The sequence below is a fragment of the Cavia porcellus genome, unplaced genomic scaffold (genome assembly GCF_034190915.1).
Source record: "Cavia porcellus strain 051 isolate PalLab524CR breed Dunkin Hartley unplaced genomic scaffold, mCavPor4.1 scaffold_27, whole genome shotgun sequence".
NCBI lineage: Eukaryota > Metazoa > Chordata > Mammalia > Rodentia > Caviidae > Cavia > Cavia porcellus.
The window spans coordinates 33,201,805-33,273,172 of NW_026947510.1; the positions used below are offsets into that span (position 1 = coordinate 33,201,805).

Here is a 71,368-nt window from a genome sequence, read left to right on the forward strand (position 1 = left end):
TTACTTATACTGACTTACTAAGTAATTGCAGTTGGCAAGTAGGTCTTGCATTAGCTACTAAGAGGTACTGAGAGTATAAAGGTGATGAGAGCAAGTCCAGAGCATTAGGGATGCAGCTGAGCTGTGGGTTGATGGCATAGTGAAGAGACCACTCTGGAAAGAGAAGTGGAGAGGGACAGACCTGGACACAAGGCCACAGGAGGTAAATGCATCAGAATGGATTTGCTTAGGTAAGGGGAAAATACAAGAATTGAGAAACTTTATATTTACCTCAGAGATCAGTCAAAAGTTGAGCTAGATTATTCTTCTAGAAATATGATCACCGGCATAGAACTATGTAATATGTTATGTGTTTAAATTTCATAGGTCCTTCCTGTATTGTTTCATGACTACTTCTTGCATGTTTTTATCACTCACATTTTTATGACTTATGTATATTGTCTAATGCAATTGTGCAAATCAGCAGAACAGAATTTAAAGCATGAGTAAAATGCAAGATTAGCAGTTAAGATGTGGAATATGGAGAATATGTGCAACATTTAAGATAGAGATGACTGATAGATGGATGAAACAGTTCTGGTAGTGAAGGAGTAGCTCAGTGGTAAGTTACACGTTTAACATGTAGGAGGTCCTGGGTTCAACCCCCAGAACTGGAAATAAAAAGTTTACATAGTTCATCTCACGTAAATAGAAATATCTTAGTTTATGTGAGAAACTGATTCTTGTCTTCGAGAGGATTTAACTTATTATAAATCCTTTTCCAGGTGGGGGTAGTGTTCCACACTTATCACCCCAACATACTGGAAAGCAGAGGCAGGAGGATTTAAATTCGAGGCCACTTTGGGCGTGTTAGTTAGCAAGATCCTGTCTTAAGATAAACAAACACTACCATATAGCTAGTAATAAGGCTGGATTTAATCACCAGTACAAAATCAAATAAAAATTAGTTGTAAAAACAACTAATAATTGGTAGCTTTCACAGCAGTTTTTAAAAAGTTGTGTAGATGGCTGGAGGTGTGGCTTACGGCTAATGCGCTCGCCTGGCATCCTCTAGGCGCTGGATTCAATCCCCAGTATCAAAAGAGCAAAACCAGAAAACACACACTGCCCTCGCATGAACAGCCAGTGCATTCCCGGTCCCTTTTTATGCCCCAGAAGGAGACCGCACAGAGGCTGCCTTATTCCCGTGACGGTCCCGGGAGAGCGAGCCAGCAGGGGACGGAGCCAGAGAGATCCGGCAGGAAAGCCGCCTCCTTCCTGGCACAGCATGAGGGCGCGGGGCACAGAGGGTTTGCACCCCATTTCTGCGCTGTTTCTTCACCCGCACAGGCAAAGCTGGGCAGCATCTTTGCCTGCTAGCGCCCCCCGGTGGCAGCGCCTTGTTCCTCCAAGTCTCATTTTGATTTCTTCCTAAGGGCCAGCTGGGCTTTGGTGTGGCACGTGACTGGCTTTAGGTTAGAGGATCGGGCAAGACAGATGTGCAGCAGCCCTTGCCCCAAACACACTTTCTCTCTACTCGCGTGGGCTCACCTCCACCCCACGCTGGCTGAACGGATGGAGCTCAGGAGAGGATTCCAGGGCCCGGCTTTCCCACCCACCTTGAGCATGTGTTGGGTCTGTGTCAGTGTCTGTGCCTGTGTCTCTGTGTGTTAAACTATTCAAATTTCGGAGTTGTTACCGCAGCAGTAAACCATCCTGTTGGGCTAGTGTCCACACCCATGATCCTAGCACCTGGGAGACAGGAGGATTTTTTGGGGGGATTCCGTGCCAGCCTTGCCTCCATAGTGAACTCAAGATTAACATGACCACACAGTGAGATTTGACTCAAACAAAACAGAAGAAAAACAAAAACAGAAAATCCCCTATGAAACATAACAAAAAATCACAACATATAATTCAATAAATTCTGACAAATAAATCACCCACGAAATCGTGTGGTGAGCTAGGAGAGCAGCTGAGTGACAGACACTGGCCCAGCACACGTGCGGCACTGGGTTCCATTTCCAGCAGCACAGAACAAACAGGGCCTGCTAGGTTCAGATGCACATAGAAACAGAAATCTGCTGCTTTGTCCTTTGACTCCCTCTAGCTCTGTCTTAGTTTGGTTTCGTGTAATTATTTGCGCAGAAGATGGAGAAAGTCCCCAGGCCTAGAGAGAAGCCCTGGATGGCTGCCAGCAGATCTGCCTGCTGGGCCTCACGCGGCCCAACACAAGTATCCACAGCCGGTGTGAGCAGGACAGGCCTGGAGAGGAGACGGGCGGGAGTCAGGACTAAGTCACTGAAGACCGGCATGCATCAGCCTCGATGTCTCTCAGATGGTTCTGGGGGAAGGCAGCTGTCCTGCTGCAGAGCGACCCCAGGGAGACACCCACACTGAGGGTGTCACCTTCCACCCCCACTGCCCACCTCCCTGGTCTCATGATCGAGGGCCTGGGAGCACAATCCCTGGCCTCAGTGTGGCCTCCAGATGACCTGACACTGGCTGACGTCACCTCAGGGGAGACTCCGTGTCAGACACACACACACACACACACATGCACATGCTTGGAACTCCCGACCCACAGACACTGTGATGATAAACATTTATTGTTGTTTGAAGATGTAAAGTTTTAGGGTAATTTGTGACAGGACAGGGAAAAATACGGTGTTTGTGAACGTTTCTAGATTCTTCTTTTTATTTCAGACCTGGGGATTGAACCTAGAGCGTCCCACATGCTGGACAACACAGTCTCTGCCTGTAATTCACCCCCACCCCATTTTTGGGATTCGAAGCAGCACCTGCTCCCAGCGAGGTGCCTAACGCTGCGGGTCTTGGAACAGCGCACACACAAGAATCACTCCGCTCAACACCAGGCCACAAGAGGGTGCATCAACTCTGCAGCTGAAAGGACCTGGGGTGGAATTGCTCGATAATGGCAAGTTTGAAGAATAAGTTGGAAAACTATAAGCCGATATTGACGTCTTCTTGAAATCTTTAAACAGGGTGGTAGACTCTGGAATAAAAGGGAATTCTATATTATCCTGAGGATAAATATTGCAATGACACCATTATTAGTATGAACACTTTAAAATGTCAAGTGGAAGAATGCCTAAACACTTCGGAGAATCCATGGCACTTCTCCTGTACCATGATCCACCCCGTGTGGTGAAGGAGATTATTTGAAGGGCTGTGGAACCGCTGTGTTGTAACAACCTACAAGGATAATAATGAGAGCCAGGTGTGATGGCCCAGGCTTGCAAGCCCAGCACTCAGCAGAGGCCAGAGGATCCCTGTGAACAGAGTTCAGGGATTCTAATCTACCCAGATTACAGGTGAGACCCTGCCTAAAAATAAAACAAAATTCAACTTGGAAATGGTGGCTCATGCCTGTAATCCCAGCACTTTGAATGTGGAGGCAGAAGAATTGCCATGAATTTGAGGTCAGCTATGAATAAATACTGAGTTCACAGCCAGCCTAAACTACAAAGAGAACCCTGTCTCAAAACAGAAACATGACAACAATAACAAGCCAGGTGTGGCAGCATTTGCCTGGAATTCCATCACTCTGGGAGGCTGAGGCAAGAGAATAAGAAGATCAAGCCTAAACTGGATAATTTAGCAATTTAGAAAAATCTTGGATCCAATAAATAAATAAGTAGATAGACAGATAGATAGATAGAGCTGCCATAGCCATTGGTAGAGCAAGATGCTCTGAGATAGATTGATAGATTCACATTTGGTGCTATTTCCTCTGGAGTTAGTTCATTTAAAATATCTGCTAAAGCTGAACATAGTAGCGCCCAGCACTCGGGAGGCTGAGGCAGGAGGATTGTTGTGAGTTCGAGACCAGCCTGGGCTACAAAGTGAGCTTAAGGCCAGCCTGAACTGCATAGTGAGACCCTGTCTCAAAAAGACAAAAATAATTAAAATAGCTGCTGAGCCTGGTGATATTTACCAGCAGCCTCAGCACCATGAGAGGCTGAAGAAAAAGGATCACAAATTCAAATCCAGCCCAGGCAACTTAGCACTTTAAAGAAAGCTTTCTCAAAATTTTAAAAAGCCTGGGGACATAGTTTGGGGAAATATCCAAGGTTCAATCTCCAGTACCACAGACAACCACAAAGAGGCAGACACCCAAAAAATAGTGACGAAAGGGATATGCAACTGGTGTACATATGTCTTAGGCTAATTTGCCTATTCTTTACTTTCACATATTGCCCACCAAAAAAAGTTCTTGTTTTCAAAAAAAAAAAAATTTTTTTTTTTTTTTTTGAGACAGCATCTCTTGTAGTCTAGGCTGGTCTTAAATTCACCATGTGGCCCAGGCTGGCTTCATATTCATGATCCCTGCTGCCTCAGCATCAGTGCTGGGATCACAGCGTGTGCCACCGTGGCCTCTTACGTATTCTTAACGTGAGTCGAGTGGTTGAACAGATAAACCTCTATATGAAAATACAGTCGGAGCAAATGCACCGAATCCTCAGGAAAGAAGTTTGGAGCCGGAAGCTTCTTTTGGTGCAGCATCTGTGTCCCCAAGGCCACTTACTAGAAGGATGCAGCTGAGCTCCAGCGCATACAGCGTGGTCCACATGGGAGGGAACCGCGGCCAGCCTGCCTCCTGCCCTGGCGGGAAGTTGACGAAATTCCTCCAGCAGTGTCTGTATTCTGAGCAAGCACAGATCCCTGTCACTCAAATACCGTGGTAAAGTACAAAGAAGAGCTCCAGTTTAACTGTCTGCTGTTAAAAATCAAGGATCCTGGGGTGTAGCTTGTTGAAAGAATAGGTGTGAGGCCCCGAGTGCAAGGTCTAGGACCAAGATACACTAATAGAAAGTACAAATGTATTTACATGCACTGTCTAGGAAGGTTCCGGCCTGCTTGCTGCTGGAGATGGGCTACACCCCCGGAAAGAACACAGCGGGTCACTTAGGACGGCCGCCTGTGTGGGTGTGGAGCTCCCGGACAGCACTTGTGTAGCACTGGCCAAATCCAGGCTTCCAACCTGGCACCCAGGGAATGGAGCTGGCCGAGAGGCCACCGAGGTGGCCTGGGGAAGGAGGTGTAGGGCTGGTGCCCTTCTTGCCCTTCGAGTCCACCCTGCTCCTTCCTCCAGTCAGCTTGGACTTTCCACTGCTGAGACACCAGCTCCCATCTACACAGGGGCCACCGCCCTCTGCTTGCAGCTTTACCTGAGTCACTCATGATCTGTACACGCACGCCACTGGTCACGAGGTCCCTGAGTCCTTGCCGGTTTTGCTCATCCACGTGCCAGTAAAGTCGTGCGACGTAAATAACCAGACTCACATTCGGGTGCTGATGGAGAAACTCCCTGATCGCCCTGGCACACTCCCAGCACGGGCTCCAGGACAGGAACCAGGTCATGGAGCACCGGACGGCAGGGCGCAGACTTCTCCCCGAGGTGAACTTTTCTATGAAGTTTATCTCCACGTGGCTGGTGGTGTTCAGGCTCGACTCGCGCCATGTCCTGGGGCTTGCACCCCACCGCACCTCAGAGAGCATACAGGCCTCTTTCCGCAGCTGGCGGGGGTCAAAGTAGGCTTCGAATTGCCAGGGCTCAATTCTCCTCCTGAGAAGCAAATGGCACCAGTGTTGTCACACGATGTCAGTGGGGTCCCGGGACATGGAGTCACATACCCCTCTTCTGTCAGTCAGTGTGCAGCACAGCGGCTCAGGGTCTGCTCCTAGGCTGTGTCTGAGTCAGCTACAGAGGACTCCAGCACCCTCAGAGCTGCTGTCTCCAAGCCAGGGGAAGGGCTTCTCCCCACCTCGGTTCTGAGGACAGTGCTCAAAGCGGGGTGCATAGTTGCCCCCTTGTTTCCTCTTAAAGGTTCTTGTCATGCGCCAACCTTTCTGCTTCACACTTAGAGGGTCTGTTTCTCAGTGTGCTCTAACCAGATTTTGTAAGTGTTGAAGAATCTTCTTGCCATTAAGACTAGGCAGTAAGGTCTGAGAAGAGTAATTTAAGTCATAGGTGGTGGTGTATGATGGTTTTCCTCGCTACTTGGGATGCTGAGACAGGAGGATCTGGAGATCAAGGCTAATAGAGCAAGAGCCCATCTCAGAACAAAGGAAAAAGAGAAAAAGAGAGAGAGAGAGAGAGAGAGAGAGAGAGAGAGAGAGCGAGCTTCTGTGACGGGGACTCTGCTTTGCAAGCACAATCATATTAATCACAGATTATTACACCTACTTGTTCCCACCATCCCTGAGGGACCACAGCCAGCTGTCCCCAGGTCAGCCCTTCCCTCTCCTCCTCCATGAGACGATACAGTCCCGCCAAGATCTGCATGTTTTCCTGGCAAGAATGAGTCTCAGGAACAGCCAGATAATATAAAACAGGAGGGTAAGGTTGGCGTGAGGTTCCCTGGAATTTCACTAAGGGCTCTGAGCAATGTGACTGAACAGCGAGAGAAGCAGGACAGAAAGGTATCTGAGAAGCAAGCTGAAAGATAATTAAAGGGAAGCCAAAGGATACAGCAGGAAAGACAGAAAAGTAATAAACAGATAAGTTGTAAAAGGCAGAAAGAAAGAGAGGAAGGAGACAGTCATTGTCCTACAGAGTCCTACAGTCCCCTGCACTTAGGTGAGTCTGTATTTTTGTTGAAGGAAATGGCCATGAGCTGCTATGCCTTACCTCAGCGTGGCGTCTCCAGTTGAAGGACCTGTTGACCAACAGATGACTATGTCAAATGACCTTGAAATACGAATCCAGCTGCTAAGAAGCAGCGTGCTAGCCTCTAAACCTGCACGTCACCTCTGAAAATGGACTTAGAAGAGTCTCTCGTGGGCTTGTTGCATGGGGCCCACTTAACCCAAGGAAAAGCAGAATGTTTCAGAGTCTCCTGAAGTCTCTTTCCCAGATACTTTGCTCTGGGCCTGGTAAGGCAGGCAGGGGCTGCAGCTCAGGGTGCAGCGCATGCCTGTCTGAACCTTGGGCTCTGTTTGGAGCACTTCCTCCTGAAAGCCAAACAGGCCTGCCATTAAAAATGATTCAAAACTGAGTGTGGTGATGAAGCTGAGGCAGGAGAATCGCCACAAGTTTGAGGCCAGCCTGGACCACATACTGAGTTCAAGGCCTGCCTGAGCTACATAGTGAGATTCTGTCTCAAATAATAATAATAATAATAATAATAATAATAATTCAATGGGAGACAGCAAAGCTACTTCCCAGAGGTCCCTGGGTACATTATCTATTTCTATGTGACCTCATAGTACCTTGTACTTGCACAAGCATAGTAAAGTACATACTACACACCTGTAATGACACTGACTTGGGAGATACTCACTATGCATATCTTCTTCTGGGTCCTATTTTAATATTTATCAAGTTAATGATCGAATATTATTCAATCATTACTATTTGCCTCACACAGACATGCTCCTCTTTATTTTCCTGCCTTAATCAACCTCTTCGGAACCCGAAATCAGTAGCATCTTCATTATTTTACAACCCATTTAACCGTTAAAATATTTTCATTATCTAATTCAGAAATAACAGCGCTCAGGAGGACGTAACCCAAGACAAGCAGTCCCAGCAGAAGAGTGAAGCAGACAGTTGTTGGTGAGCTTATGAGTCAGCTAAACGGGCAGCCAGAGGCACAGCTGGCTGGAGAAAAAGAAACCAACACAGGTTAAGAGCTAATGCAGGTCATGTGGCTCCTTAGGCTTAGTAATGCAGCAAAACAAACCACAGGAGGAAGGAGGAAGGTTACAAATAAACAGAGCAGATAAGGACTCTTCCTCCTCGGAAGACTTTTCCCCAGAATATGCTAATTTGGCTGACAGCTCCTCCCCACTTCCAAGCGGAGTGCAAGGCACAGAACTGCAGAGCAACTGGCTTCCTTGGAGCGCAGTTTCCTTTCACTTTGCCCAGCTGAGCAATTACGCATGCCTGTCTGAACCTTGGGCTCTGAAAATCCCCCAGCTGAGGGATTTTCTTTAAACCCTAAACACACAGAGCCACTGTTTCAATCAAGTTTCCATCCTCCGCTTATCTATATATAAGGCCAAAACAGAGAAAATACAGTGAAAAAATTCCTCCTCCAGAGTACCTTCCTGCTGAGTATCTGCCAAGAGCTGTTTTTCTTGTTATTTCCAATAAATACTCCCTAACTTCCTTCATTTGTCTGTGATTTCATTCTTCAACTTAGTGAAACAATGAACTCAAATTCATTCAAAATTAGCAGCTTCAATGAGACCTAAGAAATGATAACTTGTAGCTGGGTGTGGTGGTGCACACCTGCAATTCCAGCACCGAGAAGGCTGAGGCAGGAGGATTGCCATGAGTTTGAGGCCAGCCTGGGGTACATAGCAAGTTCAAGGCTGTCTGGAACTACATAGTGAGACCCGGTCTCAAAAAAGAGCAAAAGAATGAAAGAAAAGAGCAACTGTACTATGAACACATGTCTGATATCATAGAGCCCTCTTCACTATACCAGATGGTCTCTTCATAAAAGAATAAACATTAGAGAAGTCCAGAGAAAAACTGGCTGACATTGAAGAATGATGGGTTGAAGGTTTGATCAGGGGTAGGGCGCTTGCCTCGCACTGCAAACAAACAAACAAAGACAAGTTCTCCTAGCCATTCGCTCCTTGGTCACCAGAAGTTTAAGTTTGTCCAAGGAGATAGAAGAAAAGGGCCAAAAGTCACGAGGCCCAGTCACCATCACCAATCTCTCCCTTTGAGCACAGATGCGTGAATTTTGAGACAACACAAGATGAGCCCACCAGACCCCTTATGCTCAGTGGGTCGGAAAAGTGCAGAAAAGCCCTCCCTGCTCTGAGAGTGAAGCAGCCACCAGCAGACACCAGTAAGAGGCTCTGTCCCCCCACCCCAGCCTCACCTTAGCCCTCAAGGCTGTGCGGAGCCCACAAGATCGGGAAGTCCTTGGAGACACCTCCTCTACGGCAGGATGTGCTCTACCCAAGACTGTGTGTGTGTGTGTGTGTGTGTGTGTGTGTGTAACAACTCATGGTGTGTGTGCACTGGATCCCCAGGGTGCGCAGAGGGATGGGGGCTGTTTGTGGCGCCATCTTCTGTCAGCGAAGAGGCTCTGCCTGGGAGGAAGACAGAAAGCAAAAGAGGGAGGAAGGAAAGAAGGACAGGAGAAAGGAAGGGAGGGAGGGAGAGAGGGAGGAAGGCAGATGGAAGGAAGGGATTGGCCTAATTCTAGGAAATAAAACAGAACCGGGAAACTCTGATCTGCCAGGCAGAGCCTCCTGCACTGACAGGAGATGGTGCCACACAGCCACGGTTAGAAGAAGGGCCAGGGATTTAGCTCAGCAGCACAGCACCTGCCTGGCAAGTGCAAGGTCATGAGTTTGATTCCTAGTACCAAATAAATAAGTAAATAAATCAAACAAGGGCCAGAGCTGGGAGTGGTGGTGCACACCTGTAAAGTCACACAGGACACTGAGGAAGGCGATCTTGGGTTTAAGGTCAGCCAGGAACTACATGGTGAGGCCCTGTCTTCAAAGAGAGGAAGGTGCTGGGAATGGTGGTGCGTACCTGTAATCTTCACACTCAGGAGGCTGAGGCAGGAGAATCAGTATCAGTATAAGGCAGCCTGAACTAATAGCAAGACCAGAGAGAGGCAGTGAGAGAGAGACAGAGAGAAACAGAGAGAGGACACAGGCTGGACACATGGCTCAGGGGAGGGTGGAGTGCTTTCCTAGTATGAATAAAGCTCTGGTTTCATTTCTATCACCACAAGTAAGAGCAAGAGAGATAGAGACAGAGAGAGAAGGGAGATTATAAGACAGGAGAAGAAAGAAAACACCCCACATACCTCCCTCACAGGAAAGTCCAAAAAAGATACCCGGACATAGCAATGCATTTGGTCTCTCCCCAACACCCACTTACAGGCAAGTTTATTAATAGAGGGGAACACAGTGGAGAAAACACTGTTGCTCTGCCCAGCTTGCCGTCCTTGTGACTCCCATCTGGCTGCAACCGAGGTGACTGCTCTGGTGGCTCCCAACCCAAACCCATGCTCCCTAGGTGACTGAGTCCAAAGCACTGTTTCTGGGGGCCGGGGATTTAGGCGTACATGTCTGGCTGGCAGGTGTGAGGTTGTCAGTTTGATCCCTGGTACCAAAGATAAATAAACAAGTAAATAAATAATAAATAAAGCACTCTTTCTGATCTATCTGGGCAACTCAGAAAGTCTCAGAGATCTGCCTCTAATAAAAAGATAAGTCTCCATTTCTTTGTTTTTGGCATTATTAGGGACTGAACTCAAGGCTTGGGCCATTAGCCACATCCTCAGTCCCTGTTGCTGCTGCTGTTGTTGGTATTTGTGTTTGGGACAAAGTCCCGCTGAGTTGCCCAGGCTGGTCTCAAACTTATGGTCCTCCTGTCTCAGCCTCCCAGACAGAGTACTGGGACTGAGGCTTGACAACGATGCCAGACAAATCTCCATTTCTTTACATCAGCACTCAAAACTCCCACAGTATCACTCCAGATTTGCTTTGTAGCCTTACTGCAGAAATTATTTCCATAAAGTTGTCTCTAGCCTGACTAGTTTACCTACTATATTCTAAACACATGTCTCTGCAAACTCTCAGATTAATTATTTCAACAGGATTTAGTCAACAAGGAATCTGGTTTTTTTTTTTTCTTTCAGTGGTACTGGGGATCGAACCCAGAGATGTACGAACACTGAGTGACACCCCAGTGTATTTTATTTCGTGTTATTTTATTTTTTGAGACATGGTCCCCATAAATAGCCCAATGGGTTCTCAAAGTTGAGGTTCTCCCGCCTCAGCCTCTTGGAGATTTGGGACTGCCGGCCCTGCCACCACACCTGACTCCTGTTTTGCCAGTCCAAATTCTATCCTTCCTTTAGGATCCAGCTCCAATCCCACCTCATCTGAAATCACCCCAACACAGTAATACAGCTTGTTTAAGAATAACATTAATATATTAATCTTAACATATTAAGGAAAGCTGGAGAACAGCCAAGGACACAGGGCAAACAGTGCGCGCGGGCACACACACACACACACACACACACACACACACACACAATTTTTGCAGTGTACAGGGGGCAGCAGTGGCAACCTGCAGTCCCAGCCCCGGGAGGCAGAGCAAAAGCAAGGCTCTGGCCCCGTGTCAGGCCTGGGGACCCCTCTACCTGTCCCGGAAGCCATGCCCCTCTCGCTGCCTCCTTCCTGTGCAGTGCGGCTCTCGGGAGTGTGCAGTGTGGCTCCTGCCAGCCATGCACCTGCGCTTTGCCTTTCGAGTGAGCCCTCTGCCACTTTTGAGGACGGGGTGTGACTCATTCCTGGGCTTGCCAGGTCACCCCGGTTTCTGGAGTCTGGGCTACACGCACAAGGTGTGGCCTGGAAGGGAAACTGGGATAAGATAAGAAAGATGATGATGTGAATGACATCAAGCTTCCTTGTCAGCTTCCAAGTGCTGCTCTGGTCACACCTGAGCTTATTTAAGTTTCCTTTTCCTGCAAATTAACATGAAACTGATCTGTCATTGTTTACCAGAGAGCAGAGAGACTGTGCAGAGGTGGGCGAGGCTGAACCTGTTTCTGTAACCTGCCAGTTTTTGGGTTACCTGGGAGGACATGGGCAGCACCCATACCCACACCCTGTGCCTGATACTGGACATGGGAGGGGCCTGTGACCCCAGTGCCCCGGCCTCCAGTCAAGCAACCACAGTGCAGGTCTCTAGTGCTCTCACTGCCTCCTGGAAGCTAAGGTAAAGTATGGGACCACGGCCACGCCTGCCCTCTGCTCCTCTTGCACGTGTGAATGCTCATTTCCCCATAGCTACAGCCTTCTGCCTCCTGAACCCTGAGTCAAGTTCAAGTCATGAATTCCTCTGGGCTCAGCATCCGCTCTGAGACGCCTCCAGGGTCTCAGGGGTAGAGCCCTGGACTTTGATCACCAGGTATCGGGTCCTGACCTAGATCTTCCATCTCCCAAACGAGTGTACGGTGGAGGTTTAAATAAATTGAAACAAGTGGTATGAATTTAGGGGTCCAGGAGGGACCCCTAAACCCTTTAGTTGAGCTCAAGATTCTGGGGGCTAAGACAAAGACTTCTCTGGATCAGCCCACTTTTATTAGGACCAAGGACAAAAGTCAGGGAAACTGAGGAAAGCGTAGACAATGAGCGGGATCTTGGGAGTCACTTCAAAGATATATCCAAGTAAAGAATCAAATAATTTCAGTAGCACTGTCTTATCATGAAGACATGGTAAAAATGAGACTGTAATAATTCCTGCAGCTGCAGTCTCTACCTTGTTAATTGGCATTGGAGCCAAGTGTCCACAGCTGTGGCTTTATCTTGCCCTTTGAGGTATCTCTGACCTCGGAGGCCACTACAGGCCTCAGTCAGGACCAGTGATTCATAGAGGTTCCCTTACTATGAATCAGCCCCACTTACCAGGCAAGGGCAGAGGCCTAGGACAGACTCACAGATCAACATGGAAAACCAATTAGTTAATTTTAAATCCTGCTCAGAACTGATTTGTAGTGGTATCCAACAATGAGGCCCCATGAACCTAAGCCTGAGCCCTAAACACAGGCTTTATTTAGCCCTGGAGGCCAAGCTGGAGCCCCCGAAAGATAGAGAAGTAGTAGACGACTGTTTTTAAGACAAGGCAGAAGCCACGTTGCACACATCTGTAATCCCAGCTGCTGCCGAGGCTGAGACAGGAGGTTACAAGTTTGAAGTTAAACTGCTTCCAAATAAAATAAAAAGCACTGGAGATGTAGCTCAGCTCTAGGATTCTTGCCTAGTCATATGAGGCCCTGATTTCAATCCCCACTACCAGAAAATAAACAAGACATCCACATCCTAATGGAATCTGTGAGGATGCCACCTCCCGTGACAGAAGGCCCTCTGCAGAGGCAGCTGTGGTAAGGGTCTTAGAGACTGCGGAGACAGTAGCAGAGATCTGTGTGAAATGACGGACTCACATCGAGGCCGGGAGTCAGGGAGCTCGGCAGTGCTAGAAGTGAAGGAGGTGAGGACGTGGGTTCCTCGAGACCTCCAGAAGGCAGGCCGCTGACACTTGATTTGATGAAAAGGTTCCTAGCCTGACCTCAGAACTGTGAGAACACTGGCTCTGCTCTATATCATGAAGTCTGCAGGGACTTCTTACAGCAGCAATAGGAAAGTCGCACAGTGAGACACGCTCACAGGAAGCACCTAGGCAGTAGCTTCGTCATCTGGCTTTGTTTTCCATTAATGCTATTGGCCACTTCATCCGTCTTCTATCTTAAGTAAATTTTGAGATGCACACAAGCGAGTAGCCCAGGTCTGATGATCGATGCCCCCTCCATGGGAGGAAGCAGGTCCAGGCAGGATGAGCAGTATCCTTCCTCATGGGAATAAGCAGGTCTCTACCAGATGCACGGCATACCCTGATGCAAATCAAAAACTGGAAAACAATTAACATAAAACAGGAACCTCTCAAAAAAAAAAAAGTTGCTGCAGCTATCTTAGTTCAGATAAAGTGGACTTCAAGTCAAAACAGATCAAAAGAGGAAAGGAAGGTCACTACACATTGGTTAAAGCAACATTTCAATAGGAAGAGAAAATAATTATTAACACACAGGCACCAAACAACAGTGCACTCAACTTTAGGAAACAAGTGCTGCTGGGGGGCTGGAGATTTAGCTCAGTGGCATAAGCGCCTGCCTAGCAAGCAGGCAGTCGTGAGTTCGATCCCCAGTACCGATAAAAAGGAAAAAGACCAAAACAAAAACAAAAACAAAAAAAAAAACAAGTGCTGCTGAACATAAAGATCAGATAAACATAAACACAATTATAGTGGGGATGTCAACACCCATGATTATAAACAAAAACTAGACAGAAAATCAACAAAGGAATATCTAAGATGAACAAATCCTCCAAAGAAATGAACTTAATAACTATCTACAGAGCTTTCCACCCAATAACAGAATACAAATTCTTCTCAGCAGCACAAAGACTATATATTCACCAGTAAAGCTAGCTTAAGCAAATGTAAAAGAATTGAAATTATACCATGCATATTATCAGATCATAGTGTAATAGTGTTAGAAGCCAATGATAAAAGTAAGAACATAGAAATTATGCAGATGCATGGAATCTAAACAAAATATTCTTAAATAAACAAGAGGTTACAGAAAAAAAAATCAAGAAAAAGTAACGCAGTTTTTAGAACTAAACCATAACACCAGCATAACCTACCGAAACTTATGGGACACAATGAAAACCCTCCCAAGACAAGTTTATAGACGTGAATGCCCACATTGCAAAAGCAGAGCAAGACCAAATAAACAACCTAATGATGAACATCAGGGTCCTAGAAAAATAATAAGAATTCAAACCCACAGCTAATACAAAGAAGGAAATTATAAAGATGAGAACAGAAATTGATAAAACTGAAACTAAAATACACACACAAAGAGTGAATGAATTAAAGAGTTCATCCTTAGAATAAACAGAACAGAAAATCCATTGCCAACCCAAACAAAAAAATACCAACCAGGTACAGTGGTGCACACCTGTAAACCCATCACCCAGGGCGCCTGATGCAGGAGGAACACTTCAAGGCCAAGGCTACAAATTGAGTTCAGGTCACCCTGAAATACTGACACTGTTTTGAGTGTTTTGAGACAGTGTTTCAAAATAAATGAATTACAAATGAAACAGGAGAAAACAAAAAAGAAACTGTCAAAAATCAAAAAAATTATTACCAACTATTTCATAATTCTGTACACCAATGAATTGGAGAATTCAGAAGAAATGGGTGATTCATGTATATATATACATGAATCATCCAACTTGATGAAGATTTTTAAATGAATAATACAATAATAAGCAATGAAATTGAAGTAGTCATTAAAAAAAAACACCCTACCATCTGGGCATGGCAGCACACACTTGTAATCCCCTCACTTAAGGGGCTGGGGCACAAGGATTGCTGTGAGTCTGAGGCCAGCCCAGGGTTCAAAACAGTGAGTTCAAGACCAGCCTGCACTGCATAGTGAGATCCTAGCTCCAAAAACAGAAAACAAAAACAAAAGTCCTATGGAGGGCTGGGGATTTAGCTTAGTGGCTTAAGTACATGCAAGTGCAAGGTTGTGAGTTCCACCCGCTGTACAAAAAAAAAAAAAAATCAGTCAGTGAAGAAAAATCCTATGAACTAGAAAATCTCAAGTTCAGATGGGTTCAGTGCTTGAGTTCAACAAAAACTTCAGGGAGATTCTAACACCAATACTTCTCAACCTTTTTAATGAAATTGAAAGGCAAGTAGAATTCCTGAATTCATACCTGAAGCTTCTACTATCCAGATTCCAAAACCAGACAAAGATTCAGCAAAAAATAGAACTGCAGACCAGTCTCTTTAATGAATAGAGATGTAGAAATCCTCAAGATAGTGACAACAGAAGACAGTGAATGATTCACCAAAAAGATTATACATCACGACCAAGTAGATTTTTTCCCCAGAGATGCAGGATGGCTTAACATTTTCAAATCAATAAATGTAATACATCTCATAAAAAGAAGCAAGGACAAAAATCTCATGATCATCTCAATAGACATTCGAAATCCCTTTGACACAATGCAACATCTTTTCTGGATAAAAAGCCTAAAAAGCATAAGTATATAAGGGCCGTACCCCAAACTGATAAACATCATTTATGACAAACCAACAGCCAACATTATATTAAATGGGGAAAAGAGAAACTTCTGTGAAGATGCTGGAGTGATGAGCATCAGAGAAAGCGCCTCTCTGAAATTTGGTGTCCAAACACTGGAATACAGTAATGCGATGAAGAGAAAAATGACGGAAATGGGTCCCTGGGACCCAACCAGGATCTGAGGTGAGAATTGAAGCCCATGAGGAGAATGGAGAGAGAGACTTCAGTGAAGAAGAAGGAGGTGGCGAGCAGCACTTTCTCCCTGAGCCCTGACTCACCGTGGGGGAGGGCTGGCTCAAACCTGCAGATGCCCGAGAGGGGTCCGTGGAGACCTGTACCAGTGGAACAAAGCAGTGGATGCATCTGACTGCATTGGGTGGGGAGTTATTCAGGCGCAGCTGTCCCTCAGGAAAGGGTGATTGGCCAGTGACCATGATGGAGAGGAGCCAACTGAGCTTAAACTCAGAGTAGCTTCAGGCTGGCTCCATCTAGTGGCTCCCAGTGTCGGGGTGAGAAAGAACTGAGTTCCACTCAGGAGAAGGTTAAGACGCCCAGTTCAAGCAGGCAGGGAGCAAAGTTTAAGACAGCAGGCACACAGCGTTGCACCCTGAACAAATCAGGCTCCAGCCTCACAACCAGAAACTGGCCTGAACGTCTGTGGACCTAAAGGTTCGGGTTGCTAGGATTATGCCCTCTCCTGCTGTACAGTTACGGGGGCTGCTTTGATGGGATTAATCAGATCGGATCTGGACTCTTTCTGCCCATGTTGTCTGCCAGTGACAGCAGAGATACATCTTGAAGGGGACTGTTTTTTCTTATTTGCTTCTTTTTTTCTCTCATTTTTGTTTTGTTTCATTTTGTTCTTGTCTTTATATGGGTGTGAATATTCTTTCTAGGTTTTCTGTTGTTCTGTTCTTGCTTTTGTTCCTTCCTTCTCTAATCCCCTCCTGTCTTTGTCACCAGTATCCCAAACTTCGTGTAATCTTCTGTCACCCTCCAGACTGACTTCTAATCTTTTCTCCTTCTATTTCTCCATTTACCCCTTTTAAATTTTTACCCCTGAGGGCAAAATTGCCACTGAGGTCGTACTTACTGTGTACAAGTTTCTGCTTTGTTTTACATTTTCTTCTATAACCACAAATCTGGCTCATATGGTTCAAGGTGACAAGTTAATAGTTACCTCAGTTTGCCATTTTCTAGACTATTTGATGCTTCTGTCATTGTTGACTGCACCATTTTAGCTAGAACATAATTGTTCTAACCAGTTGATCTTCCTAGTATACCAAGACTGAGATTGCCTAAGAGTCACAGAAAATAATGCAGGTCAGTGAAAAGCAGCCAGAGCCTGGGCCAAGTAAGCAGCAGCTCATCTCCAATAAATTGAAAAGACAGGATCTTGCTGTACAGACTCAAAACCCAAAAGACAGTTACATCTGGAAGACATTTCTGAGAAGTTGGTATGTCCTAAAGGTTCTAATTATCAGCAATAAGACTACTTGCCAGAGGCAATTTATAAGCATCAGCCTAGGAATTAAACAAAACACTTAAGACACAACCCAGATTCCCACCTCCTGAAAGGCAAATGGAGCAATGAGGTAGAACGGTTCAAAAGTCATCAATCCAGACTTACTGAAGTGATGATAGTGGAAGTCATGAAACAGATGAACAAGGTTCTAGAAAAACAATCAAATCAGAGGTAATTCCTCAGATAACTGCAGAGATGGTGACCATGATGGAAGACTCCAGAGCAGATACAGATAAAAAATAGATGAGCTTAGGAAAATAATGTAAACAATTAATGCCCAACATAGGAAAGAAATAGAATCCCTGAAACAGATTTAAACAGATATCTAGGAAATTTAAAATTCCATCAAAAGTATACGCAGCAGAATAAGCCAACATGAGGACTCAGATATAGAGAACAGGTGAGTAGTTAGCCATCATGAAAAGGAAGACTTGAAAATAGGAAGGGACCATGAGAAATCAATCCAATAGCTGCTAGATGATGCAAAGAAGAACAACATAAAATAGACTGGAGTCAATGAAAAAGCAGGAGACAGCGCAAGTGACACAAAAAAAGAACCTGTTGAGAGAAATAATGGCAGAAAACTTCTGTGGCAAAGAAAAAGAATTTGACAGAGAGATTAGTGAGGCATATGAACTCCAGTTAGCCACAATCCAAAAACATCTACACTAAGACATAAGTAGATTCCAGAAACTCAACACATGAACAAAATAGTAAAAGCTGTTAGAGAAAAGAAACCAATCACCTACAAAGGAAAGCCCATCAGAATCACAGCTCTCATTACAAACCCTCAAGTCAAGGAGAGCATGGAGTGAAGTATTTTAAACCCTAATAGAAAACAATCTCCAACCCAGATTGATGTATCCCACCAAATGTTCAAGAGTGATGTAGAAACTGATGAAGAAGTAAGATACTGCCATGACAAACAACAGCTAAAGAAATTTATGACCACCAAACCACCATGCTGAATGTTCAGAAAGACATTCTAGAAAGAGCTAACAAGGACTACAATTCCATGAACCCCAACAGAATGAATCCATGAGACAAAGCAAGCAATTAAATAGAGGGAGAAGAAAAGAGAACCAACAACAGAAAAATAACATGACAAGGATAAATCAATACATATCAATTATACCCATCAATGCTGAGTCTCAATTCATCATCAAAGGAAACAGACTGGCAGAACAGATCAAGAAGCAAGATTCAACAGTATGCTACATAAAAGAAACACTTATTTTATTTTATTTTTTGAGACAAGATATTGTTCTGTAGTTCTGGCTGATTTTGAACTCTCTGTACAGTTCAGGCTGGCCTCAAATTCATGGCCAACCTCTAGTCTCAGCCTCCCAAGTTCTAGTATTATAGCTTTGCACAACTATACCTGAACAAGAAACATATTTAACTTGAAAAGAAATTCATAGACTGAAAGTCAAAGGATGGAAAACAACACTCCACACAAGAACCCAGAAAAAGGCAAGGGTAGCTAGTCTATTTGCAGACAAAGTGTATTTCAAGTGATCATTGATTAAGAGAGATAAAGAAGGTTACTACATCCTTGTAAAGGGAACAAGCCAAGAGGAAGAGATAGCACTCATAAATATATATGTATCAAATACCAGTGTGCCCAACTATATAAAAGAAATACTAACACACATTAAAAAATCAAATAAGCTGACTTAGCGGGAGAACATGGTGGGTAGATAACAGCAGCTACGGAGGCTCTCTGAGATAGCCAGCTTAGATTCCAGTAATGGTGCAGTGTGGGGAGTCCTAAGCACAGGGAGATATACCCTGCTGACCCAGGAATGAACTGAGCTGAGAGAAACCAACTGGAAATACAATCCTGGTGCTACAACTGGAACAGCTAAAGTCTCAGTGTTGCCACAGGAACCCATGCCTCTGGAAACCATGGCTTGAATTTCCTGCCACCACTGTGGCATCTGAATTGGCACAGCAGGGATAGAGACATGAAAGCTCTGATAGTGGGAATCAGCAAACCAAATTGAGAGCAGAGCTGGCAGGGAGCCCTGCATTGACCTGAGGTGAGTGAGAGGAATGGGGACCCTTCCATAGACAAGGAGCTCCAACAGAGGACATTGTGGGACCTAGCAGACTAGCCAGAAGAGGAGGCTGCAGTGACTTCACTCACATAATCCCCTCTCAAGTGGGATGAGTGGGGAGTGCTTGACCTGGGAGATGCCGCAACTAAGATCCAGTAGGCTAGCCCAAACCAGGTCCCTGCACCTGGCAGTGCACCCTAATGCAGTGAAGCCTTCAGCAGGTTGACTGACCTGGAGGGGCAGACCCAGCATAAGTTGCCCAGGTCTGTATCTCCCCTAGTATACTGCAGTGGGCGGGGACACCTAGCCGGCATGATTCAAACAAACTGTAACCCACAAAGAAAGAAAGAAACTGGGCCTCCTATATATGCTTGTATGGAAGGAACAAACAGTGTGGGAAGAAGGAGCAAACAGTGTGGGAAGAAGGGTCGTCAGACCCCAGTCCTGAGAACATTGATCCAGGAAAGGTAAATGCAAAGGAGAATGAGGACAGAAAACATGCAATATTAAGCAAGGCAATCAATAGACATAAAGCAATATCTCCAGGACCTCATAGATGAGTTCAAAAGTGAAGTATTTACCCAAGTAAAGCAAGATATAAGTAGAATATTTAAAGAAATGCTAGGCAACTCCCAAGAAAAAACAGATGGTGGAATGGAAGAACAGAAAATAAGGGGAGAATTGTTGGAGAAAATAGAGAAAACATAGAATACATGAAGCAGGTCCAAAGAGATTACCAGGAAACTAAAAACTCTATTGAAAACTGGCATAACAGCTTGAAAGAAACTAAGAATAGATTATCTGAACTGGAGGACAAATTTGTAATGTGGGCGCATGAAAGGAAAAAAACTTCTTAAAAATAACAAGGAAACAAGCAGTAACAATACAAAGACTAGAAGATGATAAGAGGATCTATAACTTAAGAATTAAGAATGTAAAGGAAGAAGCAGGGATACAAACAAATGAACTGCAAAGGCTATTCACAGAAATAATTAAGGAGAACTTCCCTAATATGGGAAAAGGTAAAGATACTCAGATGTATGAGGCATACAGGACCCCAGCCACATACAACCCAAACAGAACTACACCCAGGCATATAATAATCAAATTTCCAGAAATCCAATATAAGAACAAAATATTAAAAGCTGTCAGAGACAAGAAAAAGATCACTTACAAGGGAACACCCATCAGAATTACAGCAGACTTCTCGGCACAAACCATCAAATCACGAAGAGCGTGGGGCAAAATAATTCAAGCTTTGCAAGACAGTAACCTCCAGCCAAGATTGATATATCCTGCACAACTGTCCCTAGAAATTAATGGAGAAACAAGGTGCTTCCAGGATAAAGAGGAACTAGGGGAATTTGCAACCACCAATTCAACTCTACAGAGAATACTGCAGGACATTCTAAAAGAGAAAAATACCAAGATTCCAGAAACAGTGTCAGAGAGGCCACAACGAATGAAGCAGAAAGAGAAATGAAGAAGACAAACTGACAACTAATGACAGAAAAAGAGCTCAACAGAAATGAGGCAGAGAAGGTTGGCTGGTATGAGCAGCTATTTTGGAGAAAACAAGACATCATAATAGCTAGCGCTGATTTAGTATCATCTTGTTTTGAAGTCCCATCAAGCTTTTGTTCTTCTGTCTCCATCGGGCTTAACAGGTTGTATCTTATTGGATATTATTATATGTGATAATATAAACAAAAACTTTTATAGACAAGGAGATAATACAGAAACCATTGTTCATTTTTTGTTAGTTGGTTCTAAATACCCTGTAATACTGTCATTCTCTTGAATAGTTTTACATTGTCTTGATATGTTTGATGCTTCATTGTAGAAAATTATACTCAAAGATTTCAAGGAAAGAGACACTATGGTAACTACTTTTATGTCGGGATATCTTGCGGTGAAACACTATTTTGCCTAAATGGTTATGTTCTGACCTGTGCTGTTTTGTTGTTACGTCCTCTTTTATCGCAATCTCCTTGTTTTATTATTTATTATTTATTTGTATCTTTTTAATTAAGGGAAAAATAAATAAAAAATAGCAGGATATATTATAATAACCCACTTTGATCTCCTATTAACTAGATTTGAACCCGTATATTGCTCTCACCATCTTGTTTTGACTGATTTTCCTGTATTCTGTTTTGCTTGATAGAACCAAGTTTGAGAGTATAGGCAACAACTGTGAAGAGAATAAGATTCACTATGATGCCCATTCTGGTTTGACTATTATCTTCTTTTGAAGTCCTGTAATGTCTCCAATGTTTTGGTTTTATTGGTTTTGTTCTTTACTGTTTTGTTCAATTTTATTATAACTGTTGATATAGGAAATTCTTTTTAAGATAGCAAGAGGAAGTATGGTAACCATTGTTGATCACCTTGTATTCTGTTTTTACATTATGTACTATGTCTGTCCTTTTGATTTGACTGACTCTGTTTTGTTATGTCACATTTGGTTTTATTCTCTTAAAAAAAAAGTAATAAGAACTGTGGGAGTAATAAAACCCAAAATGTGTAATTGTCATTGTACAAAAGAAAGGAAAAGAAAGTGTTCTAAAGGATATAACTGCATGTATATTTAAGTGTATAAGATAGATAACCATATTAATGAGTTTTTGTTGGATCATTGAACAGAACTGTTTGCATCTCACTACTTGAATGTCCACTTTATATGCTTTAATTTTGTAACTTGAACAACTATTTCTAAGAAGACAATATGTAATCTATTAACTAGTGATTTTCTACTCTTTATTTTTTTTGAAATTCTGTGTAATTTTACCCTTTTTCTGTTTTTTTCTCCTTAAATAAAATTTTAAAAAATCAAATAAGCACTAATACAATTGTAATAGGGGACTTCAATACTCCACTGTCACAAATAGATCAACTAAACAAAAATCAACAAAGAAATACCAGAACTGAACCAAATTTTTAAACAAATGGACTTAATAGATGTCTACAGTGTTCTACCCCAGAACATCAGAATACACATTCTTCTCAGCTGCGCTGGGACATTCTCCAGAATAGACCACATACTAGCTGATAGAAGCTACTTAAGTAAATGAAAAGGAATTAAAATTATCCTATGCATACTATCATACCCAAAAAGTTCATATTACAGAAATATGAGCTATTCCAGGGCCCGAAAATTAAAAGATGGGAGGGAAGGGGGCTGGAGGTGAGGAATGTAGCTCAGTCTAAAGGCCCTGTATTCAATCCTCAGTGCTGTACAAAAAAAGAAAAGATGTATGTTTTAGTTACATACAATATTCTTTAGTTGCAATAGCTTTTAATTACCTTTTTCAAATAATTAATCAAGTTAAGTATATTTCCATTTGCTTATTACTTTTATATCTTGTTTTCTAAATTCTATTAAGTATCCCCCTCCCTCACTGTACTGGGAATTTAACACAGGGCCTTTGCACAGAGCTACTCTCACACACACACTCACTTTGTTTTTTTTTTTTTTTTTTACGTTGAGACAGGGTCTCATTTGTAGTTCAGTCTGGCCTTAATTCAACATAGCCCAAGTTGGCCTCAAATTCACAGGGATCCTCCTGCCTCAGCCTCTCAAGCACTGGGATAAGCGGCCTGCCCCAAGGCATGGGGCAGGAATGAAACACTGACACACGCTACACCAGAGGCGAATCCGGAAAGCATCAACACTTGTGAGAGAACCCAGTCCCAAAAGGCCACAGACTGCATAGCTCCACTCTGGAACTGGAGAGTAAACATGGCTGCATGGCTGGCAAAAACAACTTTCTAAACCACTGGATCAAGACTTTCAAACAGTAAATCATATGCATGTGAGTTACAGCTTTAAATTTTCTTTTAGAGACAAAAAAAAGTTAACTGGAATAAGCAAACAAAATTGAAGAGTGGTCCAAGAACAGTCAGATTGTTTTTCTTTTATCTTTTTCCTTTTTATCCGTACCAGGGAACGAACTCATGACTGCCTGCTTACAAGGCAGGTGCTTATGCCACTGAGCTAAATCCCCAGCCCCCTAGTCAGATTGTTTTTCTGAGGCAGAACACAATTCAGGACTCAGAGAAAGGAACAGAACCAGAACTGGGCTGCAGGAGAACAGCGGCTTCATGGTGGGGCAGCTGAGCGGTCGCCCTGCCTCATCTAGGGGCTGGGAAAGATAGAGGACCGGTGGAGGATGTTCTCCAAAGGACCTGAGTCCTGCAAAAGAGTTCTAATGTTCCCAGATTCACGTGTCCTAAACAGACACACAGGGGCTGGGGTGCGGCTCAGGGACCCAGCACTTCTCAGCCTAGGGGAGGCTCTGGGTTCAGTTCTTGCCTGAAAAAGAAAGATGTTCCACATTTTTCTGCTGACTTTTTTTGAATCTTTACCAACATGATGGCTTAAAATGATCTCTGAATTTCTACTTTTTAATCTATTTTTGAGTTACTATTTGCATGCAAAACAGCTATTTTAAGTATGAGGTTTAAAGAGCTTTCTTGGTGTTTGGTTGTGTTTTTGTTATTTTGGGGGGAGGATTTTTTTTTTTTTGAGACAGGGTCTCTCTATGTAGTTCAGGCTGGCCTTGAGCTTACTTTGTAGCCCAAGCTGGTCTCAAATTCACAACAATCCTCCTGCCTCAGCCTCCCAAGTGATAGGATTACAGATGTGAGCCACCATGCCCAGCTGGGGAGGATTTTTTGAGATAGGGACTTGATACGAAGGCTAGGCTGGATTTGAACCCATGATCCTCCTGATTCAACCTCCACACAAGCTGAACTCACTGGTGTGCCACCATGTCTGGCTTTTTTTTGAACATGTGTGTACAGTCATGCTACTATGGCCCCAATCCAGACATGGGTCACCAGCATCATCCCAAGGTTCTCGTGTAACCCTTTGCAGTAAAGCCAGGCCTTGCAGCCAAGCGTTCATCTCCAGCTCCTTTTTGTTACTGCACATGAGCTTTTCTTGTTCTACAATTCTATGGAATTAAAATTAGATGCATTGAGGGTAGCAATGTAGCCACCAAGATTTTTCTCTTAGATTTATATCTCTTAAAAAGGCTTTATAATTAATAACATAATTCCATTTAGAACTTTTGATTCATTGTATATTATTTTCTGTGCATGGTATAAGGTGATAAATTCATCTTATTATTATTAGTTATTTCAGCACTACTTATTGACCAGGTTTTCCTTTCCACCATAAAACTGCTTTGTGAATCTTATTGAAAATTATTTATTCTGGGCTGGGGATTTAGCTCAGCAGCTCAAACACTTGCCTGATAAGTGTAAAGTCATGAGTTTAATGCCTGGTACAAAAAAAGAAAGAAAGAAAGAAATTATTTGTCCACATTTGTCTGGATCTAGGAAGTACTTGTTTTTTGTTGTGCATTTTGATCCTTTATGCCACTACTCATGTAGTTTGTTTTTTTTTTTTTTTCCTCTTGGTATTGGGGATATAACTGGGGGTCTTTACAGTGAGCTACTCCCCCAGCCTTTTCTTTTTTATTTATTTATCTATTTATTTTTGTCTTTTTGAGACAAGGTCTTCCTATGTGCTTCAGGCTGGCTTTTGGCTTACTTTGTAGCCCAGGCTGGTCTCAAATTTGCAACAATCCTCCTACCTCAGCCTCCGGCATTACAGGAGTGTGCCACCACACCGGCCCTCTTGTTATCCAAACTGGGCTCTCACTTTAGCCTCTCAGAGTGCTGGGATTATAGGTGTGGACCCCAAAACTCATGAGAAGAGGTGGGGAGAATCAAAAGCAGGAAGTGCCTCAATCTAACTTTCACAGTAAGTTTTGCGATTGGGTAGCATGAGTCCTTCAGCTTGCGATTTAGCTTTTCAGATTTCCATTGGCTATGCTGTGTGCTTTGTGCATCTATACATTTAGAACCAGCTCGCCCATTCCCCTGGTGCAGCCTCCTAGCCTGGGGATACAGCCGAGCAGCAGATCACTTGCCCGGGGTGGTGATTTACTAGAATGTCCCTCAGAGGTCTCAGGTGTACACCGGCAGGGCTGGGGAGATGACAGGATCATAGGACGCCATCTTCATCCATGGATTAGTCACAATTCCATTTTCCTTTGATAAGGTTTAATACCCAGGGTACTTATACCCAACAAGAGCTATGGATTTCACTATCATGGTTCAGGAGTCTTAGGATAATTATCCTTCAAGGGTCTGAAATCCCATGTCACTCATCACAGAATTACTATTTATTATCTGTAAGGTGAAAGCAGTTTGTAGCTAAGGCAATTATTCTCAAATAAGTGTTCCTAGGATCTGCGTGCATCTTTCTCGAAAAGACAAAATTGTGCTTACCATAAAAGGACAAAAGTAATGACTGAATACTTTCAGTGATAAATTTTCAACCAGAAAGAACTGACCCGATTTTAGTGGGGGTTATCTGTTTATTTTTTGAGTCAGGGTCTCACTGTGTAGCCCAGGCTGGCCTCCAACTCCTGGCGATCCTCTTGCCTCAGCCTCTCAAATGCTGGGATTAGAACTGTGTGCCACAATCATGCCTGATCTTTTTTATTTCAGTTCTATTTTTTGTTTTAGTGCATGCTTGCCATACATAATGGTTACATTCATTGTGGGGACTTGGTACATGTATGTATCTTAATTCTATTTACATCCTTTTCCCTTCTCTCTCCTAATTTTTCTTTGTAACTAACACTGTTTAATATGTAAGTTTACCAGGAAAAACTGTGACTTTAAGTTAATTTAACATCTGTACCTCAGTTTCCTCATCTTTAAAGCTAAATAACAATGCCTATCTCAAAGGACAGGGAAACAAATGCAAAGTCACACACAGAATCATGGCTGCCCATACAAAGGCCACCAGTAAATACCACTTAATCCTTCAGTCCAGAACCAACGGTCCTGTTACGTGCCTGACTAGGACTGCAGGGTGAGTGTATGCGTGATCACAGGCACTGCTGACAACGATGGACTCACGCTCAGATCCAAAAGGTCTCCACTTTATTTGGTCACCCAGGCCCTCTCCAACCGTCCCCATGCCTGCCCCTTAACCACATCCGCACTCGTCGACCACCATGTCCTCGTAGTGACGCAGAATGACGTTGTCACCACTGTCCTGGTAGAGCATGGAGATGGGCGAGAGCTTGGTGGGGACGCACACAGCTGGGGACACCGTGGGGTCCACAATCTGCATCAACGCCTGCATGAAGGCATAGTTAGAGCTGTTCAGGTAGGCAGCCACAGAGAGGGGACACTCGCCCTGACAGTAGTTGGCCATGAATCCCTTGGGCGCTATGATCCACTTGTGCCAGCCCAGGTCCCGGAAACTGATGAACAGCTGGTGGCGATGGCAGAGGCTCCGGCTGGCAGCCTGGGGGGCAGCGGGCACGGCCCGCCGCGGGCGGGCAGGGTGGCGGCACCGCGCAGGATCCAGGGTCGCCACCAGCAGGGTTGCACGCAGGGTCCGCCGCAGCCTGGCGCAGAGGGCCCGGGGGTGACGGTGACGCCCAGGCTCCCCATCCTCCACGACTCGCACGTCCAGCAGCAGCCCCAGGCGGGACCACTGGCGCCGGCCCGCGTCCTGCAGCGCCCCCTGCAGGCGGACGCGGAGGACGCCGTGGGGCCGGGGCACTGACTGCTCCGCCACCGCTCTGCCCCGCCCACGCGGGGGCCCTGCCCGCGGACGAGGCTGCGGAACCAGCGACACCACTAGCTCCAGCGCCGGGTCCAGCTCCTCGTAGGTGCTGGGCCCTAAGTCCAAGCCCAGCTCTGCCGCGGTGGGCTGCTCCCGGTCCGGGATGGCAGAGAGGTTGAAGGAGAGCAGCCGCTGCAGGCAGGAGTCCGAGGGAAGGAGGAAGCCTGCGTGGGAAAGAGAAGACGCAAGTCACCATCTGCGCGCTTCACAGCCGCTCCAGCCTTCCACACACAGCGCCAGAGTGGCGAATTGTCACTTTCTCCAAACCTTACCCCTTCCAAGGCTGAGGCAAGAGGAGAAGGAGTTCAGGTACGTAGCAAAACTGTGTCCCAGCAGCAAACGAAACAGTATGATCGCGGTAGGTCAGTTTATAGAGGCTGACCTTGAACTCACTGTGCAGCCCACGCTCCTGCCTCGACCTCCCAAGTGCTGGGATTACAGAAGTTCACATCATGCCGGCGGGAGTGACAATTCTTACACACTTATGGTGGGATATAAATTTTGGAGATTATTTGTTGGCCACAAATCAAAAGCTTAAATGTCAGCACTCAGGAGACTGATGCAATAAGATGGAGAGTTTCAGAACAGCCTGGGCTACACAATGAGTGAGGCCAGTCTGAGCTACATAGTGAGACTTTGTCTCAAAAGTTTAAATGGACCTGCCCTTTGATCTAACAATCTCCTAAAAAATTATCCTAAATTAACAGGAAAAGTGCGTGCTCTCGCCCAAATATTTTATGTCCACAGCCACCACGGGGCGTCGGTTACATGGAGCTGTGAATGTTCGGCAGAATGATCCGTCAACTTCAGCAGTGTATCAGATCCCACCCGCCAGAGCCTGGAGACCTACAGTATCCATCGGAAGCTTGGACGTCCTTTCTGTCTCCCCCTCCCTATCAACTTTGAGAAGTTCAGATGGCCTGACCTCGACGTACGGGCCAAAGACATTAAGTAACTAAGGGCAGACTTCCTTGTTGGTTTTCGGATTTTCGCGGGCCCGCAGGAGCCTGGCTCACAGCAGGGCTCCAATAATGCTCCTAGGAAAAACATTCAAACCCAACTGCGGAGAGGACGCATAGAAATGCAGATGTTCAACCCTCATCTCAGACTGAATAAGAATTAGATGGGAGATGAGGGAAAGGATGGCTGGAAGGATCTGTAAAGATGACCTAGAGACTTCTGGGCAAATTAAGCTCCAAAAGTTCAACCCTGCTTAACATAAAAAAGACACTAGGGCTCAGAAATAGCCATTGTAGCCAGGCATACTGGCCCGCGTGCCTTTAATCCCAGCACTCTAGAGGCTGAGGCAGGAAGATCCTTGCAAGTTCAAGACCAGTATGGGCTACAAAGTGAGCTCAAGGCCAGCCTGAACTGCAGTGAAATCTTGTCTCAAAATGACAGCCCCCACCCCCACACACACCCCAAAGAAAGACGTGTATATTGTGGATGAAAGAATAAGGGTAATCCCAGCCTTCTAGGAGGCTGAAGCAAAAGGATCACAAGCTTGAGCCTTATCTGCAATTCGGCGACTTAGCGAGACCTTATCTCAAAAAAAAAAAAAAAAAAAAAAAAAAAAAAAAAAACTGAAAAAGGAGCTGATGAAGTAGCTCAGCGCAAAGGTCCTGCGTTCAATCCCCAGTAGCACTGTACTTTGAGAGGCTGTGAATGTAGCTGTATGGTACTGGGGATGGCGCTTGCCCAGAACGCTTTAGGCCCTGGATTCCATCCCTGGCTCTGCAAGAAAAAAGAAAACTCCTTTGTTCACACACTAGCAGTCTGACTTTGAACAGGTCACACGTGACCTCCCGTCTTGGCCTTAATTTCCTGCTTCAAAAGTCGGTAAGAATATGTACCTGGCTTCCTTGGCATGGCGGCTGGGATCCTAGGAGAGAAGGGAAGCGCGATCCCCGCCCGAGCCCGGCTCCCTCTGCCCCGCGCGCCCGCGCCCGCACCCACCTCGGTCCGGCAGCGCTCGCAGCGCGTCCCCGGGCGCGCCCAGCTCGGCCACTGTGCACGGGGCCCGCGCCAGCCCCGCGTCGGCCGCGGCCTCCCGCTCGCGCGCGATCTTCTGCAGCACGCGCGGCACGGGCTGTGGCTGGCGGGGCGGCGGCGCCGCATCCAAGCCTAGAAACCGGAGAAAGTCGCGTTCTCCCAACGCGAGCGCCTGCCCCAAGGCCAGGGTCAGCAGGACGCCGGGAGCCAGCGCGCGCCGGGGAGCATGCATGGCCACGGCGCTGAGCCGGGCGGCGGCCGAGGGAGGAGGTGGCTGCCGATCCCCCACCCCCATCCCCACTCCCACCCGCTCCTCCCAGGCCATTGGGCGGGAAGAAGCAGACACCCCTTCCCGCGTTGGGGCTCGAACCCCGACCCTTCCGCCGACCTGCGTTGCCAGCGCTTTGCTTTGCTTTGCTTTGCGTTGCTTGCTTGCTTGCTTGCTTTTTTTAAACTTTGAGACAGAGTCTTGCTGCATTCCCCAGGCAGGACTCCAATTTGCAATCCTCCTGCTTCGGCCACCCACAGTGCTGGCATTACAGGCATGTGCCCCATGTCTGCTTTGATCTCTTCACTTGCGCTACGCCCCAGGAAAAAAATTAGCAGTGTGTGGACATAAACCTTACAACAACCCGAAGGTTGTCCTTCAGGTTTTGGTTGGTTTGGTTGGTTGGTTTCTGGTCTTTTTGACACAGTTTCACTATGCATTTCAGGCTCGAACTCACTTTGTGGTGCGGGCTGGCCTGGAACTCACAATAATCCTTCTGCCTCAGCCTCCCAGATTCTGGGACGTTAGGCTGGAATCACCACGCCCCGGCTTCTAGATCCGCGTTAAGGGGAGGCTGAGCCTGGTGGCACCCGCCTGACATTCCAGCACTCCTGGAGGCTGAAGAGGATTGTTATAAGTTCAAAGCCAGCCTGAGCTACATAGAGAATGCAATGCTAGTGTGGACTACATAGCAGGACCCTGTCTCAAAGCAAAACAAAACAAGAGGGCCAGGCATTTAGCTCAGGAGCACGGTGCCCGCCTGGCAAGCACAAGGTTGTGAGTTTGATTTCCAGTTAGAGAAAGAGAGAGAGAGAGAGAGAGAGAGAGAGAGAGAGAGAGAGAGAGAGAGAGAGAGAGAGGCAGGTGAGAGGAGGGGAAGGAGAGAAGTGGAAGCAGACACATTTATTCATTCAACAGTTATTAAACCGTCAGTTGTGTCAAAAACCCTGAGATGAATGCTAGGAACATAACAGTGAACAATTTAGCCTTAAAATTCATAATTAGGGGGCCCGAGATTTAGCTCAGCAGCCTAAGTGCCTGCCTGGCAAGTGCAAGGTCATGAGATCGATCCCCAGTACAAGAAGAAATTCATAATTAGTGAAATACATAGGTTGTGTGTGTGTGTGTGTGTGTACCGGGGATCAAACCCAGAGATGTTCATAACTGGGCCATACCTCCAGCCCTTTTTTACTTTTTATGTTTCAAGACCAGAGTCTCTAAATTACCCAGACACATCAATTTGAGATCCATCCTCTTGTCTCAGCCTCCCAAGCAACTGGGGTTGAGCTGTACACCACCACACCCTGTTTGAGCTTCTTGAATAAAAGTCCTAAATCAGACTGACCAGGTGATTTTGTTTCCATTATTTACTAGCTGCATAGCACTCTGTATGTCACTTAATCCTCATAAAGTTTTATCTTCTTAATTGAAAATAGACCAGTCTAGGGGCTCAGGGTGAAGCTCCGTGGCACAAGTGCCTGCCTGGCAGGTGCAAAGTACTGAATTTGATTCCCAGTACAAAAATAAAAAAGAAAAGGAAAGAAAAGCGACTGACCTAAAGCTGGACTTGTGCATGACTGTAGCCCTACCTACTCAGGCAGCTGAGGCAGGGAACCTCAAGTTGGAGTCCAACCTGGGCAACTTAGTGAGATCATGTCGCAAAATAAAAATGTGTAAGAGGGTTAGGGATGTAGGTCAGTGGCGGAGCATCCCCAGGCTCACTCCCCAGCAGTGCACACTTTCCAGCACACACATGCCGCTGTATGGGAAGCACATACGGTTTCATAGCAGAGAAGCCTTCAATGCCCAAGTCCATGTCTGCAGTGAGGTCATCAGGATTTAAGGCTGCACGAAATATGGTACATGTATAAAAGGCACAAATCTTGGAAAGTTTTTGCATGCTCACCTTAGTGAATTTCTGGTTTTGACTTTCATTCATTTGATTTGGTTTTGCTCAGAGTAGTAGAAGATTTTCAAATGCCACCAAGAATTACCCTTGTTTGTGCTAGAAATAATTTCTGAGCTTTTAAAGAAGGGTTTATCCAGCCAGACATGGTGGTGCATCCCTGTAAGCCCCACACTGGGTAGCTGAGGCAGAAAGATCACTTCAAGATCGAGCCTGGCTACATAGTGAGTTCAAGGCCAGCCTGAACTACACAGCAAAACCCTGTTTCAAAAAATTCCCTACACTGGGGATATAACTCAGCAACACAGCACTTGCCTGGCAAGCTCAAGGTCATGAGGTTGATTCCCAGTACCAAAACAAAACAAAACAAAACAAAAACCCCAAAACAACAAAAACCTGCTCTTCTCTGGGGACTCCTGGTCCCTGCCCTGCAGTCTCACTTCCTGCCACCCCCTCCTGGCTGCTGCTGTGCTAAGGAGTCTCACAGAGGAGGGCAAAGGTCTCCTGTATTGCAGACCCTTCCTCTGCTCACTGAGGAAGACTTCCCTTCCCCTGCACCATTACACAGAAATCCATCACTGTTTTTATTTAAATGTATAAAAAGCTGGATGAGGTAGCACTCCTGTAATTCCAGCACTCAGGAGGCTGAGGCAGGAGGGTTGTTGCAAGTTTGAGACCAGCCTGGGCTACAAAAGTGAGCCCAAGAGCAGTCTGAACTGTGCAGCAAGACCCTGTCTCAGAAAGACAACCAATAAAAAATTAATTCATTGGAGGTGTGGTGGCACAAGGCCGTCACCCCAGCTTTCTGGGAGACTGAAGCAGACAGATTTCAAATTCAAGCCCAGTTTAGAAATGTAGCAACTTAATGAAATCCAGTCTCAAAAATATGTTTTTCTGGGGCTAGGGATTTAGCTCAGCGGCATAAGCACCTGCCTTGCAAGTGTGTGGTTGTGAGTTCAATCCCTGGTACCAATAAAAATGAAAAAGACAAAAAAAAAAAAAAAGAATAATTAAAAAATATGTTTTTCTTTTTGAGACAGAGTCTCACTGTAGAGTTCAGGCTTGTCTTGAACTCACTTTGTAGCCCAAACTGGCCTTGAAATCCTAGGGATCCTCCCACCTCAGTCTTCTAAATGCTGGGGTCACAGGTGTGTGCCACCACACTCAGTCCAAAAATATGAAGTTTAAAAAAAGGAATGAGGATGTAGCTCAATAGACTCTGGATTCGCTCCTCAGTACTAAAAAAAAAAAAGCTTACTAAATACTTTATTATATTTCATAGCTATTTAAACTTCTTTTGGAAATTCCTTGGTTCATTTTTCTCTTTCTTTTTTCATTGTTTTTCTTTTTTAAAACCCATTTTATTTCAAAGAGGAAATAAGAAAACAAAACAAAATTTCAAAATATGTCAGTCAATCAGGGGAACAATGGTATACACATGACACATTTTCATCCTAAATCAGTCACCAGAGCACAAGACATCTGTGTTGAATTGTTCGAGCAACACCAGCACAAATCTATTTCTTCAGTGAACTCAGAGAAATCAGCAATATAACTATCTTAATTATCCTTTTATATGTGTATATATAGTATACATATACATAAGTTGTTTCTTTCAGCTTCTCACACTAATGAGACAATACAATATTTACACATGTGTGTGATTTATTTCACTAATGAATATGGTCTCAAGTTGCATCCATTTACCTATAAAAGTCTCCAGTTCATCTTTCTTTGTAGCTCAATAGTACTCCATTGAGGAAAAATATCACATCTTTTTTTATCCGTTCCTCAGTGGATGGGCATTTAGGTTGTTTTGAAGATCTGGCTGTTATAAATTGTGCTGCTATAAACATGGATGAACATATATTGCTGTGGTATGATGCTTCTAATTCTTTTGGGAAGATACCCAGAAGAGGAATAGCTGGGTCTAATGGGACCTCTAGTTCCAGGTTTTTTTGTTGTTGTTGTTTTGTTTTGTTTTTTGTCTTTTTCATTTTTATCGGTACCAGGGATCGAACTCACGACTGCCTGCTTGCAAGACAGGCTCTTATGCCGCTGAGCTAAATCCCCAGCCCCCTAGTTCCAGTTTTTTTGAGGACTCTCCACATTGATTTCCAGAGTGGTTGTGCCAGTCTACATTCCCATCAACAGTGAAGAAGGGTTCCTTTTTCCCATAGCCACACCAACACTTGTTATTGGTTGATTTCTTGATAATAACCTTTGTTATAGTTAAGATTGTTACACTCCTGTTTGTTCTGAGTTGAAGAGCAAGGTTTGTGCTGGTACCAGATCTTGTCTGTAATTCAGGCTGGCCTTGAATTTACTATGTAGCCCAGGCTGGTCTCAAACTCCTCATAATCCTATTGCCTCAGCCTCCCAAATTCTGGGATTATAGGCATGTGCCACTCTTCCTGGTTTATGTCTAAACTTTAAGTTGCAGAAGCTGGATGTGTAACTTGGTGGTAGAACGCTTGTGTTGACTCCTCGTGTGTATGTGTGTGTGTGTGTGTGTGTGTGTGTGTGTATAGTGTGAGTGTACTGGGAATTGAAGTCAAGGCCTTGCATGTGCTAGGCAAGCTTTCTACAACCAAGCTGCAGAATTTTGTCCCAGTTAACAAAACTCTGAGCCCAACATTATGGTGGATGACTGTAATCCTAGCATGCAGGAATGCTGAGGCAGGAGGGTCACAAATTTAAGCCCAGTCTTTACAATTTACTGATCTAGTGAGATCTTGTCTCAAAATAAAACATAAAAGAAAAGGCTTGGGTATGCTGTATGCAAAAGCTTTGGGTTCAATCCCTGACCCTGAAAAAAAATGTTCTGGAGACAGGATTTTGCTATGCAGTGCAGGCCCAGACTTGAACTTGGTAGACAGCCTCAGATTTGTGATCCTCCTGTCTCAACCTCAGAATGCAAGGATTGCAGCCACATGCCACCATGCCTGCTCCATCGCAAATTCTCTGATAAAGCTGAAGGTGTAATTTAGAGGATGTGCTTGGTGCATATGAGGGTCTGGGAGGGATCCCTACCACCAAAACAGCAATGTGTTAAAGTGTTTTCACCCTGATCCCACATGTCCTGCGGCATCCCATCCCAGCAAGAGGCCCTCAGATAGTGGCTCACGTTTGTCATCTCTGATTTGTGATTTTTTTTCTTTCCCTACTGGTTCTGGGGATTGAACTCTGTCTTAGTTACTTTTCTCCTTGCTGAGACAAAACACCCGGCACCCAAAGTTAAAGGAAGAAAGATTTCTTCAGTTCACAGTTTGTACAGGTTCAGTCCATAGTCCACTGGCTGTGAGGCAGGGCAGCTGACAGAGGGGAACAGTCCACAGCAAAGAAGTGGGCCAAGAGGCAGCAACCCTCTTCCTGTCGCACACTTTCCACCTAGACTGTTGCAGATGGCACAAACCCCAGAGTGCAATACCAGTAGTCCCAGTGTCACACACTCCAGATCCAGCCACCTCTAAAAAGCTCCACCAGTGACTGCATGAGGCTTTGGGGGACAGCCAGACACAAGCCACAACACACTCAGAGCATGGGGTATCGAGCTTTGGCCAAGGACCCCAGCCCTTCAATTCTTTCTTCCCTGCACAGGCTGCTCCTAGCCACATCGCCCATGACCGTCGCCTTACAAATCCAACAGCCATTTTCTCTCTCTCTCTCTCTCTCTCTCTCTCTCTCTCTCTCTCTCTCTCTCTCTCTTTTCAGTACTGAGGACTGAACCCAGAATGTTCACACTGAGCTACATCCCCAACGTTTTTCTATTTTTGAGACTAAAATCCCCTAATTGCCTGGGCTGGGCTTAAATTTGGATCCTCCTGACTCTGACTACTGGGACTATTGGCCTGTGCCGCCATGCAGGCTCCTCCACCTTTCCTTTTTTTTTTTTTAATTTTATTTAAAGAGAAAGAAAAGCAAAACAGAAAAAAGGGTAGCAACAATACAGAATTCCAAAAAGAAAACATTAAGAAATCACTAGTTGATAAATTACATATTGTCATCTTAGAAATAGTTGTTCAAGTTATAAAATCAAAGCATACAAAGTGGACATTCAAACAGTGAGACTGCAAACAGTTCTGTTCAATGATTCAACAAAAACTTAGTAATATGATCATCAATCCTCCACACTTAAACATACATGCATGCAGTTGTATCCTTTAGAGCACTTTCTTTTTGTCTCTTTTTACAATAGCAATTGCACATTTTGTGTTTTATTACTCCTACTGTTCTACTTTTTATACTACAGACACAATGTGATATTTGTAAATATGATTCTTATTTATTTCACTTATGAGGATAGTCTCAAGTTGCCTCCATTTCAATATGAAGGCCTCAATACCATCTTTTTTTATAGCTGAGTAATATTTCATTGTATAAAAATACCACATCTTTTTCATCCACTCTGCAGTTGATGGGCAGAGTTATTTCCAAGATTTTCCATTACAAATTGTGCTGCTATGAACATAGGTGCACATATATCATTGTGACATGACCTTTTCAGGTGTTCTGGGAAAATACCTAGGAGGGGAATAGCTGGGTTGAATAGAACTTCCAATCCTAGTCTTCTGAGAAATCTCCATATTGATTTCCATAGGCTGCACCAGTCTACACTCCCACCAACAGTGGAGCAGTGTTCTCTGCCCCCCAGCACCCTGCAGCCTCACCAACATTTGTTATCCATGGTTTTCTTGATGGCAGCTATTCTTTCTGCAGTAAGATAAAAATCTCAATTCTGTTTTAATTTGAATTTCTCCAATGACCAGTGATGGTGAACATTTCTCCATGTATTTATTTGCCATTTGTATGTCTGCATCTGAGAAATGTGTGTTCATCTCAGATGCCCATTTTTGGAGAGAATCTTTGAATTTGGGGGCTAGATTTTTTTCAGTTCTTTATATGTTCTGGATATAAGCCCTTTGTCAGAGGGGTTGCTGGCTATAATTCTTTCCCATTCTGTGGGTTTTCTTTTCACTCTGTTGGTGATTTCTTTTGAAGTGCAGAAACTTTTCAATAATACGAGATCCCAATTGTGGATTCTTTGAAGTTTGCAGTTTGCATTTTGTTCATGAATTCTGTGCCTACCCTTATGTCTCCAAGACTTCTACCTACTTTGTCTACCAGTAGATTTAGTGTTTCTGTTTTAATATTTAGATCTTTGATCCATTTAGACTTTAGTTTTGTGCATGGTGATATGTATGAGTCTAGTTTCAGTCTTCAGCATGTGGAAAGCCAATTTTTCCAACACCATTTATTAAAGAGGCTATCCTTCTTCCAGTGAACATGTTTAGCACCTTTGTCAAATATCAGGTGGCTGAGTGTCTTTTTAGTTGTGTTTGAATATCCTAATCTGTTCCATTGATCCTCAGGTCTATTTCTTTGCCAGTACCATGCTGATTTTATCACTGTGACTTTGTAGTATAGTTTCAAGTCAGGAATTGAGATGCTTCCTGCTTTGCCTTTGTTGCCCAGATTTGCCTTTGCAATTCTAGGTTTCTTCTGTTTCCAAATGAATTTTAGGAGTGTTTTCTCTAGATCTGTGAGGTATGTCAATGGTATTTTGATTGGGATTGCATTAAATCTGTATAACAGTTTTGGGAGTATGGCCATTTTCACACTGTTGGTTCTTTCCTAGCCAAGAGCAAGAAATATCCTGCCATCTTCTAATATTCTCTTCAATCTCCTTTTTTAGCATAGCATAAGCATATAGGTCTTTTATATTCTTCGTTAGGTTGATTCTTAAATATTTCACTTTTTTAGATGCTATTGTGAAGGGGGATATTTTCATAATTTCTTTCTCGGTGAGATTTTTGTTTGTATACAGGAATAATACTGAGTTTTGAGCATTGACTTTGTATCTAGCTACACTGCTGAATTTGTTTATTACCTCCCGTAGTCTTTTAATGGAGTTTTTTGGGTCTTGTATCAGGTCATCTGCAAATAGTGATAATTTAACTTCTCCCTTCTTCTTTATTCATTTTATTTCTCTCTCTTGTCTGATTGCCCTGGCTAGTATTTCCAGAACTATATTGAATAAGAGTGGTGATAGTGGACATCTTTGTTTTTTTCCTGATTTTAGAGTGAAAGCTTTTAGTTTTTGTCCATTTAGTATAATGTTGGCTGTGGTTTGTCATAGATGGCTGTTAGGAGATTGAGATAGACACTATGTATTCCAAGTTTCTGAAGGGTTTTTATCATGAACATGTGTTGGATTTTATCAAAAGCTTTTTCTGCATCTATTGAGATGACCATGTGGTTTTTGTTTTTGGCTCTGTTGATGTGGTGTATTATATTTATTGATTTGCATATGCTAAACCATCCCTGCATTCTTGGAATGAATCCCACTTGGTCATGATGTATAATCTTGTTGATGATTTGCTGCATTCTATTTGCCAGTTTTTTATTGAGAATCTTTGCATCAATGTTCACTAGTGAGACTGGCCCATAGTTCTCCTTTTTGGTTGGGTCTTTCTCTGGTTTTGGTATCAGAGTGATACTTGCCTCCAGGAATGATTTATGGAGGATTCCTTCCGTTTCAATTTCATTGAAGAATTTAAGGAGTAGTGGAGTCAACTCTTCTCTAAATTTCTTGTAGAATTCAGCTGTGAATCCATCAGGACCTGGACTTTTCTTTGTGGGTAAGTTTTTAATTACATTTTCAATTTCAATAGCTGATATTGAGTTATTCAAAATTGCTATATCTTCTTGGTTGAGCTTTGGTAGGTCACATGTTTCTAGAAATCTGTCCATTTCCTCTTTGTTTCTACTCTAGAGAGTAGAGATTTTCAAAGTAGGCATTCATTCATGATCTTTTGAATTTCCATGGGATCTGTAGTAATTTTTCCTTTTACAGTCATTATTGCATGAATTTGGGTTTTTTTTTCTTTCTTTTTCTTGATAAGGTTAGCTATAGGCTTGTCAATTTTGTTTATTCTCTCAAAAAAAACAGCTTTTTGATTCATTAATTCTTTGTATGGTTTTTTTTTAGTTTCAAATGCATTGATTTGTGCTCTAATCTTTTTTTTGAATTTTTCTTTATTTAAGGAGAAAAAGAAAAAACAGAAAAAGGGAACAAGTAGTACAAATTTTAAAAAATAGTAAGAAATCACTAGTTAATAGATTACATATTCTCATCTTAGAAATAGTTGTTGAAGTTACAAAATTGAAGCATATAAAGTGGACTTTCAAACAGTGAGAGTGCAAACAGTTTTGTTCAATGATCCAAAATAACTCAGTAATATCGTTATCTATCTTATACACTTAGACATATATGCAGTTATAACCTTTAGAGCACTTTCTTTTCTTTTCTTTTGTACAATGACAATTACACATTTTGGGTTTTATTACTCCCACAGCTCTTATTACTTTTTTTGAAGAGAGTAAAACCAAATGCGACATATCAGAACAGAGTCAGTCAAATCAAAAGGATGGACACGATAAATAATGTAAAAACAAAATACAAGGTGATCAACAATGGTTACCATACTGCCTCTTGCTATTTTAAGAAGAATTGTCAATTATAATAAAATTGAACAAAACAGTAAAGAATAAAACCAAAGCATTGGAGACATTACAGGACTTTAAAAGAAGATAATAGTCAACCAGAATGGGCGTCATAATGAATCTTATTGTCTTCACAGTTTTGCCTTATACTTTTGAACTTGGTACTATCAAGCAAAGCAGAATAGGGGAAAATCAGGCAAAACAAGATGGTGAGGGCAATACAGGATTTCAAATCAAGTTAATAGGAAATCAAAGTAGGTTACTATAATGTATCCTGCTATTTTTTATTTATTTTTCCCTTAATTAAAAAGATAAAAAGTAAAAGTAAATAAATTTTTTAAAAAAGGGGATTGAGATAAAAGAGGGTATAACAACAGAACTGCACAGGTCAAAACATAATCATTTAAGCAAAATAGTGTTTCACCACAAGATATCCCCACATAAAAGTAGTTACCATAGTGTCTCTTTCCTTGAAATCTTTGAGTATAACTTCGTATACTGTATGTGCTCTAAACTACAATTTCCTCTCTTCCATAAGCTTTGGGTTTAACTTTCTCTTCTTTTTCAAGAAGCTTGAGATGAAACATTAGGTTGTTTATTTGTGTTTGCTCTATTTTCTTGATATGACAATTTATTGCTATAAATTTCCCTCTTAAGACCGCTTTCATGCATCCCACAGATTGCAGTATGTTGTTTTTGCATTTTCATTGAATTGTAGGTATTGCTTTATTTCTTCTTCAATTTCATCTGTATCCCACTGGTTGTTTAGAAGGTTGTTGTTTAATTTCCATGTATGTATGAAGGTTTTGCCCTTTCTTTTGCCATTAATTTCCTTTCAGTACACTATGATCAGATATCATGCATGGGATACTTTCAATCCCTTTGCATTTACTTAAGAATGTTTTATGGGATAATATATGGTCTATTTTGGAGAATGTCCATGTACAGCTAAGAAGAATGTTTACTCTGATGTGGTTGGGTGGAACAGTCTGTAGACATCTACTAAGTCCAAGTGCTCACAGTTATGATTCAGTTCTGTTATTTCTTTGCTGAATTTTTGTCTAGTTGATCTATCTCTTTGTGACAATGGGGCATTAAGGTCCCCTGTTATAATTGTGTTCCTGTGTATTTGGTTTTTCATGTCCATGCATATATATTTATAACTGTTAGTTCTTCGTCTTGAATTTTCCTACTAAGGAGTATGTAGTGACCTTCTTTATCTCTTTTAATAATTTTAGTTTGAAGCTCACATTGTGTGCAAATAGAATAGTTACCGCTGCTATTTTCTGGGTTCCTCTTGTGTGGAATACTGTTTTCCATCCTTTCACTTTTAATCTATGAGTTTCATTTTGGGTCAGATGTGTTTCTTGTATACAGCATATTGTGGGATCATGTTGCTTGATCCATTCTATCAACCTATTTCTTTTGATAGGTGAATTGAGGCCTATTTATATTTATGGATATTACTGATATATACTGGCTCAACTTTGCCATGTTAAATTCTAGTTATTTGCTTTCTGCTTTTTCCTTTGTTTAATTGTTTGTCCTACCTGGTGGTTGCTTTCTGTTGTTGTTCTGGGACTTGTGGTCATTTTTATCTCTATCTAGTATGTCTTTCAACACTCTTTGGTAGACATGGATTTCTTCAGTTGTTCCCTGTCATGGAAGTATCTTATTTCTCCATTAAATTTGAATGAAAGTTTTTCTGGGTACATTAGTCTGGGTTGAAAGTTGTTTTCTTTTAGGATTTGAAATACCTCACTCCAAGCTCCTCTTGACTTGAGGGTTTGGGCTGAAAAAGTCTACTGTGATTTTAATGGGCTTTCCTCAATAGGTGAGTCATGTCTTTTCTCTAACAGCTTTTTCTCTTAACAGTATTCTGTTTTTATGCTGCATGTCTGGGATCTTAATTATTATCTGTGTGGGTATAGATTTATGTTGGTTGTGATTGTTTGGTGTTACATTGCCTCACTTATCTGCATATCAGATTTTTTCCCCATGTTTGGGAAATTTTCTGCTATTATTTCTGTGAATATTTTAGTTATATCATTTGCATTGATTCCTGCATCTTCACTAATGCTTATATAGTTTTATACTGTTTCTCTTGGCATCATCTTGGAGCTGCTGAATTGTCATTTCATGCTGTTTTGTTATTTTTAAAAGTTCTATCCTTTCATGATTGCTAATTGTGATCCTGTCCTCAAGGTCTGAAATTCTATCCTCAGCTTCATTTAAACAGTTTTGCCAGCTTTCAGTAGAATTTTTTGTTTCTTGGATGTCTCTGAGTTTGTTTCATGAATTCTGCTTGTTTTCTATATTGTTTATTCAAGGTTTCAATCAGTTTCCCATGCTTCTCTACTTTTTAAAATCTATTTCTTCTTTAGCTGCGCTGAGCAACTCCTTTACTAAGGTTGTTATTTCTGTTTTTACATGAAAGATTACTTCTAATTTGATTTCCTCTATAGCCTCATGGAGTTATTTTTTTATTTCTCTCACTATATTTTCAGAGATTTCAAATGTGTTACTATTGAGCCATGCTGGCACTGAGCAGAGCAAAGAAGTGGGTTCTGCTATGGATGCTGTGGAAGCCTTGTGGCTTGCCAGGGCACAGAACTGTACTGTGGCATTGAGATGGGTAGTGGTGTTGATGATGACATACATGTCAGAAATTATCAGTAAAGGCCAACTTTTTGTATGCATATTCCACAGCACCAGTTACTATTCCTGGCAAAATTCGAAGGACAAATCCTAGTTCATTCAGTCACTTTGTGCTATGCTGAAATTGTATGCACACAAGCTTGAGGTTATGCACATTCTTACTTAGGTTAACCAGAAAGTAGCAACAGAATTTGAGTCCTTTTCCTATGAGGCCACTTTGCATGCAAAGAAACAAATTCCATGTATTATGTCCATGCTCACAAAAGAACTGTATTTTATCATTAAAAAATGGTAGACTTTTTTATGTTAATATACCAAGTGAGGAAACAATATAAATGATACTGTATTTCCTTCTCTAATTGAATCCTTCAGGACCATACCATTTCCCTAGCAAAAGAACCACCATGAAGCTACCTCAAACTCAGAATCAGGTAGTTGAAATTGAATTTAATTAGGAATAAAGAAATATGAATATTGATATAATCATAATGAAAATAAATTATTTTAACCTTATATCTTTCATAATTAGAAACATAATTAGAAACATTATGCTATGAATTTTCAAATAATTATGAGGAAGTTAATCATTGCAGTAGTGATTTTAATGGCACTCCCCTACACATGTAAGATTGTGTACTCTAGTTTTTCTTAGACTCTAGAAATACTGAATACTAAAATACTAAAGTATTTTAGACCTTGAGGATCCATGGATATGCTCAAAGGCTTGAACCTTTATGTTAGAATTGATATAAAAAAAGAAATCAGCTGCATTTAAATCACTTATTATAGCTCATGATATTTGTTCTCAGCACGTATTTCTTTTAAAAATATGTCTATACTTAATAAGGAAAGAATATATTTAAGAGAAAGTATGAAAAAATTGAATTGATTCCTTTAAGGCTAATATGCAATATTAATGGAGAGACAGTCATAACTATAAGGTGCTAAGATCTACCAACATTTGTTAGCACACAAATCAGATGAAATTTACACACCAGCAAAATATCTGAAGATCTATTATGTAAAAGTCTCAAACTGTTACTAGAGGGATATAAAGAAATTCTGCAGAAACATATTAACATATTGTCTGTATAAGAAACAGTGGAATGTAAGGAAAGAACAAATGGAACTTCTGGGCAATCTGTAATTTGACAGAAGATGGTTTGAACGTGAGCAGAGATGTGGCTCTATCGAAACTTGCAGAGCTACAGATGCCGCTTTAGAGAAGTTCTGCCAGATGATTTCTCCAGGAGCATGCAGTCTGTGTGGAAGATACTCCAAAGGCATGTGAAAAAGTGAACCAAGTGGGCTGGGGATTTAGCTCAGCGGCATAAGCGTCTGCCTTGAAAGCAGGCAGTCATGAGTTCGATCCCCGGTACCGATAAAAAGGAAAAAGACAAAAAAAAAAAAAAAGTGAACCAAGTGAGAATTTCTTAAAATGGAGCTTTTACAAAGAGCCATGAAAATTGTAGTATTTTTTGTAGTATAATTTTTAAGCATGCTACAGTCAGTTGAAATTTACAATCAGAGGGAAAAATAGTGGTAACATTTTGTACTGTTCCCTGAAGTGAAAGAACCATAGCACATAGGGCTTCAGAAGCATGCAGTGAAAACCCCTCTATGCATACGGGGAAACTACAGGCTGCAGTTCAGCCCCAGCCGAGGAGACCAGCTCCAAGGCTCCTGGCTCATGGAGGCGGCTGACACAGCGACTGCATCTTGCTTCACAAACTTTCAGTGACATTTCACGTGGACTTCCTTTTGGCTCAAAGAAAGGAGTATACATTTACAATTGACAACTATCTGCTTTGATAAGAGCTATTAACTTTTGCTAAGTAAATGCAGTATGTAATTATATCCTAAAATGGGTCTTTGTGTGAGAATTTTGTAAAAGTTTTTTAATTTGTGTTTTTATTTCCAAACATAAATTCAAACTTAAATTACAAAAAAAAAAATGCGTTACTTTTGAAGTCCTCTATTTTTAATGTCTCCTGTACTTGCTCCTGGTGGACTAGATGTTTGAGATTGCATTTTGCTTTTTGGTTTTGCCATTTCCCCCTTTCGGATTAATATTTGGTTCTTCAATCCCACTGGTGTCAACTGTTGGTCGTGCGTATTTTGGGGTCCTACTGTAAGGTTGATGTTTGTCCTGTTCCTGGATCCCACAGTGAAGAGGTGGGCCAGTCTCCTGAATTCCCCCTGCAGAGTCAACTGCGTAAGTCCTATATTCTTCCTGGGCCGACAAGCCTAGCAGTACTAATGGAAATCAACCCCTAGTTCCTGCTGTTATTACGTCTTCAGGTTGTTCAGAGTCACCAGATCTCCCTATTTAAAGTATTTGTCTCATTTGGGATCCCTCTGTGTCTCTGGGTGTCCCTTAATTTTCTCCAAGTTGGGGGAGGCCCTATTGGCACCCTCTACAACCTACCTGAAGTTCTCTGTGTGGAGGAAGGACTCACCCACCCACTTGCCAAGCTCACCTATGGCCTACTTCTGGAGGGGGCTTCTGTGTTGCTCCTGTTTGCTCACTGAAGGTGGCAAACTCTATTCCTGTTTTAGGGGCAAACTCACTTCAGCCTGCTGAGTTCTTCTTGCTGAGTTTCCCCTCAATACTGCATGATTAATTCACTGCAGTCCAAGGTTCTGGAGGGAGGCGTGGGAGCTGAAGATCAACAGCAGTGGTAGGCCAGGAGGTGGGGGGGGGGTCCTGATGGCAGTGGTGGGACTGCAGGGGCTCACGTCACAGGTTGGAGTTCCTAGGTCCTGAGGTGGGACATGGGAAGGGCCCGTGCTCACCTCCTGCTGCAGTTCCCAGGTCCCATGAGGTGGTGTGTGGACATGGTGGGAGTCCCAGGTGGGGCCCAGGTCTAGGCTGGTGCGGATGCGCCTCTGCCTGGAGTTCCCAGGTCCCTCGAGGTCCATTTTTCCTTTTTTTAAAGCATGAGGATCAAACTCAGAGCTGCTCTTTCACTAAGTAACATCCCTGGCACTTTTATTTTATTTCTCTCTAAATTGCCAAGGCTGTCAAATGTGGTTGTACATACCTGGAATCCCAGCATGCAGGAGGCTGATCAGGAGGATTGTAACAAGTTCAAGGCCAGCCTAAACTACACAGTGCGACCCTGTCTCAAAAAACAAAACAAAACAAAAAATTTAAATTGCCAATGCTGGTCTTGAAGTTGTGATCTTTCTGCTTTGGCCTCTTTGGTAGCTGAGAGTGCTGGCCTACACACAGTTTAAAACTCTCTAATCTTATCAAAGAAATTACTACCTTTAATGTATAAGTCAATATATTCAAAAGACATTCATTACCACAGTAATCTACCTCAAAAAATTGGGCATTTGTGAAAATTAGTCCAAGAATAAGAATAAATATAAACATATATCCTAGCATCCAGATGAGCGGAGGCCGGCCCTGCTGCCGCCTCTCCCGCCCGGGACACATACTACCACCTACTGTCAAGAAATCAATCAATAGAGGGCACCTACATCCACCTCCCCTTGTATCTGGAGGACTGAGGATATCTCAGCAAGCAGGGAAACATCACAGGTTCCACAGGCCCCGTGGCCTGTGGTAAGTGCTCAGTGCACTCTGCCCAAAGCCCAGACTGTGCGGGACCCTCCCAGGCTTCCTGGTACAGTGAAGTGGATAAGTGGTTTGGGGCATCTACATCCGCCTCCCCATCCTGGCTGCACTTGGAGAACTGTGGAGCTTCCAACAAGCAGGTGGGCGCACAGTGTCCCTTAAGCCCAGCTTATCTGGAACTACGGAGTTCTAAACAGGCAGAAGAGGGCCATTGGTTCTACAGGCCCAGTGGCTTGGGGTAACGGGGTGCCAGAGTTTCAGAAGCTGCAAACACAGAAGGGGATTTCCAACAGACCTTGAGAAAGCTTTCAAATAACACTTGAAACACAGAAATATAGGAAAATGAAAAAATGAAAGAAAATATTACAACCTCAAACTTCCAGCCCATCTCAACAAACCCTAGGAGCAATGTATATAGCAGAAAATATATGCCATTCACCTCAGATATCGGACACAATAGCTACTGAAATTAACAAGCAACTCCAGGAAGCTTTAAAGAAATTCAAACTCGAAATAATCTCCCAGGTAAAACAAGAAATGATAAAAGAAATGAGAGACATTCTGAATATATCTAAAGAAAACACAGTTAAAAAATTGGAGGAACTAAACAAAAAGATAGAATCCCTAGATGAGCAATATAAGAAACAAACAGAATATATAATGCAGATGCACAGAGATATACAGGAAATAAAAAACTCCACTGAAAGTTGTAAAAACCGCCTCAATGAAAGTGAAGATAGAATTTCAGATCTTGAAGACAAGATTGCAGCTAGTGAACAGGAAAGATCTTTTAAAAATAATAAGGAATCAGGAAACAGCAATTCAACAACAGCAACATGATGCAAAGAAAAATAACATAAGAATGATAGGGATTAATGAAAAAGAAGGAGACAACATAAAGGATGTCAAGAGGATATTTAGAGAAGTAATAGATGAAAATTTCCCAAGCATGAGATGAGAAACCGACATCAGGATCACTGAAGCATATACAACTCCAAATAGTCATAACCTGTCGTGAGTGTCTAGAGCACTCTGAACTCCGGGCAAGGTAAACACGCACGCCTTGTCGGGACACGGGGGGTACAGCGCTTGGAAAAGAAAGACAGGAGAGACACCTTTGCTGTCTGCACCGCGTTACACTGCACTGCACTGCACTGTACGCACAATCTTTATTTTAGGATTCATATATAGAAAACCCGATCAATTCACAGAGCCCAGATAATTAAGTAGTGAAAAGGCATTCTTTGTGGCAAGCTACAACGTGACAGACTACAATGTTTATTCTAAAACTATCTAAGTGAAGTAAATAATCACAACCAGTTCTCACAACTTCTCTAGCCCAGGAAGAAATTCATTAGCTCAAGAATGTTGTTAATTTGTCTGCTGTTAGTGTCACAAAGGGTGGCCAGCCACTTCCTCAAGACTTCTGCAAAACAAAGCCAGCTCACAGTATGGATTCCAGAGGGTGAGGGCTCACTGAGAACGGGCATTCCCGTTCTACCTCCTTCTCGCATACCAGGGCGGCTATTGTAAATTGCAGGTTAGAGGGGGTTGGGCCTACAAAGTGACACCTTATCCCCCACACTTCCTTCCTTTTTATTTTTTAACAACAATTTCCATAAGATCAGGTTATTAATAGCATTTTGTCTTATGCAGTAAAAATACACAAGAACTATGGCAATGAGAACTATAATTAAACTAAGTCCCATGCCACTAAAAGTGTGGGTAATGCTCTGCCAGATTCCTTTGGAATCTAATCCTTTCAAAGATTGAGCAAGCAATTGCGCGAATTGTGCTAGAGATTCATCATCATTTTGCTTTGCAAAATCCTTGTCAATTTGATTATGCAAAGATTTTATTTCCTCCTGGGCAGAGGTGTTTCCATTTAAATACATTCTAATCATTTCCCATTCATGTTTTGTCTGATTATAAGGTCGTTGGGTTATACAGAAAGTAGTTGAATTCCAATCACATTTTAAAAACACTTGATGCTGAAGAGCCAATATTTTTCTACCCATCCATTCAACTGTTTGTTTAAGGAGGTCTATTTGTTGTTGTAGTCTGGCGTTTATCTGCCACTGAGTTAACCAAAGTTCATGAGAATTCTCATGCCATAATTCGACAACATGTTTTTCTTGCAAAGAGGTTTGTAAAGCTACTCCTGAGACTGCTGCTAGAGAGGCTACAGTTATCAGACTTAACAGTACAGCAACCACTATTCCAATAAATCTTTTTGTACGTTTTAACAGATGTTTAAAAAATTCAGTAGTAACAGAAATTACCGGGTCTTGAGACCAAGGTCGAGTTAAATTTACAGGCAACCAAATATGAGTTTTTTGTTGTAACAGCATAACTGTATAAGGCTTAGTGAAATTTAGTGTGTTATTTAAGCATGTAAACAATTGACAATTTAAACAAGTACAAGAAAAATGTGTAAAATTAAAAGTTCCCACTAAAAAGACATAAGGCAGAGGTGCACAAACAGTAATATTATACATTTTAAACCTAGTAAAATTATAAGTAGTAGATACAGATCGACTAGTCCCTGAATATGAAACATTGTACAAGGTTACAGGTTGCATAGCGGCTGGGATCTTCCAAATATGATTTTGAAGGTGATGAGGGTATTCTTCGGCTGCAACAGCAGGGTTAGCGATTCCACCATCTCCCCACCACAAGAGAGCCGTCTTTTGTTGAAATATAGGAGCTCCGTCAGTTATTTTTTTTGGATCTGGAAGACTATACACAACAGAGAGATTACATCTTGTCTCATTCCATTCAGCACATCCATTAACGAATTTTCCAAATGGTCCCCAAATAATATACCCATCAATATTTTTAGCAAATTTTCCCATACATAGTTGCCAAATTATGGGATTATAAGAAATATTTTTATAAGTAAATTCAGGGCATACAGGAAATGTATTTGTATCAGGTGCTGTTAAATTTCTCCAGGTAACATTAAAGGTTTGAGCAGCCAAGGCTTGAAGCCTTGTCCTTTTGTTGCCTGCTTTTATTCCATGTTGAATCCAATACTGCCATCCCAGAGGGATGCAAGGCGGTTCCCCAATGCAAATAGGCCTTTGATTACCATAATAAGTAAAATTGAATAGTGTCCCATCATCTTGATTGTGGGGGGTTAAATCAGCCCACGGTGCTGACAAAATTTCTCTAGGTGTGGTATAAAGTAAAATATCACTAGTTCCCCATTTTACAGGTTCTAATAAAGGGGGGTTTGGAATATATGCCCAGTACGAATGCGGAGGTACCTCAGTCCCCGATGCAACGGTGAGCAAGGCACATAAAGCTAAAAACAAGTTTTCAGGGTTTAAAGGCTTTCCTGCTTGAAGGACAAGCCGTTGCCCTTCTATGGTCAATTTCTTTAATTGTCCCCATGTAGGGAGGGGATTTAAATTTGGTCGCTGTGAGCGGCGGGATTTTCTTAGCTGTAATCTGGCCATGGCTGCGATAGGAACAAACTCAGCATCCTCAGCTTCTAGCTGGTTTCGCGCTCGCTTCTGAAGGCACGGTTCCGGTTCCTTGGGGAGTTGTCTCCGGGGCTGGTGAACAGGATCTGGAGACGCGGGTCCTGATCCATCGTCCAGGGACCCACTGCTGAATTCCATTTTCTGTGGAGATATAACCAAAACCTTTCCCCCTATAGAGCAATGTGCCCCTCTCCCATTCAGCCTCTGGAGCTGTTTTAGTCCAAATAGGTTCATTAATCACAAAAGGCTGTTGTTGCTGTTCAAAATGTTTTTCAGCTCTTGTTAATATTTCACCTTGTGGTAAATTGAGAAAATTTAAAATAAACAATGCTTGATGCAGTAATGTTTTTGGACTGTTTTGCAATTTAAACAGTATTGGTATCTGAATATCCTCCTGACTCCTCCTTTTTAATTTTTTAATTTGCAACTTAAGAGTGCCATGTGCTCTTTTAACAATAGCTTGACCCTGGGGGTTATATTCAATCCCTGTAATATGAATAATATTATGGAGATCACAAAATTGTTTAAATGTTCTGCTAGTATAAGCAGGTCCATTATCTGTTTTGATTTTAGAAGGAATTCCCATAACTGCAAAAGTCTCCAATAAATGTACAATAACATTTTTAGTGGATTCTCCCTGTTGAGCAGTAGCCCATAGAAATGAAGAATAGGTATTAATAACTACATGTACATAAGAAAGCCGACCAAAAGAAGGTACATGTGTAATATCCATTTGCCATAATTCATTAGGTTGAGTTTCTCGAGGGTTGACACCTGCGGGAATAATTCTTAAATGTAATGGTCTACAAATAGGGCAGGCTTTTACAATTTGTTTAGCTTTTGTAAAAGGTATCTTATATTTAAGATGCAAATGTCCTGCATTTGCATGATTAAATTGATGTTCTTTAACGGGTGTGGTGAACATAACTAAGGAATCCACTGCATTGTTACCTGATACTAATGGTCCGGGTAACTGAGAATGAGAACGTAAATGAGTAATAAAATAAGAATGATTTCTTTTTTGAACATGTATTTGTAAATTTTGAAATAAAGACAATAAAGCAGGCTTATTAGAATATAACACAGCTGAATAGATATTTGTCACTACTCCAACAGAATAGGCCGAATCGGCTATAATATTAATAGGTTGGTTATGAAAATCTAAAAACACTTGTAATATAGCAAAAAGTTCATTTTGTTGTATAGAGTTAAAATTTGTCTGACGTACCCAGTAAGATTTTTGAGTCCAATATGCAGCTTTATTTTTAGATCCATCTGTAAATATAGTCAAAGCTTGTGGAATTGGCTGTACAGCTAATAAGGTATTAACCACAAATTGTTGACGTCTAAAAAAATCCCATAATTTACTTTTAGGAAAATGATATGAAAAAGTTCCCATGAAATCTGCTAAAGCAATTTGTAAGGTTTTAGTAATTGACAACAAATATTCCCATTGTTCCTTAGTTAAAGGGATAACTATATTGTTTATATCTTCTCCTATCAAAGTTATAGAACGAGCTCTACCATTCATAATTAAAGCTGCAACCATGTCAATATAAGGCATAACATTTTTAGATTGCTTAGTTTTAGTGAATACCCATTCTACTGGCATAGCATTTTGACCTAAAACTGCAGAGGGATATTGAAAAGTATTAATAATATATAAAGTTAGAGGCAATTTAGGATCAATCCTAATTAAAAATGCATCTTTAATTCGTTGTTCTACAAACTGTAATTCTTGCTCGGCTTTTGCTGTTAAAGAACGAGGGCTGGATGGATCTGAAGAGCCCTGTAGAGTAGCAAACAAATGCTGTAATGCATGGGTAGGAATACCTAGTGTGGGACGAAGCCAATTAATATCCCCTAATAATTTTTGAAAATCATTTAAAGTGGATAACTTATCTCTCCTAATAGACATTTTTTGTGGAATCACCTTTTGTCTAGTAAGAATATATCCCAAATAATGACTAACTTCTTCCTTTTGAATTTTATCCTGTGCTATTACAAGTCCAAACGGAGAAAAATATTGAGGTAAAGTTTTTAAAATATCTTTTAAAACATTTCTATCACTATATGAGAATAAAATATCATCCATGAAATGAGCCGTATAAACCTGAGGCCATCGTGCACGCACTGGTTTTAATGCTGCATCAACATAAATTTGACATATAGTTGGGGAATTTTTCATTCCTTGGGGTAAAGTCCTCCATTGATATCTTTGATAAGGTCTTTGATAATTTGTTTGAGGAATTGAAAAAGCAAACCGTTTTCTATCTTCTGGATGTAATGGGATGTTAAAAAAAACAATCTTGCAAATCTATAACATATACAAACCAACCAGCAGGGAGCGCTGAGGGTAAAGGAATACCGGGCTGAAGGGCTCCCATTTGAATTAAGGATGAATTTACAGCACGTAAGTCCGTTAAAAGTCTCCACTTGCCTGATTTCTTTTTTATCACAAATATTGGAGAATTCCAAGGAGATGTGGATGGTTTTATGTGATGTAGAAAAAGCTGTTGATCAATCAATTCCTGCGCTGCCTGTAACTTTTGAGTAGTCATAGGCCACTGATCTATCCAAATTGGGTCATCATTTTTCCAATTAAGCTTTAAAGGATTCATTTCCCTAGGCTGTAGAAACATGCAAAATATTAAAAATGTATATAAGCTCCCCATTGTTCTAATACATCTCTTCCTAAAATAGAAACTGGTACCTCTAAGATATAAGGTTTAATAACAGCAACTTGACCCTCTTCATTTTTTATATGTATATGCATTGTGGCTTGTCCAATTGTATTTACTGGAGTTTTACTTACTCCTTTTATATTACATGGAATAATAGTATAAGTAATATGAGAAGGCCAATCAGTAGGTTTAACAATAGTAATATCCGAGCCTGTATCTATAAGAGCCTGAATTTTCTTATGCTCAATAAAAATATTAATAAGAGGTTGTTGTTGAGATAATTTAGCTGTCCACATTACATTAATAGGGTTAGTGCTGCCGAACCCTCCTGTTCGCTGAACAACAGAGGATCCTATTGGGATATAAGGCAGTAAAATGAGTTGAGCTATACGTTCTCCCTTTAATAATTTATAATCTGTAAGTGAGGACATCAGAATCTGAATTTCTCCAGTATAATCTGCATCTATAATTCCTAAGTGAACAGTAATGCCTTTTTGATTTAAACTAGATCTACCCGTGAGCAAGCCAAAAGTTCCCGCAGGCAGAGGACCAAAAATTCCTGTAGGAATTCTCACGGGAGATTGTCCTCCTCTTAATTCTACATCTTTTAAGGCTGGTATGTCCACTGCGGCACTGTGTTGGGTGGCTGGCTGTAGGGAGAATACGGTAGAGTTACCCCATTGATTTGTCCGGGGCCCGGGGTAGGGCCCGTTCTCCCGTTTCCCTTTTGTTCAGCTGAATTAACTTGTTTACTCCTGCATTCACGAGCCCAATGATTTCCCTTCTTGCATTTTGGACATAAGCCAGGAGCTCTAGATCTCTTTTTTTGATCATTGCCTACAAGTTTTGGACAGGCCCTCTTTACATGTCCTATCTGACCACAATTAAAACATTTTAAAGACTGTTCCTTTTTAGATTGCCAATTAGTCCACGTGGTTGCCATGGTCTCAGCAAACAGTTGCATTTTCCTAGATTCTGAATTTAAATCTTTACATTGTTTTATAAAATTGTCAATCGTTCCAGTATCTTTTATTGGAATTAAAGCCCTTTTGCATTCATCATTAGCATTTTCAAAAGCTAACATTTTTAAGAGATGCTCTTGTAAGTCTTGTCCCACTACTGTTTTTTCTATAACATTTTGAAGTCTTGCAACGAACTCAACATACGGTTCATTGGCTCCTTGCAGAACTTTAGCCCAAGATCCATATTCTGATCCTTTAGGCCGTATTTTATCCCAAGCTTTTAAAGCAATATCTTTTAATTGAGCATGAATCTCTCTTGGAGCTCCTGCCTGATGCTCAACAGTATCAAAGAAACCTGTACCAGAGAGCATGGGATAAGAAAGGAGTCTAATATTCGGATCTCGATCGTCAGCATTTTGTCTTGCCTTTTCCGCACAACCTTCCATAAACCACATGTGCCACTGTAAATATTCTGGCTCCTTTAAAAGAATTTTGGCCAAGGCTTTCCAATCATAAGGAGCAAGATTACCATAGTGATCTGCTACCGATGTTATTAATTCTCTAGTGTAATGAGCCTGAGGGCCATAAAGGGTTACAGCCTTTTTTAATTTTGCTAAATCATCCATATTAAATGCTTCCCATCTAGGGGGAACTGCCTCTCCATCTATTGGCTGAGGCCTGATTACAGGGAAAGCAAAGGCAGGCTTTTCCTCATCAGAATCCCCTAATTTTGGTAAATCAGCCAAAGCTAGCTTGGCTTTACTCCAATTAGGGTTAGATGGAGGAGGTGCAGAGGGAACTACAGGCGGGTTCTGCTTAACGGAGAGTTGTTTCACCTCTTGTGTTAAATGCTGTATAGCCTGTAAAATTGGGCGATTGTCATAATTTGATATTGCTGCGGCAGCTAAAGCTGAGTCGGCTGTAGCGGATTTTACTTTTGGTTTGGACGCCTTTTCACTACTTAAAGCGATAGCGTCATTTTGAACTACATTCTGCTCCTCCTCTGTGAGGGGCAATTCCTGAATAACTGGCTTAATTTCTAGTTGAAGATTTTCTACAATATGTTCATCTTCCATAGCTTTTAATAAAGAGTACACAACCGACCAAATAGCCCAAAAACGTAAAGGAATCTTTTCCTCCTGTTGCATAGCCCTTTCTATACTAACCCTTGCCTTCCTCCATACTTCTACATCCAAAGTTCCTTCATCTGGAAACCAAGGATTATATTCTTTAATTGTATCAATACACATATCCAAGTCAGCTGACCTGAGCGATATGCCATATATAGATAATAAATGTTTAAGAATTTTTAAGAAAGGAGAGGAAGCAGATTGTCCCATTTCCCCGTAATAAAATTATACTTACCTTCCTAAGCGACCTTCGGAGTCCCTGAATTCGGGCGCCACTTGTCGTGAGTGTCTAGAGCACTCTGAACTCCGGGCAAGGTAAACACGCACGCCTTGTCGGGACACGGGGGGTACAGCGCTTGGAAAAGAAAGACAGGAGAGACACCTTTGCTGTCTGCACCGCGTTACACTGCACTGCACTGCACTGTACGCACAATCTTTATTTTAGGATTCATATATAGAAAACCCGATCAATTCACAGAGCCCAGATAATTAAGTAGTGAAAAGGCATTCTTTGTGGCAAGCTACAACGTGACAGACTACAATGTTTATTCTAAAACTATCTAAGTGAAGTAAATAATCACAACCAGTTCTCACAACTTCTCTAGCCCAGGAAGAAATTCATTAGCTCAAGAATGTTGTTAATTTGTCTGCTGTTAGTGTCACAAAGGGTGGCCAGCCACTTCCTCAAGACTTCTGCAAAACAAAGCCAGCTCACAGTATGGATTCCAGAGGGTGAGGGCTCACTGAGAACGGGCATTCCCGTTCTACCTCCTTCTCGCATACCAGGGCGGCTATTGTAAATTGCAGGTTAGAGGGGGTTGGGCCTACAAAGTGACACCTTATCCCCCACAATAACCGAAATAACACTACACCCAGATGTATAATAATCACCATCCCAGAAATCCAACACAAGAATAGATTATTAAAAGCTGTCAGAGAGAAAAGACAGATCACTTATAAAGGAAAACCTATCAGAATCACAGCAGACTTCTCAGCACAAACGATAAAGTCAAGAAGAGCATGGAGTGAAGTATTCCAGATCTTAAAGCAAAAGGATTTCCAACCTAGACTGATGTATCCTTCAAAACTATCATTCAAAACTGATGGTGAAATATGATACTTCCATGACAAAGAACAGCTAAAGAACTTCATGAGCACCAAAACAACCCTGCAAAAAATACTGAAAGACAGTTTAGATACACAAAGGAAAAAACCACTAAGCAAAGCAGATAATTAAACAGAACAGAAAGATAAAGATGCAACAGCAGAGAGATAACATGTCAACAATAAACCAGCATTTAACAGTAATAACCATTAATGTAAATGGTCTCAATGCACCAATCAAAAGAAACAGACTAGCAGAATGGATCAAGAAACAAAATCCAACCATATGCTGTTTACAGGAAACCCATCTAACCCAGAAGGATACTCACAGACTGAAAGTCAAAGGATGGAAAACAATACTTCATGCAGCAGGAATCCAAAAAAAAGCAGGTGTAGTCATTCTGTTTGCAGACAACGTGAACTTTAAAACAACAATGACCATAAAGGTCAAAGAAGGTCACTACATACTCATTAGGGGTAAACTCCAAGAGGAAGAGATAACTATCTTAAATATATATGCACCAAACTCCAGAGCACCCAGTTATATAAAACAACTATTAACAGAAATGAAAACTCAAATTATCAGTAACACAATTGTAACTAGAGATCTTAATACACCATTGACACCAAGGGACAGATCAACCAGACAGAAAATGAGCAAAGAAATAACAGAACTGAATCACACTTGCAAACAAATGGATTTGATAGACATATACAGAATGTTCCACCCAATAACATCAGAATACACATTCTTCTCAGCAGTACATGGATCATTCTCTAAAACAGACCATATATTAGCTCACAGAACATATTTAAACAAATGCAAAAGAGTTGAAATCATCCCTTGCATGTTATCAGATCATAGCGTTCTGAAATTAGAAATTAATGATAAAAGATACTGCAAAAATCCCGCAAACACATGGAAACTGAATAACACACTCTTGAGTAATCAGTGGGTCACAGAAGAAATTAAAGAAGAAATTAAACAATACCTACAAGAAAATGAAAATGCAGATACAACTTACCAGAATTTGTGGGATGTAATGAAAGCCATCCTCAGAGGAAAATTTATTGCACTGAGTTCCCACATCAGGAAATCAGAACAAATACAAATAAATAACTTGATGCTACACCTCAAACAGCGAAAAAAAGAAGAGCAAGTCAAGCCCAACACCAAAAGAAGGGAGGAAATTATAAAAATCAGAGCAGAAATCAATACAATAGAGACTAAGAAAACAATCCAAAGAATCAACGAATCAAAGAGTTGGTTCTTTGAAAGAATAAATAAAATCGATAAGCCCCTAGCCAACCTTATTTAAAAAAGGGAAGAAAAAGCTCAAATTCATGCAATAAGAAATGAAAAAGGTGAAATCACTATAGACCCAATAGAAATACAGAAGATCATCAACACCTATTTTGAAAACCTCTACTCTCAAAGGTTTGATAACACAGAAGAAATAGACAGATTCTTAGAAACATATGAAGTACCAAAGCTAGATCAAGAGGATGTAAATCTGTTGAATAACCCAACCTCTGTTAATGAAATTGAAAATGTAATTAAGTCCTTACCTACAAAGAAGAGCCCAGGCCCAGATGGATTCACTGCAGAATTCTACAAGAAATACAAAGAAGACCTAATGCCGACACTCCTCAAACTATTCAATGAAATTGAAAGGGAAGCAATCCTTCCTAAGTCATTCCTGGAAGCAAATATTACTCTAGTACCAAAACCTGAGAAAGACCCAACTAAAAAAAGAGAACTATAGACAGATCTCCCTAATGAACACAGATGCAAAAATCCTCAATAAAATATTGGCAAATAGGATGCAAATCATCAAGAAGATTATACATCATGACCAAGTGGGATTCATCCCAGGAGTGCAAGGATGGTTCAACATACATAAATCAATAAATGCAATTCACCATATCAATAAAGTAAGAATCACATGATCATTTCTATAGATGCAGAAAAAGCCTTCAATAAGGTCCAACATTCATTCATGATAAGAACTTTACAGAAAATTGGAATACATGGTCTTTACCTCAATATAATAAAGGCCATTTATGACAAACCAACAGCCAGCATCATACCAAATGGCCTAAAATTGAAAGCCTTTACTTTAAAATCAGGCACAAGACAAAGATGTCCTTTATCACCATTCCTATTTAATATAGTACTGGAAGTACTAGCCAGGGCAATTAGGCAAGAGAGAGAAATAAAAGGAGTAAAAACAGGAAAAGAAGAAGTTAAATTATCATTGTTTGCAGATGACATGATACTCTACATAGAAGACCCCCTAAACTCCATTAAAAGACTCTTAGATACAATACATAAATTCAGTAATGTAGCTGATACAAAATTAATACTCAGAAATCAATAGCATTCCTATACAGGAACAACAAAATCACAGAAAGGGAAATAAGAGAAACCACACTCTTCACATTAGCAAGCAAAAAAATGAAATATTTAGGAATTACTCTTACGAAAGAAGTAAAAGACTTATACAGTGAAAATTATAATATACTGAAAAAAGAAATGGAAGATGATCTCAGAAAATGGAAAGACATCCCTTGCTCATGGATAGGAAGAACAAACATTGTGAAAATGGCCATTCTCCCAAAACTGTTATACAGATTCAATGCAATCCCAATAAAAATACCATCAACACACCTTATAGATCTAGAGAAATCACTCCTAAAATTCATTTGGAACCAGAAGAGACCTAGAATAGCAAAGGCAATTCTAAGCAGCAAAGGCAAGGCAGGAGGCATCACAATCCCTGACTTCAAGTTATACTACAAAGCAACATTAGTAAAGTCAACATGGTATTGGAATCAAAACAGAGCCGAAGATCAATGGAATCGATTAGAAGATACAACCACAACTACAAACACACTCAACCACCTTATCTTTGGTAAAGGAGCCAAGCAGGTTCACTGGAATAACAACATTCTCTTTAATAAATGGGGCTGGAAAAACTGGCTCTCCATTGGCCAAAAACTAAAGCTAGACCCATGTCTATCACCATGTACTAAATTAAAATCTAAATGGGTCAAAGATCTGAATATTAAAACAGAAACACTAAATCTATTGGATGACAAATTGGGTAGAAACCTTGAAGACATAGGAGTAGGTAGAGAATTCATGAACAGGACTCAAACTGCACAGGAAATACTTCCCAGAATCAATAACTGGGATCACTTCTTATTAAAAAGTTTCTGCATGTCAAAAGAAATCTCCAGCATAGTGAAAAGAAAACCCACAATCTGGGAAAAGATTTTAGTGAACTCTCTCTCAGACAAGGGACTCTTGTCTAAAACATATAAAGAATTAAAAAAACTCAGACCCCCAAAATTCAAAGATCCAATCTAAAAATAGGCATCTGAGATGAATACGCACTTCTCAGATGAAGAAATACAAATGGCAAATAAATACATTTAAAAATGTTCATCATCATTGGTCATTAGAGAAATGCAAATTAAAACCACACTGAGATACCACCTCACTCCTGAAAGAATGGCCAGGATCAAGAAAACCAACAACAACAAATGCTGGAGAGGCTGTGGGGAAAAAGGAACTCTCCTACACTGTTGGTGGGAGTGTAGACTGGTACAACCTTTGTGGAGGTCAGTCTGAAGATTTCTCAAAAAGCTGGGATTGGAAGTCCCATTTATTCCAGCTATTCCACTTCTAGGCATATTCCCAGAAGAACTGAAAGCATCATACCACAGTGATATATGTGCACCTATGTTTATAGCAGCACAATTTGTAATCGCCAGATGTTGGAAACAACCCAAGTGTCCATCAACTGAGGAATGGCTAAAAAAGTTGTGGTATTTCTATACAATGGAGTATTACTCAGCTATAAAGAAGGATCACATTGAGATATTTATCAATAAATGGGCGCAGCTTGAGACCATACTCATAAGTGAAATAAATCAATCTCGCATGTGTGAATACCGAATAGTTTCCCTAATGTAAATAATGATTCAAATATATAATATGTAGTAATCCTGATACCCCATTATGTGGCCTTGAAGCCTTATAAAGTTTTCACTTATTAATTGTAAAGGCTTTATTCTGGGCTTCTTGATATGGAAATATTTGAAGCTATAGTATATGAAGCTTTACTCAAATATTTCAAGGAAAAAGAGAGACACTATGGTAACTACTATTAAGTCGGGTTATTTGGTGGTGAAGCACTAGGTTGCTGAAACAGTCATGCTTTGACCTGTATTGTTATATTGTTATGTCCTCTTTTATCTCAATCTCTCCCCTATTCATTAAAAAATTATTTAGTTATTTTTATGGGCTTTTTAATTAAGGCGAAAAATTTAAAAATTAGCAGGATATATAATAGTAACTTTTTTGATTTCCTATTAACTTGTTTTGAAGTCCTGTAATACTCTCATTATCTTGTTTTGACTGATTAGACTCTTCCGTTCTGTATGATAGTATCAAGTTTGAGGATATATGCAACTACTTTGAAGGCAATAAGATTCCCTAAGATGCCCATTCTGGTTTACTATTGTCTCCTTTGGAAGTCCTGTAATGTTTACAATGCTTAAGTTTTATTGGTCTTGTTCTCTACTGTTTTGTTCAACTTTATAATACCTAATGAGACAGACAATTCTTTTTAAGGAAACAAGAGACATTATGGTAACCATTGTTGATAACCTTGTACTCTGTTTTACATCGTGTGCTATGTCTATCCTTGGTTTTGACTGACAGCTTTGTTTTCCCATATTTGACTTTATTCTCCCCCCCCAAAAGTAATAAGAACTAAGGAGTAATAAAACCCAAAATGTGTAAATTTTGTTGTAAAAAAGAGAAGGAAAAAAAAGTGCTCTAAAAGATACAACAGCAAGTGTGTTTAGGGGTGTTAAATAGCTGACCATATAATTAATGTTTTTGGTTGGATCATTGAACACAACTGTTTGCAGTCTCTCTGTTTGAATGTCCACTTTGTATGCTTTGATACTGTGACTTGAGCAACTATCTCTAAGATGATAATATGCAATCTATTAACAGGTGATTTCTTACTGTTTTTTTTTTGTAGTTGTGTATTACTTGTACCCTTACACCGCTTTGTTTTGTTTTGTTTTTTCTCTTTTTCCTTTTCAATAAAATTTTAAAAAAATAAAACATATATCCTGACTGACATGTTTTAAAATTTTGTTGTAGTACAAATGCTGGAGAGGCTGTGGGGAAAAAGGAACTCTCCTGCACTGCTGGTGGGAGTGTAGACTGGTACAGCCTTTGTGGAGATCTGTCTGGAGATTTCTCAAAAAGTTGGGACTGGAAATCCCATTTATTCCAGCTATTCCACTTCTAGGCATATTCCCAGAAGAACTGAAAGCATCATACCACAGTGATATATGTGCACCTATGTTTATAGCAGCACAATTTGTAATCGCCAGATCTTGGAAACAACCCAAGTGCCCATCAACTGAGGAATGGATAAAAAAGTTGTGGTATTTCTATACAATGGAGTATTATTCAGCTATAAAGAAGGATCACATTGAGATATTTATCAATAAATGGGCACAGCTTGAGACCATACTCATAAGTGAAATAAATCAATCTCGCATGTGTGAACACCGAATAGTTTCCCTAATGTAAGTAATGATTCAAATATATAAAAATATGTGGTAATCATGATTCCCCATTAGGTGGCCTTGAAGCCTTATAAAGTTTTCACTCATTAATTAGAAAGGCTTTATTCTGGGCTTCTTGATATGAAAATATTTGAAGCTAGAGTATATGAAGTTTTACCCAAATATTTCAAGGAAAAAGACACTATGGTAACTACTATTAAGTCAGGTTATAAGGTGGTGAAGTACTAGGTTATTGAAACAGTCATGCTGTGACCTCTATTGTTATATTGTTATGTCCTGTTTTATCTCAATCTCCCCTTATTGTTTCAAAAAAAAATTATTTAGTCATTTCTTATGTTTGTCTTAATTAAAGAAAAAATTCAAAAAAATTAGGATATATAAATAGTAACTCTTTTCGATTTCCTATTAACTTGTTTTGAAGTCCTGTAGTACTCCCACGATCTTGTTTTGACTGATTAGACTCTGTTCCATTCTATATGATAGTATCAAGTTTGAAGACATAGGCAACTACTTTGAAGACAATAAGATTCACTAAGATACCCATTCTGGTTTGACTATTGTCTTCTTTGGAAGTCCTGTAATGTTTACAATGCCTAAGTTTTATTGGTCTTGTTCTCTACTGTTTTGTCCAACTTTATAATATCTAATAAGATAGACAATTCTTTTTAAGGAAACAAGGGACAACGTTGATAACCATTGTTGATAAACTTGTACTCTGTTCTACACCATGTGCTACGTCTATCCTTGGTATTGACTGACAGCTTTGTTTTGCCATATTTGACTGTATTCTCCCCCCCCCAAAAAAAGTAATAAGCACTAAGGAGTAATAAAATCCAAGATGTGTAAATTTTGTTGTAAAAAAGAGAGGGAAAAAAAAAAAAAAGAAAAGGAGCTCTAACGGATATAACAGCAAGTGTATTTGGGGGTGTTAAATAGCTGACTTTATCAATGTTTTTGGAACATTGAACACAGCTGTTTGCAGTCTCCCTGTTTGAATGTCCACCTTGTGTTCTTTGATACTGTGATTTGAGGAACTATTTTCAAGAAAATAGTGTGTAATCTACTAGCAGGTAATTTCTTACTGTTATGGTTTTTTGTTTTGTTTTGTTTTGTTTTGTTTTGTAGTTCTGTATTGCGTGTACCCTTGCGCCGCTTTGGTTTGTTTTGTGTTTTTCTCTTTTTCCTCTTAAATAAAAAAAAAAAAAATCAAAAAAAAAATTTTGTTGTAGTTTCTTCTCCTTCCTCTTTGTCTTCTTATTCCCCTTTTTCTTCTTCTCCTCCTTCTTTTTTCTATCCTTGAAATAAAATGGATTAAAAAAAAAACAGCCACTGTGATGCTTAATTGGCTGTGCACAATGTATAAACCAACCCCAACTCACAAGCTGTTCTGCCTCTGCACTTCCCACTGGGTTATCCTACACAGGCCTCAGACCGTCAGACGTCAGGCGTGATATTCTGGGGATGATCCCGATCAGTGTTCATTGACGTAAATAAATCTGCCTAAAAAAAAAAATATATATATATATATATGTATATATATATGTATATATATATATATATATATATATATAGAGAGAGAGAGAGAGAGAGAGAGAGAGAGAGAAGAATAGTCATATCCCATATAAAAATGTTTAACAGTTGAGTAAATTTACAAATTCAAGTAGATAAGAGAGCTGGAGACGGTAGAATGACTGACTAGCATGAATAAAACAAAACCAAATTAGGTAAAGGTAGAAAATATCAGCAGAATAAGCACTTGCCTGGCAAGCATGAGATCGTGAGTTCGATCCCCGGTACCCAAACAACAAAAAACAAAACAAAACAAAACAAAATTCTGCATGTCAGTGCTTGGGAGGCTGGGGCAGGAAGAACACAAACTCAAACCCACTGAGCAGCTCAAAAGACCTTGTCTTAAAATTTACAAGATTAAAGAAGGTCTGGAAGCTGGGTGTGGTTGCACACACCTGTAATCCCACCACTCACAAAGCCGAGGCAGGAGGATTGCCGTGAGTTTGAGGTTAGCCTGCACTACTACACAGTGAGGTCCTCTCTAAAAAACGAAAAAGGACTGGGGATGTAGCTCTGTATCTTCGTGTGAAGGCCCTGGGTTCAATTCCCAGAATGAGCAGAAGTAAAGCACAAGGAAACACAACACAAAGAAAGGAAGACAGGAAAAAGAAAGAGTGGATGTAGAGGGTTTAGAACTTTTCTGAAAACTATTGCAGGCCTGTGTGAGTTCTTTGCTTTTCTTTTTCTTTTTGTTTTTGAGACAGGGTTTATTGCATCTCTAGGCCGGGACTCAGATTTGTGTTCTCCTGCCTCAGCCTCCTGAGGGGGAGGATGGCAGGTGTGCACCACCACACCCAGCTAGTTCTTTGCTTCGGAAGATGCTTAGGATCCTCCCCTCTCTTCCTCCTCCCTCTGGTACTGGAGATGGAACTGAACCGCACAGGGATTTCTTTCTGTGTCACTGATTTAATCCCTCTGCCTGGATAAATCAGAATACATGCTCAATAGATAGACGTGTTATTTTCCAGTTTTTCTTTATTTCTTTGCCATTGTTGCTGTTTTGCTCTGTTTGCATTTTGGCTCAGGGGATGGGGCTCAGGTCCCCTGGGACACTAAACTGCAGCTGGACCACTGAGCTATATCACACTGATGTTTCAGTTGTTTGTTCGCTTGCTTGCTTTTTTGTTTTTTGAAACAGGATCTCACTCTGTAGTTCAGGCTGGCCTTGAACTCATTATGTAGTACAGGCTGGTCTCGAACTCACAGCAATCCTCTTGCCTCAGCCTCCCAGGTGTTGGTGCTTAGTTGTTTTTTGAGACAGAGTGTTGCTATGTAGTTCAGGCTGGTCTTGAACTCACTACATAGCCCAAGCTGGCCTGAAACTCCTGGTGATCCTCCCACCTCAGCATCCAGAGTGCTAGAAGTGTAGGCCTGTGCCACCATGCCAGGCTCAGATGTTTGTTAGGGTTGCATGATTGACTGAAATCCTTAGTTTGTCATCTCCTTCCACTGGTAGAAGCCTCCAGAAGCCTTGGGCAAAGTTTTTGACCTTTGGTTTAGATACTGGGGCTTGAACTCTAAGGTGCTTTACCACTGAGCAACATGGAGCTACATCCCCAGAACCTTTTGTCTTTTCATTTTAGTGTCTTGCTGGGTTGCCCAGGCTGACCTCAAACTTGTGATCTTCCTGCTTCAGCCTCCTGAGTCCTTAGGACTAAGGTATATGCCACCAAACCCTGCTTTTTTAATTTCATGATCACTGGCACTTTGGCTAAAACACTACATCCTTTCATTCATGGCTTGTTCCATTGGGGTTCACATGCACCCCAAAGTGTTGTAGAGCTACCGATAAGGAGTTGTGGTGATACATTACTATGTACTTTAACCCATTTTTATCAGATCTCTGAAGCTCAGCACCAGTACTGCTCCCAAGCTGAAATTCCTCAGTAACCCAGTGAAGTCTTAGTCCTTCACCCATTAATGAACTCCTATCACCCCAGAGGAGATAAAAGTGTAGCAATGCGTCCCAGGACACAGGGTTCCAAGGACTGGCGACCTGTCTGTTGTCAGCTGGGCCCAACAGGTCTTCTCAAACAGTGAGCTCACGTAGCCAGGCCACCTCTGTGGAGTAAAGCTGCACACTCTCCTCACACAGGAAGCATTTAAGACCCAGTACTCAGGAGGCTGAAGCAGGACAATCTTGAGTTAAAAGTCAGCCTGGGCTACACAGTCAGATGCTGTTTTAAAAAAAAAGAATTTCAGCACACATCAATGACAGTCACACAGGCAGAGTCAAAGCAGTACATACAGAAAACAAGTGTGGGTGCTTAAGAGAGGGGTGCAGTGTGTTCTGGGTTGTGGAGGTTTTTTTTTTTTTTTTTGGACAGTCTCACTGTCCTCAGCCTCAGCTCAGGCAGGCCTCAAACTCCTGGCGATCCTCCATTTATGAGTTCTTGTGTTGGGGGGTCACTGGGAATCGAAATACATGGGGTCCTGGAGGTGCCTCCCTTTACTTTGTTTTTGTTTTTGATTTCTGAGACAGGTTGTAGCTATGTAGATCAGACTGGCTTTGAACTCACTATGTAGCCCAGGGTGGCCTCAACTTCACAGCAACCTGGGTAAGCGGCAAATGCCTGTGATCCTAGTGATACAGGGGAATGAAACTCCTGGCCTACCTTATGCCCGGTATGAGCTCGTGTTCTCTAAAATTAAAGAATGAATTTTAGGAACAATGGAGGTTAAGAGCAGAATATATTTATTGAGAGAAAGAAAGCTACTGTTGGGGAGAGAGACAGAAGGGGTAACAAGTTGGCTGCCAAAGATCTGTATTTTCTCAGGATTTTTATAGAATAAAAGCATGAGGTAAGGCAGGTCTAAAATGGGAGAAAACTGGGAACTTGCTATGTTTAGCCAATAAGATTAATACCTGTGTAAAATTGATTACATTAGGGACAAATGAGAAAGCAAGTCACATAGAGAGTGGGCATTTTTAGAAAGAGTGACTCTTCCCTAGATTGGAATGGTGACTCCTGACTTCTCAAAGTGATCAAGACTAAATCCCTAAGGGTTATACATAAGGGTGTGGTTGCATTTGTTTTGCCTTCTGTCCTGAGATCTGGCCCACAGCAAGAGGTGTGTGTCTCCTCCAAGATCATCAGACATCCGGACCTCTGTGCCAGGCTTCTTTGAGGGCCTAGCCCCGTCTGACTGCCTATATTTCTAACTAGCTCAGTTGCCTGTAACAGAGCACTCAGAAGGCTGAGGCAGGAGGATCGCCGCAAGTTCAAGGCCAGCCTAGGATACAAAATGAGTTCAAAGTCAGCCTGAACTATATGGTGAAACCCTCAAAAAAAGCTGACACTCTCCCAAATCACAGGGATCCTCCTGCATCAGCCTTCGGAGTGCTGGTAAGGGTGTTGGTAAGGGGGGGCTCCTTTAAACTGAGTAATCAGAGGGGAAAAAGAGGAGGGGAAAGGGATAAAAAGCGAACCAAGCTGTGTTATGTACAAACTCCCAGGAGCAAGGTGATCATCACATACCTCAAATGTACCAACAAAATACTATAATTGAACACAGAAAAAATTTTAGGGGAGGGGCTGGGGATTTAGCTCAGTGGCATAAGTGCCTGCCTTGTAAGCAGGCAGTCATGAGTTTGATCCCTGGTACCGATAAACAACAACAACAAAAAAAAAAAATTTAGGGGAATGCATTGCATAACTTTTTTTTTAAAAGGTGAGTGATCAAACATGTTTTCCCCAAAACATTATTTGAAGCCTATAAATCTGTTAATCAATGAGGTTGCCCCCATTTTCTTTATCACCTAGGTTAATTTATGGACTTACAGTATCTTCAAGGATTTGGCAGTGATGGATTGAGAGACCAGCAAACAGGCCTGACTGTGTAAACAGAGACAGATGACCTTGGGTGGCTTTGACCCTTCCCAAAAGCCTGGCTTCTTTGCTTTCCCTAGCTCTCCATTTTTTCTGCCTCAGGCTATGGCTGAATATCTGTGATCCCATCTTCTGTAAAAGGACAGAAAGAGAGAGAGAGAGAGAGAGAGTAAAGGAAGGAGAGAAAGAAAGAAGAAAAAGATGAAAAAAAAAAAAAGGGAAGAGTAGGGCCAGTGGGCCCCTGCCTATTCTATAGGCCACAGTGGCCCATAGCCATCCACAGACATTTGCTTTGTTTTGCACTGCTGGGGTACTGGAGATGGAACCCAGGGCCTTTGCAGTGAGCTATACCTCCAGCCTTTGTTTATTTTTATTTTGAAACTGGGTCTAGTTAAATTGCTAAATCATCCAGCCTGGGTTCCAATTTGCAATCCTTCTGCCTCAACCTACCAGAGTGCTAGGCTTACAGGTCCACACTACTGTGGTCAGCTCATCTCCAGCCCTCAGGTCCTTTGCTTTGAAACAGTCTCCCTCAATTGCCATACTGGGCTCAGACTTGTGATTCTCTTGTCTGTGTAGCTAAGATCACAACCATACACTCCCACGTCCAGCTTTGTTCTGCTTTCTTATAGCTCAGTTTTATATACATATATATATATTGCATATATATATATTGCATATATATATTGCAGTACAAGGACCCAACCCAGGGACTTGGATACGCTAGGCAAGGCTCTACCACTACTCCCCACCCCTAAACTTTAAATTCCCCCCAGTTCCACCCTGCACTGGAAATTGAAATTAGTGTCTTCAGTTTTGTTTTTGTTTGTTTTAGGTATATCCCTGCCCCTCGTTTTGATTTTATTTTTGAGACAAAGTCTCACTAAGCTACTAAATTACAAACTGGGTTCAAATTTTTGACCCTCCTGTCTCAGCCTTCCAGAGTGCTGTGATTACTGGACTGTGCCACCACAATTGGCTTTTATTTTCAAATTTTTCGGGTGGTTGTGGTAGAGCATCACACTGAGCTACATCCCCAGTCCTTTAAAAAAAATTGTTTTGATGGGGTCTCATTAAATTGCTTCGGTGGAACCCCAATTTGTGCTCTGATCCTCCTGCTTCACCCTCTCCAAAAAGACGCTAGGGGTACCATCTTGCCTGGCAACAACTGCTCCTTTAAATTATCTAATTAGTGTCTGGGAAAGAGCCCAGTATTTCTTTCACTTTCCTTCTTTTGTTTTTCTTTCTTTTTTTCTTTTTTCTTTTTTTTTTTTTGTACTAGGACTGGGACCCAGGACATAGGCTGGCTCCACCTCCTTTTTTCTATGCTATGTTACTTAATCCCCAGGCTGGGGAAACGCCTCTGCATTTGCCTCCCAGCGGTTGGGGTCGCAGGTGGGCACCCCATGCCGGGAGGACTTAGACTCCTAAAGGAGTTGCGCGTTTCGCAGCTGCTTTCTCCTCACTGCCTTCTAACCAGCCAGCCCAACCCCCCACCAGCTGTATGTTATAATTCTGGAAATTATCACTGATGAAGAGAAACTGATTCCGTTTTTCAAAACTAAAGCATGGGGCCGTGGCGATCGCTGGCACCAAAGGAACAGCTGCGGGCTGATCCCGAGGTCTGGGTGAGCCGGGCATCGTACACCCCAGGGAACCGCGTGCTGCTGGGCTTGGCTGCCAGGGGGACTCCACCTTCGAGACCCACGCGGCCAAGTCCTGTGGCAGGACCCGAACCCCACTAATTTTTCTATTTTCGGTGCTAGGGCTGAACCTCGGGTCTGAAGCGCTCCACCGCTGACCCACTTCCCCAGCCACTAACGTATTTCTGGATCCCAGATCTTCAGCTTTTGTTTATTACAAAAAACAAACAATTGAGTCTGTTTTTAGCGTTCAGCCAAAGAGGAAGGCAGAGGCATCTGAGTGGGGGAACCAGGGGCGCATCGGGGCGTGGAGGTCCCCACCTGCCCCAGGCGGCCAGGGCAGTTTTGAGGCTCTGCTGGAGCTCCAGCCAGCTATTTCTTTGGTGTGCAGATAGTACCGATTTATAAAGTTTGATTGCTCAGAAATGTTAGCTGTGATTAAATTTATAGCCTGTGAAACAACCCAGAATTAATACTTATTTAAAAATGCACACCTAAACCTGGTCTGGTAGCCCAGATGCCTGATAGCCCAGAACTAAGTCCAGCACTTGGGAGGCTGAAGCAGGAGGATCACAAGTTCAAACCCATCTTGAGCAATTTAGCGAATTAGAACCTATTTCAAAATAGGAAATGTAAAGCCCCTTGTGGTGCATGCCTATAATCTCAGCCCTTTGGAGGCTGAGGCATAAAAGAGTAACCCCAAATTTGGAGGCCAGCTGGGCTACTCCATAGTTCCAGGAGGGTGAGACCCAGTCTCTAAAAAAATTTTTTTTCTTTAAAAATTCTTGAGATAGGCTCTCACTATGTCACCAGCCCACGTTAAACTGGAATTTGTGATTCTCCTGCCTCAGCCTCCCAGGGTGTTGGGTTCACACACCCAGTTTGAATATGATTATGTATTTATTTACCTTCTTTCGGTGGTACTGAGGGTTGAACCCAGGTTCTTTACGTACTCAGCCCCATTGTGTTATTATTAATCATCATCATTGTACACTGAGGCAGAGCCCAGGCTGGGCTGTAATGTGCCACTCTCCTGCCTCAGCCTTCCCATTGCTGGGATTACACAAGCATGCACCACCCCGCCTACAGGGATATGATTACTGAGACAAAGAGAGGATGAATTATCCTATCAGGCCTCACCACGCCCATCTGCCTTACCCAGGTGGACCCTTTAATCATCCCTCTATTAACATTAAAATACCTGGAAGGCGGGCTTATCTGGGCTGTTTTAAAAGGAGGCCCTACGGGTTTGGAGACTAGCTGGTTTCTCTGTCTGCTTTGGCCTTGGAGGTGAGTCTGCCTCAGGGCCTGGAGCTCCTCCCCGCCACACTGTAGCGAGCTCCGGAGAGCTCAGCACTCAGCCCATGGAGCCTGCGTCTCCAACCCCGAGCCCGCAGCCTCTTCCGATGGCCTACGAGGAGACCTCGCCGCGGGACGCAGGTGAACAGGCTGGGAAGGGGTGGCTTTAGCCTGGGCCCCAGGTCCCCTCTCACCTGAAGGGCCCCGAGAGCCTGGAAAGGGACCGCCGATCCCTGGGGAGCTCGTGGGTTAGTGGGGTCAGGAAGGGGAAAAACTGAAGAATTGCCAGTAGCTTTTTCGAAGTGGCTGTCGAGTGGCCTTTCTCCTTTGGAATGTTAATAGAAAAGGCAGAAGGGTGAAAAGTGTCTGCTTGTAAGAAGCAGCAGGCAGGACTGTGTAATGTAAATGAGCAGTGAGGGCTTGACCGCGGGGCGCTGGGTTGGTTTTGTTTTGTTTTGCTTCTGTTTGTAGACATAATGTCTCCTTAAATCCTCAGATTGCTCAAATTGGGCTCAGATTTGTGATCCTCTTGCCTCTGCCTCCCAGAGGGTTGGGATTACAGGCCTGCTTCGCACACCGGCTCATGGCTGCTTTCTTAGAAAACTTTTCAGGGAAGCTGTCGGTCAGGTCTCAGATCCCTGGGATCTTCTGTGGGGAACTCATTTTTGCATTAGAAACTGTTCCTCAGAAGGCAGGCCGGGCTGGGTGGGTGTGGGGGACGGTGGTTGATGCCCCAGGTTAACGACCCAAACTACCCACTGTGGGACTAGAAGTGGGCCTGACCGCCCCTGCCTGAGCTAGGTTGTGCCTGCAGACTCAGACTGACCTCCACCTCACACTGATCCGCCTGCCTCAGCCTCTAGTGCTGGGGTTACAGACACGTGCCACCACTCCAAGTCTTGACAAGAGTTTGAGTTAACTTAGTAGGAAAGAAAAATTAAGGTTAACCTGAAAAGGTTAACCCATGTCTTCAATCTCTCTCTCCTTCAGTCTGCCTTTTACTGACCTTTTGAAACTGAGGCTTTTTGTTCCGTGGCTGTGCAGCAGGTGTGGACAGGGTCTCAGGAACAGGAAAGGAAGAGGGCCTTACTGCCCAAAGTAACGTTTCCTGTTTTCTCTCCCTGTCTGGGCCTGAACCCAGGGCCTTTGTACTGAGCTACATTCCTGCCCTTTTTTATTTTGAGAGAGGGTCTGGCTGGGCTTGAATTTAGGATCCTCCTGCCTCAGCCCAAGATTACAGGTGCTCACACTCAGTTTTAAAATGCTGGATTTAAGACAGCCAGCACTTCAGGTGTGGGCCTCAGACCTCTCGTTCCAGCAGGATAATCGCTGCCAGTTGAAAGCCAGCCTGAACTGTAGAGACCCTGTAGTGAAACAATGAATGAAATCTAATACCAAGAAAGAGAGAATGACAACCATTTGGATTCCCAGTGCAGGTCCGACACACACTCTGGCGAGGCGTTCAGTGGGCCTTGGCAGTGGGCCCTAAATGTCAGACCATGGTATTGCAGTGATATCCCTCATTGGTGCAGCACCCGGGGATGGCGACCTCCCCCCAGGACCCCAGTAATGACTCGCGGGCCACCCTGGGTCTCACAGGTGCCTATGCATCTCCGGCTTTTTTGCAGAGGGCTCAGAAGTGCTGGTCACAGACTTCAGCAACCTGACTCTCAATCCTGGTGCGCTGCGCCCTACTCCATTCGAGGTGTCGCCACCACAACTGCGGGATGACCAGAGCGAGGACAGAGAAGACAGGCGCGACCGACGGCGCCAGGAACCGAACCTGCGGCGGGTGCCTCCCCTCTTGCGCAGGCGCGGTGTGCGCACCGTGCAGTCTGAGCTGCGCAGGGACCGGCTGATACGTAGGCTGCTCAGGGCCGAGCCCTGGCTGGTGAGTGTGCCAGCCCCAGGTGGGCTGGGGCGGGCCCTTCAAGACACCCCTTGACTGTGTCTTCGTGTGTGACTTTCTTGCTAGTTTCAGATGAGTTTTTTTTCTCTTTATGCAGTTCCTCAGAGGAATAGTGAGAAACAAGAGTCCGAAGGGTGTCAAGGCAAGTGCTGTGCTCGGGGCTCTGTCTGGAGACTGGAGGGAACTGGCGAGCTGTCTCCCACTATTCTGTCCACGTTGATTGGGGGGGAGGAGGTGTGCAGCTGGAGCCTGGGCCTGGCACTGAGCTCCGCCCCCATCCCTTCTACATTTTATTGAGACTTTTGGGGTCTCACTAGGTGGCTGAATTGCTCAGCTGGGCTAAAAGTGGTGATTTTTCCTGACTCAGCCCCCCAGAGTGTTGGAATTGCAGGGTACCGAGTGCACCATCATGTCCAGTTTGGTACCTGTTATTTTAGTTTTCTTTTTTCCCCCCAGTGCTGGAGAGCACACTCAGGACCTCACTCACACATGCTAAGCAGATGCCTCCCATTCACTCCTGAGAGCTGGGATTACAAGGTGTGCACCATCATGCCTGGCTTGTTTTTTGTACTGGGGATCGAACTCATGAACTTGCCCTTGCCAAGCAGGCACTTGTGTGCACCTGAGCTAAATCCCCAGCCCTCTGCCTTGTATTTTGATACTCTTTATTCCAAAATATTTCTTAATAAAATAGTAGATTTGAGAGTTATGTATGACATTTCTTGGATGTAATATCCCAGTTAATCTGTCTTATTTCTTTCAGGATAAACCAAGAAGCGTGCCTTTCAAGTGCTCGTGCAGCTTTTGTGTCACTCATCAATGGGATCCTTCTGAGAACGCTAGAATAGGGAGTGAGTAGAATACACAGTTAGTGGAGGCCTGAGTCTTAGACAATCTGTAGTTCAAACGAAGGATGTCGACACACTTTGCGTTTTGATTGACCCAGAGGGCTCTAGTAGGTCTCAAATCTACTCTATTTTAAAAGCTTAAAAGTCTAAGATGAACCCCAAGCATAAATAGATTTTCTGATTCTTAGAAATCTGAGTTACAATAAAAGGAAATTTTGATGTACTGTTTGTTGCCAGATGATCTTATTAAAATTGACTGTTTAAAAACAAGTTTGTTGGTGCATTTTAGAGAAACATAACATCATAGGGGGTTTGTACTTACGTGCTATATCTTCATTTTAGATAAACATAGTCACATTCATCATAGGGAATTCATACTTGTACATGATACATCTTAATTTTCTTCCGTTTCCTGTATCCTCTCTTCAGCCCCTCTTTCTCTCCTTATGTACAAAAAGAAACAACCTTA

The 71,368-nt window shown here is 42.2% G+C and overlaps 3 protein-coding genes across 4 annotated transcripts; 1 reads left to right on the forward strand and 2 right to left on the reverse strand.

Moving 5' to 3' along the window:
* Positions 1 to 2,570: 2,570 nt before the first annotated feature.
* Positions 2,571 to 11,225, reverse strand: LOC100730186 (C->U-editing enzyme APOBEC-1-like). 2 transcript variants are annotated; one of them, XM_013153006.2, is made up of 5 exons: positions 11,136 to 11,225; positions 6,635 to 6,662; positions 5,172 to 5,569; positions 4,529 to 4,647; positions 2,571 to 2,995 (listed from the first exon to the last, which is right to left on the reverse strand). In XM_013153006.2, exons 1-5 carry the CDS (start codon positions 11,149 to 11,151, stop codon positions 2,846 to 2,848), a joined length of 711 nt encoding a protein of 236 aa, XP_013008460.1. In that variant the 5' UTR covers positions 11,152 to 11,225; the 3' UTR covers positions 2,571 to 2,845. The 2 variants fall into 2 exon arrangements, with proteins under 2 accessions (XP_013008460.1, XP_063094228.1); XM_063238158.1 differs by lacking the exon at positions 6,635 to 6,662 and having other exon boundaries at positions 11,136 to 11,215.
* A 14,962-nt stretch (positions 11,226 to 26,187) lies between these two features.
* On the reverse strand, positions 26,188 to 29,174 carry LOC100730461 (growth/differentiation factor 3-like). Its single transcript, XM_063238156.1, has 2 exons — positions 28,855 to 29,174; positions 26,188 to 27,062 (listed from the first exon to the last, which is right to left on the reverse strand). Exons 1-2 carry the CDS (start codon positions 29,120 to 29,122, stop codon positions 26,251 to 26,253), a joined length of 1,080 nt encoding a protein of 359 aa, XP_063094226.1. The 5' UTR covers positions 29,123 to 29,174; the 3' UTR covers positions 26,188 to 26,250.
* Positions 29,175 to 68,062: 38,888 nt separating this feature from the next.
* Positions 68,063 to 71,169, forward strand: Dppa3 (developmental pluripotency associated 3). Its single transcript, XM_063238159.1, has 4 exons — positions 68,063 to 68,283; positions 69,771 to 70,033; positions 70,149 to 70,193; positions 70,815 to 71,169. The coding sequence occupies exons 1-4, from the start codon at positions 68,208 to 68,210 to the stop codon at positions 70,908 to 70,910; spliced, it is 480 nt and encodes a 159-aa protein (XP_063094229.1). The 5' UTR covers positions 68,063 to 68,207; the 3' UTR covers positions 70,911 to 71,169.
* Positions 71,170 to 71,368: the final 199 nt, after the last annotated feature.

Excerpts from the sequence above, each read along its gene's own strand:
- LOC100730186 (XM_013153006.2), bottom strand. Across the intron at positions 5,570-6,634 it reads ACTGGAGACGCCACGCTGAG|GAGGAGAATTGAGCCCTGGC; the intron begins GTAAGGCATAGC and ends TTTGCTTCTCAG. Across the intron at positions 4,648-5,171 it reads ACAGATCATGAGTGACTCAG|AATACAGACACTGCTGGAGG; the intron begins GTAAAGCTGCAA and ends GTGCTTGCTCAG.
- LOC100730461 (XM_063238156.1), bottom strand. The coding sequence starts at position 29,122 with ATGCATGCTCCCCGGCGCGCGCTGGCTCCCGGCGTCCTGCTGACCCTG. Across the intron at positions 27,063-28,854 it reads GCGAGCGCTGCCGGACCGAG|GCTTCCTCCTTCCCTCGGAC; the intron begins GTGGGTGCGGGC and ends TTTCCCACGCAG.
- Dppa3 (XM_063238159.1), top strand. The coding sequence starts at position 68,208 with ATGGAGCCTGCGTCTCCAACCCCGAGCCCGCAGCCTCTTCCGATGGCC. Across the intron at positions 68,284-69,770 it reads GACCTCGCCGCGGGACGCAG|AGGGCTCAGAAGTGCTGGTC; the intron begins GTGAACAGGCTG and ends GCTTTTTTGCAG. Across the intron at positions 70,034-70,148 it reads TCAGGGCCGAGCCCTGGCTG|TTCCTCAGAGGAATAGTGAG; the intron begins GTGAGTGTGCCA and ends CTCTTTATGCAG.